The sequence below is a fragment of the Leguminivora glycinivorella genome, chromosome 16 (genome assembly GCF_023078275.1).
Source record: "Leguminivora glycinivorella isolate SPB_JAAS2020 chromosome 16, LegGlyc_1.1, whole genome shotgun sequence".
In the NCBI taxonomy this organism is placed as follows: Eukaryota; Metazoa; Arthropoda; class Insecta; order Lepidoptera; family Tortricidae; genus Leguminivora; species Leguminivora glycinivorella.
The window spans coordinates 17,335,616-17,389,302 of record NC_062986.1 but is presented as its reverse complement, the minus strand read 5'-3'; the positions used below and the strand labels follow the sequence as shown (position 1 = coordinate 17,389,302).

At 40.1% G+C, this 53,687-nt stretch overlaps 3 protein-coding genes across 4 annotated transcripts; 1 reads left to right on the top strand and 2 right to left on the bottom strand.

Moving 5' to 3' along the window:
* Positions 1–13,046: 13,046 nt before the first annotated feature.
* On the bottom strand, positions 13,047–14,555 carry LOC125234946. The gene is made up of 2 exons (XM_048141368.1): positions 14,482–14,555; positions 13,047–14,370 (listed from the first exon to the last, which is right to left on the bottom strand). The coding sequence occupies exon 2, from the start codon at positions 14,364–14,366 to the stop codon at positions 13,047–13,049; it is 1,320 nt and encodes a 439-aa protein (XP_047997325.1). The 5' UTR covers positions 14,367–14,370; positions 14,482–14,555.
* Positions 14,556–17,840: 3,285 nt separating this feature from the next.
* LOC125234478 (hemocyte protein-glutamine gamma-glutamyltransferase-like) lies at positions 17,841–33,179 on the top strand. Its single transcript, XM_048140732.1, has 15 exons — positions 17,841–17,898; positions 18,063–18,146; positions 21,660–21,787; positions 22,715–22,833; positions 23,237–23,366; positions 23,732–23,915; positions 24,989–25,209; positions 27,444–27,629; positions 28,120–28,339; positions 29,243–29,401; positions 30,427–30,547; positions 30,724–30,832; positions 31,578–31,738; positions 32,228–32,419; positions 33,043–33,179. The coding sequence occupies exons 2-15, from the start codon at positions 18,076–18,078 to the stop codon at positions 33,130–33,132; spliced, it is 2,091 nt and encodes a 696-aa protein (XP_047996689.1). The 5' UTR covers positions 17,841–17,898; positions 18,063–18,075; the 3' UTR covers positions 33,133–33,179.
* A 6,900-nt stretch (positions 33,180–40,079) lies between these two features.
* LOC125234573 (nicalin-1) lies at positions 40,080–53,260 on the bottom strand. Of its 2 annotated transcripts, XM_048140866.1 has the most exons (11): positions 52,857–53,260; positions 50,940–51,127; positions 49,449–49,635; positions 47,757–47,887; positions 46,333–46,545; positions 45,557–45,781; positions 44,825–44,899; positions 43,925–44,002; positions 43,365–43,458; positions 42,221–42,350; positions 40,080–40,390 (listed from the first exon to the last, which is right to left on the bottom strand). In XM_048140866.1, the coding sequence occupies exons 1-11, from the start codon at positions 53,029–53,031 to the stop codon at positions 40,249–40,251; spliced, it is 1,638 nt and encodes a 545-aa protein (XP_047996823.1). In that variant the 5' UTR covers positions 53,032–53,260; the 3' UTR covers positions 40,080–40,248. The 2 variants fall into 2 exon arrangements, with proteins under 2 accessions (XP_047996823.1, XP_047996822.1); XM_048140865.1 differs by lacking the exon at positions 43,925–44,002 and having other exon boundaries at positions 44,747–44,899; positions 52,857–53,258.
* Between the last annotated feature and the right edge of the window lie 427 nt (positions 53,261–53,687).

The following is a 53,687-nucleotide window of genomic DNA, read 5'->3' as shown; positions in this document are numbered from 1 at the left end:
TTTTTAATACTATTATAAACAAAATACATTCAATCTTCGTTAAAGAGCCTTTCAATGTTAAATTAAGAAAAGGAATAATTATGTCAAAATGCTTTCTCTCTTGAAACAACAGTTTTTAGCTTTTAGTGGAAGATATATTTAAAATGTTGATACAAAAAAGTAGTTCTTGGTCTAAGAACTATAATGCGAAACATTTTATATCTCAATCTAAGTAATTCTCCATTTTCCTTATATCGAAATCCCAAAAGATCTTGACTCAAACAATATTACTTGCTTCAAGTAATTTTTTTTTTCTGTGTGCGGAATTGTAAAACGAGCAAGTGAAAGGATTCTATAGTTGAACCACGAGCGAAGCGAGTGGTTCGAGAATAGAATCCTGAACTTGCGAGTTTTTTAACACACGAGAAGTAAAATACATTTGCACCCGAGTGTAACACAAAACTTTTCCCCTCACTATAGCGAGGAAACTACAACGCAAAAAATGCGTTTATCACTGCTCCCAGTAGTTCCACAGGTGGTAAATCATCTTTATTACTAGATTCACCTACTTTTATCAATTTTGAAGCAGTTAATTTGACTTTATTCAAGGTCAAATTACTTTACCCACTAGTGGATAAAATGCGTTTTTACCCGCTGGTATTAAAGGACAAAACACGTGTTTCCGAGCTAGTGAGGGGAAAATAATTTTGTAATGTTTTGTATGAAAATGAAAGAGTTTTATGAAAACAGAGTTTTATTCTTAATTCCTATTTTCACACTTTTTTAGGGTTCCGTAGTCAACTAGGAACCCTTATAGTTTCGCCATGTCTGTCTGTCCGTCCGTCCGTCCGTCCGCGGATAATCTCAGTGACCGTTAGCACTAGAAAGCTGAAATTTGGTACCAATATGTATATCAATCACGCCGACAGTGGTAAAATAAAAAGTGAAAAAAAATGTTTTGTTAGGGTACCCTCCCCCCCTACATGTAAAGTGGGGAGTGATTTTTTTTTTCATTCCAACCCCAACGTGTGATATATTGTTGGATAGATATTTAAAAATGAATAGGTACGGATTTACTAAAATAAACCGGCCAAGAGCGTGTCGGGCCACGCTCAGTGTTGTAGGGTTCCATAGTTTCCAGTATCTTTTTCAAAAACTGTTCAACCTATCAAGTTCAAAATAATTTTCCTAGAAAGTCTTTATAAAGTTCTACTTTTGTGATTTTTTTCATACTTTTTAAACTTATGGTTCAAAAGTTTGAGGGGGGGGACGCATTTTTTAAACTTTTGGAGCGATTATTTCCGAAAATATTAACAGTGTCAAAAAGCGATTTGATTCGTAAACCCCTATTCATTTTTTTTTTTTTTGTTATCCAATGATAACAAAAAAAAAAAATAGCGGATCGATAAATAATTTTTGTGTACTTATTGTATAGTCCATGTGTTGTATGTATAGTGTAGTGCAGGCTGTTAGTACATAAATCCGCCGCTGGCGCTAGTGGCGCAACTGCTGCGTTCAGAAAATAATTGTTTATCTGTTTGTTTTCGTTATTATTGTAATTGTAATCCTTGAGTTTGTATTGTTAATTATAAATTTCTGTGGATGTAGGGTTAAAATAATTGTACTTATATGTCTGTTTTTGTTTTTAAATTAATGTGTTATCTGTCGTGGCATCACCAAATGGGCCCTACGGAAGATCAGCGCTGGCTACATGGCTAGCATCATGCTGAGTTGGGTCCATTTCGTGATGAACACTTTTATGTCATTTTATTCTTTGCTATTTTATGTTTGATGTCTGTACATGTCCGTACATGTTATGTGATCGTCATGAATAAATGTCTTTTATCTTTTTATCTTTTTTTTTTATCATTTTTCAATACCTATCCAACAATGTATCATACTTTAGAATTGAAATGAAATAAAAAAAAAACACTCCCCACTTTACGTGTGGAGGGGGGGGGGGTTACTCTAATAAAAAAATCCATGTCGGCGCGATTGATATACATATCGGTACCAAATTTCAGCTTTCTAGTGCTAACGGTCACGGTCGGACGGACGGACAGACAGACATGGTGAAACTATAAGGGTTCCTAGTTGACTACGGAACCCTAAAAGGACCAGCCATACTAAGCATAATGACTTTTCAGGTCATACATAATAAAACACTATTAATTAGGTATATTATAACACCAATACTGCAATCACGAAAAAAATGGCTGTCCCATAATCAGAGATCGGACGGATTTGCGACATTCTTAGTGACTTACGTCATTTTAATGACTTTTAGTATGAGATGCTTCATTGTATTGCCTAAGATAAGAACTCAGTTAGGAAAAAAAATGTTTACGTATGAAGGTGCACAGCTTTATAATAAGTTACCGTCTGATTTAAGAGACACAGGCTCATTCTACACATTTAAAACTAGATTATCGCAACACATTTTAAACCACTACCCACCTTAAAAAAAAAAAAAGTTGCGTGAGCGTGTACCTCTTGACTTGAGCGACTTTATATGCTACCGTAAATAAGATTATTTTTACTTTGAAATTCTGTTCTCGTGTAAGTGACTTGTATGTCTTTTATGAGAATAAATATCTTTAAACCTAACCTAGATGACGCACAAAAATCCGATCTTTGTCCATAATAAAAGTTGTTCATTATACGACCTCAAAAGTATGTCGCTCCTTTTTATTTCACCCAGTATACAATATACAGCTATAGATTACAGTAGTTAATAACTATGCGAAGGTCAATGAACTTGGCGGTGGCGTTACCTTGTGAAACATGACCTAATACCAGCGTTTTACCTACCAATAAAACGCTTATTAAACAACTTACTCATTCGAAGCCTGTAATAAATGAGAGTGGCAACACTGTTATCCGAAACTATGAAGGTTGAAGTGCAGTTTTTCAGTACTGGTAACCCTATCTTCCCCCCATTGGTTTCCCACTTTTGCTTTCAGCCCCACCAGGAGCTGACTTGGCTCGATTTGAAATCGAGCCTCATTGCGTCTTATTTACACCAGGCAGCGATAGAAATAGGCTTCGAATGAGTAAGTTGTTTAATAAGCGTTTTATTGGTAGGTAAAACGCTGGTATTAATCAACTGTACGTCATTCGAAGCCTGTAATAAATGAGACGTGTCTGTTATCGCCTGGTGGGGCTTATTTATGATTTACAGCCAATGTGATTGAATGATTCTGAAGTAAGTATCCTGAAGGACGGATTAGCAAAAAGGGTTTTGTATATTTTATGCATGAAAATAATGTATCTCGTCAGAATCATTGTACATACCACAAAATAATTGGTAGTATGTAACATACTTAATAGTCTTGTAAACCGAAATAATTAAGCTAGCAAAACCATGAGACCTGTATGTTCACTTACTACCCATTATTATTTATGCTAACATATTTGCTACAGTATTAATCTCTGTAATGAGTGATAGGTCCAATGCTGGGGCAAACATGTTAAGAAAAAACTGAGCTATGAAAATTCTGGATTTGGAAATCCTAGTAGTGAACACTTCTTAGCTCAGTTTCGTTTTAGGGAAACCAGAACAGGTGATGAAATCTCAAAATGCAGACAAGGACAATAATAATAATTTTTATTACCAATTCTTACAGACACATCAAGTCCAACAATGTGTAAAGCTTAGTCTAGGCTTACATAAACACATAACTCTTAAAAATCAACTATCATACCCATAATGATATTATAATTTCAATTGAAATCTTATTACAATGATAAGAGTGATAACCAACAAGAGTAATTAATTATGTTAACCGAATATCCGGTTAAATCACTATAAAATGTGCAACCAACCTCTTAAGCATTTAACATTTATTGATAGAAAGGTGACAATTTACATTTGATTCACATACTCAAAAAACACCTATGCCTGTTTAAAGAAGCCACACTGGTAAAACAAATAATTACAATGTTAAATTGAACACTTTCATGATGATTTAGTTTAATAACATTCGCATTTCTTAGAATTATTGTTACTACAAATTATCAGGAATTAAATCCTTTGTGATTTAGTTAATTTAATACCAGAAGACACAGAAATCTAACCTTTTTACCTTTCTTAAAATACAAGTTTAAGTACATATCAATGTTAGACGTACAACAGATAAATGTAATTTCTATAGTAGGTAAACAAAATATTTTATAACCTACTGAACAGGTATTTTTATTCACTCATTAGGATCTATATAATTAATATTGATATTTATCACATCACATAATTTATACACGGCTGTTTGTTACCTTTGAACCGTTAATTAGTGGATATAATGTATAAGGGGGCTTATATTTATACATTACTAAATAGGTACAAAACAACCAGGGACCGGACAACCCCTTCCGCGCTACAAGCCTTTCATTGGGAATCCCTAACGTAAGGACGACCCAATCGAGAGACTCTCCCTTTCGAACTGCAAGCCCATTCATTTGACTAGCCCTTACAAAAAACTAAGCAAAACAATAAAGCTAGCCCTGTGCATTGGCTTAGCGCTATCCGATACGGCTTGCAAGCCTTTAATAAGGGTTACCCTTATTTTAAGCGCTATTTATAAGGCTTTCCCTTTTGTTAAAGCGTAGTCGAGCCTTGCGTAAAAGAGACAGGATTATGAATCTAAGCTATTGTAAGAACAGGAAGGAAAATGCGCTGTTGCCACTCCGCACTATGCGCCCCATTTTTAATTTTGCAACGAAACATGTTTTCGTTGGATAAAAGTAGAACACGGCTAGAAATTATTTTTAATGAACTAGGAGACAAGGAAGTGATGGATCGCCTGATGGTAAATGATCATCGTCGCCCATAGATCAGTATGTACGTTCGTACGTATGAATGTATGTAGGTATGTATGTATGAATATAATTATGTAAATATGTATGTATGCATGTAAATATACAGTGTTGGGCGAAAATCAATACAATTAACCATTAACATTACACATTGAAAACGTTAATTGCCAACATACAAACAAGCCGTTTTCGTCATCCAACTCGCCTTGATGAGTTAATTGGGTGAGCAGTTCCTAAGATAGAGCTGATGCTGAACCCTGGCTTTTCCCAGGGGAACGCGGGTTTGGAGTAACATAGGCAAGCGCTGTTTTCTTCACCGGACTTGTCTTGGTGAGTACTTGTGTGAGCAGTAACCAAGGTAGAGCTGATGCTGAACCCTGGCTATTCCTAGGGGAACGCGGGTTTGGAGTAACATAGGCAAGCGCTGTTTTCGTCATCGAACTTGTCTTGATGAGTACTTGAGTGAGCAGTAACCAAGGTAGAGCTGATGCTGAACCCTGGCTATTCCTAAGGGAACTCGGGTTTCGTGCAACATAGGCAAACGCTGTTTTAGTCATCGGACTGGTCTTGATGAGTACTTGAGTGAGCAGTAACCAAGGTAGAGCTGATGCTGAACCCTGGCTTTTCCCAGGGGAACGCGGGTTTGGTGTAACATAGGCAAGCGCTGTTTTCGTCATCGGACTTGTTTTGATGAGTACTTGAGTGAGCAGTAACCAGGGTAGAGCTGATGCTGAACCCTGGCTATTCCTAGGGGAACTCGGGTTTCGTGCAACATAGGCAAACGCTGTTTTCGTCATCGGATTTGTCTTGATGAGTACTTGAGTGAGCAGTAACCAAGGTAGAGCTGATGCTGAACCCTGGCTATTCCTAGGGGAACGCGGGTTTGGAGTAACATTGGCAAGCGCTGTTTTCGTCATCGGACTTGTCTTGATGAGTACTTGTGTGAGCAGTAACCAAGGTAGAGCTGATGCTGAACCCTGGCTACTCCTAAGGGAACTCGGGTTTCGTGCAACATAGGCAAACGCTGTTTTCTTCATCGGACTTGTATTGATGAGTACTTGAGTGAGCAGTAACCAAGGTAGAGCTGATGCTGAACCCTGGCTTTTCCCAGGGGAACGCGGGTTTGGAGTAACATAGGCAAGCGCTGTTTTCTTCACCGGACTTGTCTTGGTGAGTACTTGTGTGAGCAGTAACCAAGGTAGAGCTGATGCTGAACCCTGGCTATTCCTAGGGGAACGCGGGTTTGGAGTAACATAGGCAAGCGCTGTTTTCGTCATCGAACTTGTCTTGATGAGTACTTGAGTGAGCAGTAACCAAGGTAGAGCTGATGCTGAACCCTGGCTATTCCTAAGGGAACTCGGGTTTCGTGCAACATAGGCAAACGCTGTTTTCGTCATCGGACTGGTCTTGATGAGTACTTGAGTGAGCAGTAACCAAGGTAGAGCTGATGCTGAACCCTGGCTTTTCCCAGGGGAACGCGGGTTTGGTGTAACATAGGCAAGCGCTGTTTTCGTCATCGGACTTGTTTTGATGAGTAATTGAGTGAGCAGTAACCAGGGTAGAGCTGATGCTGAACCCTGGCTATTCCTAGGGGAACTCGGGTTTCGTGCAACATAGGCAAACGCTGTTTTCGTCATCGGATTTGTCTTGATGAGTACTTGAGTGAGCAGTAACCAAGGTAGAGCTGATGCTGAACCCTGGCTATTCCTAGGGGAACGCGGGTTTGGAGTAACATAGGCAAGCGCTGTTTTCGTCATCGGACTTGTCTTGATGAGTACTTGTGTGAGCAGTAACCAAGGTAGAGCTGATGCTGAACCCTGGCTACTCCTAAGGGAACTCGGGTTTCGTGCAACATAGGCAAACGCTGTTTTCTTCATCGGACTTGTATTGATGAGTACTTGAGTGAGCAGTAACCAAGGTAGAGCTGATGCTGAACCCTGGCTTTTCCCAGGGGAACGCGGGTTTGGAGTAACATAGGCAAGCGCTGTTTTCTTCACTGGACTTGTCTTGGTGAGTACTTGAGTGAGCAGTAACCATGGTAGAGCTGATGCTGAACCCTGGCTTTTCCCAGGGGAACGCGGGTTTGGAGTAACATAGGCAAGCGCTGTTTTCTTCACCGGACTTGTCTTGGTGAGTACTTGTGTGAGCATTAACCAAGGTAGAGCTGATGCTGAACCCTGGCTATTCCTAGGGGAACGCGGGTTTGGAGTAACATAGGCAAGCGCTGTTTTCGTCATCGAACTTGTCTTGATGAGTACCCTGTAGCTGATGCTGAACCCTGGCTTTTCCCAGGGGAACGCGGGTTTGGTGTAACATAGGCAAGCGCTGTTTTCGTCATCGGACTTGTTTTGATGAGTACTTGAGTGAGCAGTAACCAGGGTAGAGCTGATGCTGAACCCTGGCTATTCCTAGGGGAACTCGGGTTTCGTGCAACATGGGCAAACGCTGTTTTCGTCATCGGATTTGTCTTGATGAGTACTTGAGTCAGCAGTAACCAAGGTAGAGCTGATGCTGAACCCTGGCTATTCCTAGGAGAACTCGGGTTTCGTGCAACATAGGTAAACGCTGTTTTTGTCAGCGGACTTGTCTTGATGAGTACTGGTAAAGCTGATATTGAACTCTGGCTGTACCTAGGGGAACTTAGGTTTGGTGCAACATAGACAAACCCGGTTTCCGTTATAGGCCCTGCCTTTATGAGGACTTGGGTGCGCAGTACCCAAGCCAGTGCTGTAGCTGAGACCTGGTGGTACCGGTGCAATATAAATAAACGCTGTTTTCTGTTCATAGTATGTTTCGTGTGAAATATCTTAGACTCGTCTTTATGACTGGTACTTGGTTGAGTTGAGTAGTACCATAGAATCTGTCAAACTATTTCTGTTGATTGTTGTGAATTCTATGAAGATCGTTTGAAACAGAAATACTTTTCTGGTGGCAATCAAGCATACAGCCCGTCTGATAGTAAATAGTTACCGCAGTCTATGGACGCTTGGAACTCCAGTATTCTCTTTATTCCCTGTGTTACTATTAGTGAAATCGACTGTACTTAATTTTGATATTCAAATGGATATACATACGTATTTTTTTAGACATAAATAAAGTGTTTTATGTATGGCAAATTAATAAATTTGTTCTAACTACTTGATGTTAATATTCACTTCTGGTAGGATTTTTGTTCAGTTAATATTATGTTTTATGCCTAACTTGACATTGCATAAAATATTTCTATATTATAATGCACCGAAACCAGAGTTGCCCTAGATACCGCCAGGGCTCAGCTACAACGCTGTCTTGGCTATTGCGCACCCAAGTCCTGGTCAAGACAAGTCCGATGACGCAAACAGAGTTTGCCTATGTTACACCAAACCCGAGTTCCCCTAGGTACAGCCAAGTTTCAGCATCATCTCTATCTCGGGTACAGCTCACCCAAATACTCATTAAGACAAGTCCAATGACGAAAACAGCGTTTGCCTGTGTTACACTAAACCCGAGTTCCCCTAGGTGCAAACAGAGTTCAGCATCAGCTACACTTCGGGTACTGCTCACTCAAGTACTCATCAAGACAAGTCCGATGACGAAAACAGCGTTTGCCTGTGTTACACTAAACCCGAGTTCCCCTAGGTGCAGCCAGGGTTCAGCATCAGCTGGACTTTGGGTATTGCTCACTCGAGTAGTCATCAAGACAAGTCCGATGACGAAAACAGCGTTTGCCTGTGTTACACTAAACCCGAGTTCCCCTAGGTGCAGCCAGGGTTCTGCATCAGCTGGACTTTGGGAATTGCTCACTCGAGTACTGATCAAGACAAGTCCGATGACGAAAACAGCGTTTGCCTGTGTTACACTAAACCCGATTTCCCCTAGGTGCAGCCAGGGTTCAGCATCAACTGGACTTCGGGTACTGCTCACTCGAGTACTCATCAAGACAAGTCCGATGACGAAAACAGCGTTTGCCTGCGTTACACTAAACCCGAGTTCCCATAGGTGCAGCCAGGGTTCAGCATCAGCTGGACTTTGGGTACTGCTCACTCGAGTACTCATCAAGACAAGTCCGATGACGAAAACAGCGTTTGCCTGTGTTACACTAAACCCGAGTTCCCCTAGATGCAGCCAGGGTTCAGCATCAGCTGGACTTCGGGTACTGCTCACTCGAGTACTCATCAAGACAAGTCCGATGACGAAAACAGCGTTTGCCTGCGTGACACTAAACCCGAGTTCCCATAGGTGCAGCCAGGGTTCAGCATCAGCTGGACTTTGGGTACTGCTCACTCGAGTACTCATCAAGACAAGTCCGATGACGAAAACAGCGTTTGCCTGCGTTACACTAAACCCGAGTTCCCATAGGTGCAGCCAGAGTTCAGCATCAGCTGGACTTTGGGTACTGCTCACTCGAGTACTCATCAAGACAAGTCCGATGACGAAAACAGCGTTTGCCTGTGTTACACTAAACCCGAGTTCCCCTAGATGCAGCCAGGGTTCAGCATCAGCTGGACTTCGGGTACTGCTCACTCGAGTACTCATCAAGACAAGTCCGATGACGAAAACAGCGTTTGCCTGTGTTACACTAAACCCGAGTTCCCCTAGGTGCAGCCAGGGTTCAGCATCAGCTGGACTTCGGGTACTGCTCACTCGAGTACTCATCAAGACAAGTCCGATATCGAAACCAGCGTTTGCCTGTGTTACACTAAACCCGAGTTCCCCTAGGTACAGCCAGGGTTCAGCATCAGCTGGACTTCGGGTACTGCTCACTCGAGTACTCATCAAGACAAGTCCGATGACGAAATCAGCGTTTGCCTGTATTACACTAAACCCGAGTTCCCCTAGGTGCAGCCAGGGTTCAGCATCAGCTAGACATCGGGTACTCATCAAGACAAGTCCGATAAAAAAAAACCGGCCAAGAGCGTGTCGGGCCACGCTCAGTGTAGGGTTCCGAAGTTTTCCATATGTTTCTCAAAAACTACTGAACCTATCAAGTTCAAAACAATTTTCCTAGAAAGTCTTTACAAAGTTCTATTTTTGTGATTTTTTTCATATTTTTTAAACTTGTGGTTCAAAAGTTAGAGGGGGGGGGGGGACGCACTTTTTTTCCTTTAGGAGCGATTATTTCCGAAAATACTAATATTATCAAAAAGCAATCTTAATAAACCCTTTATTCATTCTTAAATACCTATCCAACAATATATCACACGTTGGGGTTGGAATGAAAAATATTATCAGCCCCCACTTTACATGTAGGGGGGGGTACCCAAATTTTTTTTCCATTTTTTATTTTTGCACTTTGTTGGCGTGATTGATATACATATTGGGACCAAATTTCAGCTTTCTAGTTCTAACGGTTACTGAGATTATCCGCGGACGGACGGACGGACGGACAGACAGACATGGCGAAACTATAAGGGTTCCTAGTTGACTACGGAACCCTAAAAAGCAGCGTTTGCCTGTGTTACACCTGAGCAAAGAAGGAGCCTATCATAACTATAAGTATTTGGTATTGAAAATTGAACCTTATTTTATCTACAGCCGTTTCCATCAAACAGAAACGCGCAAATATCACACACAGTGCCACCGTAGGTAACGATCGTATGTTATTTCGTTCGGAGTAATGTGTGCTTTATGAGCGAGGTACAGGATTTAAACTCGCACGATATGCTATAAGGGAAAGCAAATAAAACCCAGTATAAGGCTTACCCTTATGGCGTTAGGCTGAGCCGATGATAAGGGTTTTGAAAGGGTATTGGGCTATTTTAGGTAAGCGCTTTCGTTAGGGCTTTAAAAGCAAAATGAAAGGGTATCGCGTCAAAAGGGTAGGGTAAGTTAAGCCTAACGAAATACCCATACAAAACCCCGTATAAGGGATAGCGGGCCGGTCCCTGCAAACAACGATATCCCAGGTGTTTGGGACAAAGGCATTGGTTGGATTTCGCGGCGGTAAAAACGAGTAAATGTGTCCTGGCTACGCCAGTTACCTTGGGCCAGGATGTCATCTATTGGCAGTTGTTGCACCCAGTTTTTAGATGCTACCGCTGGGCGAAGGCTGCCCGGGCTAGCTTTAATGCCTGCCTCAGTCAGCATTCGCTTAACCCATCCTGCAATGACTGTACGTGACGCCGGTTTCGGAGGTCCACAACACGTTAAAAACAAATTGTCACTATTGCTCACACTCCGGCGCTCTGCTGATAATTTAATAACTAACTTAACCCAGTGGACGGGGTCGATAGCCTTATTGTTGGTATTGCGCAAAAGGCGCCAGCCAGACTGTCTCTGATTTTCGTTGTCAGTTTTGGAGCCAAACATAGGAAAAAATGAAATTGAATTCTCTTCCACCACACACCTGTTTTGATTGATTGACAGCAATGTCAGGTCGTGGACCCTGCGCCCTGAACATAGCAACAAAAGTGTTGCCGTTCTTTTAGAACATTGAAACAAGTTATTCTCGTCGCAAATATTATTTATAAGATAATTAGTTAAAATATCCGTGTCCCAAATTGGTGGTTTACATGATTCCCGAGGATTTTGAATTGCTATGGACTTTAGAATTTTCTTTACCAGGATATTTGAACTTAGTCTGTCTGACACATCAGGATTACATAAAGTAGCAATAGCTGATTTATAAACTAAAATCGTGCGATATGAAAGTTTATCTTTTTGGAATAAATCGGAGAGAAACCTAGCCAATTGCGATCCACTAGGATCATAAGGGGATGTTACGTTATTAACGGAGCACCATTTCAACCATTTATTCCAAGCATTTTTATAAGTTTTTAAGGATGATTTGCGCCAACCTGATTGTAAAAGTAATTTTTGTTCTGCAGTCCAGTCAGTTAATTTACAGGTCCACCCCCACATCTCCAGACTTGAAGAGTCATTTCGTGTACCTTCTTGGGAGGTAGACCCGTAAGGGTGTCTACTAGGACCCGGTGGAGCCGGTGTATTGTGAACGGTGGGCTGAGAGATCTGTTCCGTATATCCGGCTTCCAAAATACTTTCTCCCACTTGGGAGTCACAATTAGATATATCCCCCTGGCCGAATTCAAATGAGACAGTACTTTCGGGATTAAGTATGGTGGAGGGAAGACCCATGCTAGAGGAAAATCCCAATTCCTGCTGAAAGCATCGTGGAACAAAGCTTTTTGGTCCAATATATCCAAGCTTACATAATGGGGTACCACATGAGCCGTTTCCGACGCCATCAGGTCGACCACAGGAACTCCCCATTATTGAAATAGAACCCTCGTTACTTCTGGGAGTAGGTGCCATTCTGGGCTGGCTCTGAGGCGAGATATATGATCGGCTTCCCCGTTGAACTTCCCTGGTATGTGGTGAGCCGTTAGGTGAATTTTGTATTGATCTAACAGTTTGAACACTTTTCTGGTAATGCTCATCAGGTTGGCTGACCTTGTCCCGCCTTCCTTCCTCAAGTATGCTATCGTCGTCTTGTTGTCGCACTGTAACATCACAGACGAACCCTTTAGGTAAGGCCCTTGTTCTTTCAAAACGTGGTGCACTGCGAGCATCTCCTTTTGATTGGAGTGTAGGAGGCTCTCTTGTAGGGACCACCTCCCTGATAGGTGCAATTTGTCTAGCTGTGCTCCCCACGCCAAGTTCGATGCGTCGGTCACCAGAAAGTGCTCGATTGGTGGCTTGTGGAGGACAGAAGGGCAATCGCAATGTCTCAGCCACCACCTTAATTCTTTTCGACCCTGCTTGGGAATTGGATAGCGGCGCGAGAAATTGTCGGCCGGTAAGCTCAGGGAAAATTGAATCAGCTCCCGGTGGTTTAACCGGCCTCGCGGTACTACGAAGCTCGCAAAATTTATAAGACCTATGAGGCTTTGAATTTCTTTTAGCCGAACAGATTGCCGAGATAACATGTGAAGTATTTTTTTCTTTTAATGTTGCGAGTTTCGTATCTGGGAGGCTTTTTAAACCATGCCAGGGGTCCCATATTATCCCTAAATATTCTAGACTCTTTTGTGGAGTCAGGATTGACTTCGCATAATTTATTTGCCAACCTAGGGTTTCCAGGAGATTTACTGTCTCGGTCGCTTGCGAAGACAGAGTCTGCATATCTTGGTGGGCCAACAGAAAGTCGTCTAAGTATACTATGACTCTGATGCCCCTTTCTCTTAATTTTTGGGTGACCCAATTCGACAGATTCATACTGATATAATTTGCCCCTGTACATTATTCGTAAGTACCTTCGATGTGACTCCGCGACTGGGAGGTGAAAGTACGCGTTGGACAGGTCGATTTTTACCGAGTCAGAATTTTCGCTTGCCCCGAAACCTTCTGTTGTCTCGACGGCCTCTCGAGTTAGAATTCGGCATTGGTTCATCGTTTTTTGTAGAATTGCGATTTCTATTTACTTTTCTATTCTGTTTGCCATCCCGATTTTGCGAAAATCGTTGTGGCATATAAAAAGGGGCTTGTTGCGAAAAAGGATTCATAAAATATCCTTGCGGAGGATAATATGGGAACCCATGCGCTGGCGGGTTTGGCATAGGTTTGCCAAAATAGCCCGTATTAGGAAAATTGTTAGAGCCCTGCGCGGGCTGTCTGGCACGCGACGGTCCAGCTTGCGCAGCTGGCCAGTTAGCCTTTGGTGTTTGATTCGGTAACGGCCAAAGAGTTTTCGCAACTCCGCCGTTCTTTTCTAGCTCGGCTGACAACATTCCTTTATCAAACAACCCTTCACAAGTTGGCGGAATCTTACGAATGGCCGCACGGGTGAATTTATCTTTCACATATCTCAAAATACCGTCACGCCTCTGTTGAATTAAATCTGCCCTATGTCCACAAGCCATTTGGAGAAGGTCAACTGATATTTTGTTAAAAGGACCCTCTATAAAGATCTCATTAAGTTTTTCTCTTAAGGCAGCTACAGTTATGTCTTGATCGGCGGATGAAATCCACGAGAGTAAAGACTCCAACCCAGATTGCAACGATTCTTTTTGTTTGATTAATGCCTGAGTAATGGCGGCAAAGCCTTTCTCAGTAACGCTAAGAGAGACATTTCTGTCATACGGCTTTAATTCATCGTTACATTCGGTATCGATGAAACCTGGGGTCGAGCAATAAGATTTCTGAACCTCCGCATAGCGGACGTCCGCCCAATCTGGCGAGCCAAAATGCTGAACCTCATTTAAGAAATGCACATGGTCCTGGGCAGATTTTGGAACTGATGGCTCTTTTAAAGTAGTATTAAATGGCAGGTTAATACTCAAATCTGCCGGCTCAGTCTTATTTGCGCCACGTGTTTCATTATCAGAGCAAAGTTCACCACTGACATTCAGACTAATATTATCGTCCCGATCGTCAGATATAAGCAGCGAAGGAGGTCCGGGCATGGGTTGCTGCGGACCATGTGGGTACGGTATCATTGAAGATAAAAAACGTTTTACCTCACTTACTTCTTTCATTAGGTTATGTACCGTAACCTCTTCGCTGTGACGTTTCCTTTTTGAAGCTTTGTGAGGCGCTCGCCGTTTCCTTTTTGAGGGCCCTGGAGCCGACGGATCCTCCACAGATACGAAGCTTGACCTCGATTCATCTGAGGATGAGGAACTGCCGTCGTCTTCCATTGTACTGAAAAACAAAACTTATTAAAATCTTCACGAACGGTTACACCGTTTGAAATATTTTCTACATATACATAAATAGATATAAGTAAAAAATAAAATATGCACTTATTTTTACCAGATTGCAGAAATGTTGCTCTGGTAACAACCTTACAGTTGGAAAACAAAATTGCCAATGAGGCTCGATTTCAAATCGAGCCAAGTCAGCTCCTGGTGGGGCTGAAAGCAAAAGTGGGAAACCAATGGGGGAAGATAGGGTTACCAGTACTGAAAAACTGCACTTCAACCTTCATAGTTTCGGATAACAGTGTTGCCACTCTCATTTATTACAGGCTTCGAATGACGTACAGTTGATTAATAAGGTAATAATCTGAAAAGGATAATTGGTAAAACACGTAGGTATCATCTTTGGATTGGAATACTGAAAATTATGCACCTAAATGCGCAAATAAATGTTAATTAATCAAATAATCATTTATGCGTTAGGAGAGGAAGGATAAAGTGATTGGTACTTAATTTGAATTTCCTAATACTTACCTTATTGTGTTCAGATATTTAATGTTTTTTTTAGTCATCAGTTTTATCAAATAGTAAGTTTTAATAAGTAATAGTTGTATAGTATGAATTTTCTGAGATGAACTTTTCGGTTTTGCCCTAATCTGTTAAACAAAGGCCTTTGTTTCTATTATTCGCCGCGGTTAGCTCCCGTTTCCACAGCACGTGCCAAAGTCTCAGTGTAGTTAAAAAGCAACTATCATGATAGCAATAAGGTTCAAATTTATTAAACAGTTTGCAGTGTGCAGGTAACTTTTTTTGAAGATGACAAAACGTGTTATCTCCGAAAGGGCTTTTTATGGATTTAAACCTTATTGCTATCATGATAGTCTCGGTATCATGATCTTCAGTACACGTAGACGCAATGAGACCTTTAAACAGCAAATGTGATGAAAAATTCGATATGTCTGACCGAAAAGAGTGGAAATTAAAAAGTGGCAACATTGTAGTGTCATTCCTTTCAAATCAATATGCAGTGTCTTGAGAAGCTCACGACGAGCCTACGGCCTAAATATGTATGAGATAATTTTTAAGAAAAAAAAAACCGCCTTCCTTTGGGTTTCTGGTGATAAATACTTTCAAATGTTGGATTATGTTATCAATTCGTCTGTATATTTTTTAATGTTTGTTATTCTATATCTCCGTCATTTCTGAACCAATTTTGAAATCTGGATGATTCTGAAGTACTTACAGATGAGAATGATTATCAGAACGGAACTCTAACCAGGGGCGGCTCACTCTTCTGGACGTAAGTGCATGCTGTTCTTATAAAAATACCAAAGTCACTATAAGTGTGCCGTTCAGATTTGAGGAGTTCCGTTCTGACCATCATCAGCAATTCCACTGCACCAAATATCACTGTTCTGGACGTAAGTGCATGCTGTTCTTATAAAAATACCAAAGTCACTATAAGTGTGCCGTTCAGATTTGAGGAGTTCCATTCTGACCATCATCAGGAGTTCCACTGCACCAAATGTTACTGTTCCGTACGTAAATGCATGCTGTTCCTTTAAAAACACAAAAATCACCAAATGTATGCCTTTCAGATTTGAGGAGTTCCCTCGATTTCTCCAGGATCCCATCATCAGAACTGGGTTCTGAGAAAAATGGGACCAATCTGTATGCGTATACATACAATCAAAAAAAAAAATTTTTCAAAATCGGTCTAGTAACGACGGAGATATCGAGGAACAAACATAAAAAAAAAAAAAAACATACAGACGACTTGATAACCCCTTCCTTTGAGATTTGGAAGGCGGTTAAAAACGGGACGACATCGACACTACGATGTTGCCACTTTTTCATTTCGACTCTTTTCGGTCAGACTGTACGTAGGTATATTACATAATGATTAAAGATAATGATTTCCGTTACCTGCGTCAAAACATTATTACCACAAATACCTATGTACATAACTGCAATTTAAGGTAAATGGAAAGCCCGATTTGCAATGTTATGAGATTATTATTAAATTACCTTATTAGATGATTATTGGGGGCAATATGTGTAAATAACTTTATCGTAAATGGTATTTCGACATGACTGCAGCGGGAAAACAGTTTGATATAGTATTTTTTCTACTCCCGAACTGTTATTCGTCATTTACAGGGTCTGCATAATCTTCAAAACCCTACATAAAAAACTATTCCCCAAAGCCAGCGTCCGCCGGCTTTCCGTCCGTCAGTATCGAAAAAACTGAAAACGCATTGTTTGGCTCTGTAACCATGGCAACGCATTGTTATAACGAAACTGCGCGCGTGCGCGGGCAGGCTTTGGGCAGTTGAGCTGACAGTGCAAACCTTTGCGTCAAAATACAGGAAACAGTGTGAGAAATAGTTATTTGTTATACAAGGGGGCAAAGTTGTATTTTAACGCCGAGTGTGGAATTGAAAAACGAGCAAGTGAAAGGATTCTATCCGTTCCGTTTTCTATCCGTTTATATCCGTTCAGACAACTCAGTTAAAAGATATTGCGAAAATTTTAAAATCTAGGTTCCGCTCTCGAATGTTTCCTCTTCCAAAACTAAATTAATCGTAACAAAATTTGAGAATCTGATTAACAATGAAATAATCTGTGTTTACCGTTTAGATTTTTGACTAATTGTTAATTTGTTACAATTTTGGATACACACCTTTTTTACGCCATAATCAATTAGGTCGTCTTTAGAAATTATTGATGGGCTCTAGCGTCTTTAAAAATATCAAAAAAATCAAAACGGTCCGACACAGATAAAAATAATAATAATCTGTGTTGAAAAAATCATTGCTCTATCTTCAAAAACCAGGGAGGAAATAGTCGAGAGCGTTTGTATGGAGAATTGACCCCTCCTGTATCGTCTTAAACACCACTTTTTTGAGTCAGCGGGCCGATTTTTGAGTCTCACGCGTTCGAATTCAGAAAATTGTCACTGAAAATAATAAGCAAGTCACCGTTTTCAACCGGTATTTTAGTGACAAAATCCCGTATGTGAGATTCAAAAATCGCCCTCCTGGGTGCGTAGCCGAATGGCACAAACTCTCATGAAACGCTCACAAAACGAAACGCTAGTAGATATCTATCTCTATCGCTCTTGCGTATTGGCGCGACAGAGCCAGACTACCTTTCGCGGCGTTTCGTTTTCGTTTCGCGTCGGAGAAATGCCATTTGGCTACGGGGCCTGGAGTGTTGTAATAAAAACATCAATATATTTATATTCCTTGTTGTTATGTAACATATACCTAACGAATTACATTATGGCTGGTCTAGATAAAGGCAAACATTCATCCTTTGTGATATATTTAGGTAATTCCGAAGTGACTGATTTACCTTTTTTGCGGTCGAAACCTACGTGAGGCTAAATGCATATGGGATGAGTTATCCTGGATGAACCTATATAATGTGAACTCGTGCGCCGCTGATCGTCAATTGTTTCACCCTTGCGTACGCGCTCCGATAGTCGAGCCTCAAACTCCCGACGGGAAGAGTGAAGTATTTTAAACAGGTATGTTTTTAATACTAAATCTGATTAATTTCATGAATTATATTTTTATTTCAGTGTTTTTAAGTGTACTGCTTAGTTTTTTCTATTGGTTTTACATGGGGTCACGTGCCAATATAGGTACCATGTTACCATATTTCAATTCAAATTATGTTACCGTTTTGCAGATATCATTGAACCATGGAGCATCTGGCCGTTGACGAAGTAAACTTCTACCCCCAAGAGAACGCAAAGCAACATAATACAGACAAGTAAGACTTTTGAACAGCTGTCAAACTTCGATTTTTAACCGCCTTCCAAATCTCAAAGGAAGGGGTTCTCAATTCGTCTGTATTTTTTTTTAATGTTTGTTCCTCGATATCTCCGTCGTTACTGGACCGATTTTAAATTATTTTTTTTTGATTGAATGTATATGCATACAGATTGGTCCCATTTTTCTCAGAACCCAGTTCTGGTGATGGGATCCTGGAGAAATCGAGGGAACTCCTCAAATCTGAAAGGCATACATATGGTGATTTTTGTGTTTTTAAAGGAACAGCATGCATTTACGTACGGAACAGTGACATTTGGTGCAGTGGAACTCCTGATGATGGTCAGAATGGAACTCCTCAAATCTGAACGGCACACTTATAGTGACTTTGGTATTTTTATAAGAACAGCATGCACTTACGTCCAGAACAGTGACATTTGGTGCAGTGGAACTGCTGATGATGGTCAGAACGGAACTCCTCAAATCTGAACGGCACACTTATAGTGACTTTGGTATTTTTATAAGAACAGCATGCACTTACGTCCAGAACAGTGACATTTGGTGCAGTGGAACTGCTGATGAAGAGTGAGCCGCCCCTGGTTAGAGTTCCGTTCTGATAATCATTCTCATCTGTAAGTACTTCAGAATCATCCAAATTTCAAAATTGGTTCAGAAATGACGGAGATATCGAATAACAAACATTAAAAAATATACAGACGACTAGTTTTTTAAAGGTGCGCGGGGCCCGAGGGCCCCGCGGTGTTCTTTTTTTGTTTTTGTGCTTTGCTCTTCGTGTTTTGCTTATGCTTTTGCTTTTTGTTTTTGTGTTTTGCTTTTGCTTTTTGTTTTTGAGCTATGCTTTTTTGATTTATTGCTTTGCTTGTTTGCTTTAGCCTTTGCGTGCTTGGGAGCACTCTCTGCCCGCAGCTCGGCCTGCGGCCTCGCGTGCTTGGGAGCCTGTCAGACACGCTCCGGGCCTTCGGCCCTCCGCGTAGTTACTGTGGGGGTTGTAGGGAAGTTGGAGCTTAAACACGACCCAATAGTAAAAGTGTCTTGAGAAGCTCACGACGGGCCTGCGGCCTGCGGCCTCCGGCCCGTCGTTTCGCTTCTCTAAGACACTTTTACTATTGGGTCGTGTTTAAGCTCCAACTTCCCGGTCCGCCGGCGAGCCGATCAGGGACGCTCCGGGCCTTCGGCCCTACGCGGAGCTCGGCCTTCGGCCTTCGCTGGGTTTCGAAGCTCCGCGTCGGGCCTTCGGCCCGCCGCTTCGCTTGTTAAGATACTTTTTGTTATTGTTTCGCTTGGGAGCACAGTCTGTACGCAGCTCGGCCTGCGGCCTTCGCGTGCTTGGGAGCACTCTCTGCCCGCAGCTCGGCCTGCGGCCTTCGCGTGCTTGGGAGTCTCTCAGACACGCTCCGGGCCTTCGGCCCTCCGCGTAGTTACTGTGGGGGTTGTGGGGAAGTTGGAGCTTAAACACGCCCCAATAGTAAAAGTGTCTTGAGAAGCTCACGACGGGCCTGCGGCCTGCGGCCTCCGGCCCGTCGTTTCGCTTCTCTAAGACACTTTTACTATTGGGTCGTGTTTAAGCTCCAACTTCCCGGTCCGCCAGCGAGCCGATCAGGGACGCTCCGGGCCTTCGGCCCTACGCGGAGCTCGGCCTTCGGCCTTCGCTGGGTTTCGAAGCTCCGCGTCGGGCCTTCGGCCCGCCGCTTCGCTTGTTAAGATACTTTTTGTTATTGTTTTCTTGGGAGCACAGTCTGCACGCAGCTCGGCCTGCGGCCTTCGCGTGCTTGGGAGCACTCTGCCCGCAGCTCGGCCTGCGGCCTTCGCGTACTTGGGAGCCTGTCAGACACGCTCCGGGCCTTCGGCCCTCCGCGTAGTTACTGTGGGGATTGTAAGATTTGTAGGGAAGTTGGACCTCCGGCCCGCCGCGTCGCTTTTTAGACACTTTTACTTATATTTTCTTGCTTGGGAGCACTGTCTGTACGCAGCTCGGAACTTGGACCGGAGCAATGACCGTCGGGCTGTAGAACGCTCCCTCAGGCTGGTAGGGAAATTTGACTTTGTCCCCTCTCGCCGCCGTTTTTGACTTTTCCAGAAATTTTTTTTTCTCATTTCTATTTTTGGCCCCCGTTCTTACCAAGTCCCAAATTTGAACGCGCTCGGACCGAAAATAAAAAAAAAAAATTTCAAAGTCGGCCATTTTGGAATTTTGTAAATGCCATTCGATGGACCTCAGATAACTGTACAACATTAGTTTAAGCACTATTAACCTTTTTCCTACCCTTACGGATCTATGGGGATTTAAAAAAAAAACCTCCATACAAACTGGTAGGGAAATTTGACTTTGTCCCCTCTCGCCACCGTTTTTGACTTTTCCAAAATTTTTTTTTCTCATATCTATTTTTGGCCTCCGTTCTTACCACGTGCCAAATTTGAACGCGCTCGGACCGAAAATAAAAAAAAAATTTTCAAAGTCGGCCATTTTGAAATTTTGTAAATGCCATTCGATGGAGCTCAGATAACTGTACAACATTAGTTCAAGCACTATTAACCTTTTCCCTACCGTTACGGAGCTATGGGGATTTAAAAAAAGGACCTCCATACAAATTTCAATTGGCCTTCAAAGGGCGCCATTTTGAATTTTTCAAAATTTTCTTTTTGTATACTAATCTTGGGGTGGCTGTCTACCCGTGTGCAAAATTTCAGCGCGCTCGGACCATTTTGAAATTTTTCAAAAAAAAAAAGTCGGCCATTTTGATTTTTTTTTAATGCCATTCGATGGACCTCGGGTGACTGTATAACATTTGTTTGAGCACTTTTCACTTCTTTGTACCGTTACGGAGCTATGGTAATTAAAAGAAAAACCTCCACTCAAATTTCAATTAGCCCTCAAAGGCCGCCATTTTGAATTTTTCAAAATTTTCTTTTTGAATATAAATCTTGGGGCCACCATCCACCCGTGTGCCAAATCTCAGCGCGCTAGGACCATTTTGAAATTTTTCAAAAAAAAAAGTCGGCCATTTTGAATTTTTTTTAATGCAATTTTTTTCTACTCGGATACCTGTATGACAATTGGTCGAGCACCCCCCGGCTATCTCTTACGGTTTAAAAGTTGCCATACAAAATAAAAGTGGCCAGTTTTCCCACATTTGTAGCATTTTTCAATTTTTTTCTATTTCATTCGAATCAAGGCCGCTTGGAGATTCTATGACCAAAATTTGAGATCTCTACGACAAACTTGAAAAATCGTCAAAAAAAAAGTCGGCCATTTTGAAAAAAAAAATGGCGGCGTCAAAAACTGCCCAGGGTCCTCTATGACATTTGGTCGAACACTCCCCGGCTAACTCGAGCCGTTTGGCCAGGCCGTCGAAGTGATAACATAATCCAACATTTGAAAGTATTTATCACCAGAACCCCAAAGGAAGGCGTTTTTTTTTCTTAAAAATTATGTAGTATCCTTTCATTCTTTCTTTATAAGTACCTACTATATTAAGATGAACGTTCTGTGCAGGTATGAACTGGTGAATGCTGAGGACCCAGCGGTCATCGTGAGACGGGGACAGCTGTTCAAAGGCCACATCCAATTCAACAGGGCTTACGATGAGCAGTCGGACGTTGTACAGCTAGTCTTCACATTAGGTAAGCTTGTGTGCAGTCAGTCGTGTAAGGCCGGAGTCATCATGATCTTGCGTTGCCCGGCATTTGCCACGGCTCACGAGGACCTGGGACGACTAATCTCAAAATTTGGCCTTATTGGAATTAGTCCGGTTTCCTCACGATGTTTTCCTTCACCGAAAAGCGACTGGCAAATATCAAATGATATTTCGCACATAAGTTACGAAAACTCATTGTTACGAGCCGGGGTTCGAGCCCGCGACCTCCGAATCGTAAGTCGCACGCTTTTACCAATAGGCCACCAGTGCTTCAGTGTGAAGCTGTGAAGCCGCGCTGTGCAAGTTAATTGCATGTTAAAGAATAGAGGGTTGAAGTACGCTCGCCCGCCTGCCGCGTCCACTCAGGCCTCAAAATTAGGGCTAAGTTGTTATTTAAAACTTTCTCTTCCTAAAAACTCTAATATTTAATTATGAGAGTAGCGAATGGTTCTGTGAAATCTTGAGCGTTGCGATGATTTCATGGCACGAATGATACACAAAATTTTATTTTGTTCAATTTGTCTGAGGGAAAGACCACACCAACACCAGTTCAACCGCGAGGAAAATATTAACATGTAAAACATCAGACTAAACTCTTTGGGCATCAATGAGTACTTTGCTCTCTTGTAGATACAAATTCAACTGTTTGGGTAAATCCACGGAAAAGTAACGACTACATTCAGTGTTTATTAGAACTACAGCTGCAAATCAAAGGATCTATGCATATATCAGGAAAGTATCACTTATTTAGAGAAAAATTATCACTTAAACTTGCATTGTAAATAAATGGAACATGCCATAAATTCGAGACTCATGTTACTCTTGCACGGATTGACCCGTCTCACCATTTTTGAAGAATCAGATAAACCTTTACTACGCCAACTGATAGTGAAAACTACATATATTTTTGCAGGCGACTCAAACACGAGGGAAACTAAGGGATTCATGTTATTGAAACGCGAGGCCGTCGCCGAAAAGCATACGTGGAGCGCAAAGCTCACCGATGTGCGAGAGAACACGGTGTATTTCGAAGTAAGCAAATATAGTTTTTTTTAAATAGTTTTATAGTGGTTATAGTAAAATCGCCGTAAATAGAAATTGTCAACAATGTAAACAAACCATTCTATAAAATATATAATATTCTAGCACAATCTTATTATTTTAAAGGTTGAGGATCATGATGTGATATGAATTGATTAAATAACACATGGATTTACCCAGTATCTAATGAGTTAGAATGGAAATTAAAGACTTGGACTACAAGGTTTGTTTACATTGTTCACAAATTCTGTTGACGGCGACTTGCTGGCTAGAGTGACAGCTGATAGATTATTATGTTAACGGAATGGCTCCATATATCGGAAACACAAATTTCTGCATAATGACGAGAGTCTAGTAATCTTGACTGTCCTAATCTTGGAGTCCCTTGTTTCAGGTTTCGACGCCAGTGGATTTGCCAGTAGGGTGCTGGGCGCTAAGCGTGGTCACGCGCAAGGGCATGTGCGGGAGGAATACCTATATCTACGATCGGGAGTTGTTCATCCTCTTCAACCCATGGAACCCTGGTAAGTGCGCTAAGAGTTCCTACGCACGGATACTGTGTCTAATCATATAAGGGGTTAATTCAAGGAAAAATGTGCATAAATTTTCCGCGAATACTTTGCTTTTCTTTACCTTCTTTTAGTGCTATAAGTGCCACCACCCTTTTTGGTCCTTGGCCAGCTCCACAATACTTTTCCACTTGTTCTAATACTGTCTTTTCTTTCTGTGTACTTTGTCATTCTTCGAGATTCCCTTTCCACACATCTACCATTATTTTTTGCTTGGCAATACATAGAACAAATTATATTACTTTTAGTTTATCAACTTTTTTTAGTGACTCCTAAGGTTTGCCAAATCCGAGACTCATTCTAAAAACTTCTGTCCACAGATGACCAAACCTACATGGAAGACAGTGCTTTGCTCCAAGAGTATGTCCTCAACGACGTTGGCAAGGTGTGGATGGGCCCCATTCGGACCGAGCGTGGGAAGCCGTGGGTCTTCGGCCAATTTGATACTGACGTGTTTCGAGCCGTCATGTTCATGCTTGAGCGTTCGAAGATGCCGCTGGGACAGTGAGTCATTTCGCTTATTTTGGATGTGTGGAGTAAGTAGTGAGGGAAAGCAAAGGACTTGTTACTGTCAAATAAGTACAATAATGCCTCATCAGTCCTACGTCACTCGCTCACGGTCGCACGTAAAGTAGCTACACGCTAGCCGTTCATTCGATGAACAAGTGGCCGAGGGGCGTAACGCGCCCGCCTGTGTAGTCGCGTGGTGTGGTACGTACCTACTAGTCTTCTGAGTTTTACGTAATAACTTATTAGTATTAGTTAAATAAAGCGTAGGTATTTGTCACTTTGCGGACAAGTGAACGATCTGTTACGTTAGTAACTTATTATTAATCTGTGGCCTCATGCAGTCATGCATGGGGCGAATAGAGCTGCATTTAAGTAATGTCTTTTAACCACGAATCCCATAACTAGGTAACAAATCAAGACGGTTTGATTCTGGCCTTGATCACACAAGGGATTGGTTACTCTAATAGGACTTTATCAAATAACTCAAATAAGTAAATATAAAATATAAAACTATGGAAACGGATTATATCGCGTATAATGAATTTACAATTCATTCCGACGATTCGAACACTTTACAGCGTCAACGAAATGAAACGACTGAGGAAAAATAACAATATGCAAAAACTACCCACATACAAGAAATATTAATGAACCATAAATTATATAGATTTTTAAGGCTGGTTCACACTGTAGCCGAAGGCAATTTTAAGTACATATATTTATGTTATCTTGTTTTAAACAAATACTCGAGATTTTTCTCGATTATTTGAGCTATTTTAGGAATCCTGCCGGCGTATCATGCTTCTAATTTTATCACTTATCCACGTGGATAAGACGTCTGTCACGCTTTAGCAAGTATGTCAGTGTGAGAGTGACAGATGTCTTATCCACGTGGATAAGTGATAAAATTGGAAGCATGGTAGGCCGGCAGATAGGTAGTACTGCTATATCGTCTTAGATCGACTAAATACACCAAGTCTTCCAAGAGCGCACGATCTTAGTGTTTCGTATCCGATCAATCCCTTTGATCCCAATAAGTTTAAAAAACCAATTCTCTAATATTTCAGACGCGGCGACCCTATCCGTCTTTGCCGCATTATCTCCAAAATGGTTAACGCCAACGACAGAGATGGCGGGGTACTAGCCGGCAACTGGAGTGGGGATTATGAAGGAGGCACAGCACCTTACGATTGGACGGGCTCCGTGGATATCATGCAGGAATATCTCCAGACGAAGCGGAGTGTGGCGTATGGGCAGTGTTGGGTGTTTGCTTGCGTTACTACTACGGGTAAGAGAGCGGGCAACTTTTGGCAGCGACTTTTTTGTCGCAACCATGGCCTAGTATGAAAGTGCGCACACGGAGCGACGCAACTTTTCATACAAATACGAAAGTCGCCGAGAAACGCGCACCCTAAGAGCTAAATACCTCTAAAAGTCATTGTTGACACGAAGTCAAAAAGATGCTCCACATATAGATTCCATCTTTTGAATAACGTAACATGTTTATCCAAAAAGTTATCTCGACTATGGAATGCAATCTCGTCTAGATTGGGCCATCTCATCCAGGCGAGATCTCGCCAATATTTCTCTAAAATCTGTGTAAAATTCGAAACGCCCCGAATCTGTCATTCGTCATTCAGATCATATATAATATATAATATCCAAGGTTACCTCGCTGTGGCTCTGCGTGTGCGACTTTGTGAAGCCCTTGTTTTGTCAAAACTTAATTATTGCCTTGCGGCTTATGGTTCTTGCCTTCTTGCACGATCATGGCGTCTAATCCAAAGGGTTCAGAATGCTTGTGCCAGATTTTGCTTTAAAATCCCTCCTCGTACTCATATCACGCCGTTCTTGAATAATGCTGGAATACTAAAAATGGCCGCCCGCCAAGAGCTTATGTTGGCTTGTCTGCTCTTCGATACAATTCAAACCAAGCAGCCGTCTTATTTATATAATAAACTCTTATGGTTTTCAAAAAGTAGTATTCATCACCAAATGCGAGCTTCCAGAGCGATAGTATTACAGGTTCCCCAACATCGATCTGCCGCTTTCAAGGGGAGTTTTCGGTACCGCGCAACTAAATGTTGGAATAACATACCACCACCAATTCGTATGTTAAAAAATAAAGCAAATTTCAAAATAAAATATAAAAATGAACTTTTTAATAAACAAAAACAGCAAGGTTGAACCGAATTTACCCTTAACTCTCTCTCTTTGTCTCCATCTCTGGTCACAAATACGTATTTAATCAATTAATCACTTACATCTGTCCAATAATATATGCCTTAAAATAAAGCCTAAACGCACAGAAACACTCTTTCAACACCTATCTATAACACACACACACACACACATACACACACACACACACACATACACACACACGCACACACACACACACACACACTGCACACAACTAGCACGTTAGTTTTTCTTGTATAAACTGTTCGAACTCTTTTACTGTTTTTTGTTTTAATTTTTTTTTTGGATGTTAAATTTTCAATGCCATGTATGTTGTGGGTATGAATAAAGAATATATCTATCTATCTATCTATCTATCATATGCATCGTCTCGCACCTTTGGCTGGGCCCGCTCATTAAATGTAACACCACACTGACTGTAACAAAACTATGTTCTTGCAATAAATATATTTCTATTTCTATTTCTATTCGTATCATAAGTAGCCAAGAGCGTGCAATTAACTCTGACATAGGCGACTTACTGAGCTAAATAAGTGAGTTGAATCTCTACTGAGTTGAAGAGTTGCCGAGTTCAGTTAAATTAAACGAACGAAACATGTCTCAGTCAGTTCACGCGCTTCGAATAGGACGTAAGTAAGTAAGTAAACACTTTATTATACAAGAAAAGAATACACCACATAATATTTAAAATAAAAAGTTTCAATACAAAGGCGAACTTATCCATTTAAGGGATCTCTTCCAGTTAACCTTTGAGCATTTGAGGGAGAGTTTAGACGGTAGACATCCACAAAGTACAAACATTTTATTATACTCGAGTTAAATCTCGTTGAACTCGTGAGATATCGTTGATTTTTCGTTCGAGATCAATCTCGCTGATTGCATTCCAAATCTACAACCCAACCAGACGTTATAAAATTATTTTTCACCGCACCAACTGATAAAGGCTTTCTTTGCTATTCGAAAACAGATAGCAAAATTGCATCTTATCCACAAGAGTTCAAAGGCTAGTAGATTTTACATATTAACGACGATTTAGAATCATAAATATCGAATACCTAAATTGATGGATTTGATTTAATTTGATGTTTTATAGTCAGTATTTCGTTCGTGTTGGTGAGGTGAAAAGTTTTGTGTTTCACTCGGTGGCAAAGTTTGTTTAACCTTCGTGCCTTGAGACCCTCGCAGCGCTCAAGATTCCACTTTTTGAACCACTCACGGTTCAATATTGGAATATTTCGCCTGCTCGAGTATCAATATTGGCACGTGCGGTTAAGCAACAACTTTGCCCCCTTTGTAAAACAAATAACTATTATATTCCAGTGTGTCGTGCCCTCGGTATCCCCTCCCGCGTAGTCACCAATGTAGTGTCTGCCCACGATACGGACTGCACTCTGTCGATAGACAAGTACTACAACGAGGCCATGGATGACACCACAGGATCAGATTCCATATGGAACTTCCACGTGTGGAATGATGCGTGGATGGCAAGGCCTGATCTTCCATCGGGTAAGTCGTAAATTGGTAAAGAGTGTCTTCTTTTAAGAATACGTACATACGAGTACTTAGCCAGCTAAAAATAAATATACTGGAGCAGCCTTGGATAATTTTCATTCTCCTTGTGTTATCTCGGCATTTGCCACGGCTCATGGGAGCCTGGGGTCCGCTTTGACAACTAAAGTGTAGGCACTAGTTGTACGAAAGCGGCTGTCATCTTACCTTCCAACCCAACCCGAAGGGTAACAAGGCGTTATTGGGGTTAGTCCGGTTTCCTCGCGATGTTTTCCTTCACCGAAAAGCGACTGGCAAATATCAAATGACATTTCGCACATAAGTTCTGAAAAACTCATTGGGTAGGTACGAGCTGGGGTCCAACAGCGACCTCCGGAAAGATAGTCGCACGCTCATAAAACGCTGAAAGTTATCCTACTTTCAATGAATGGCTCACTAGATCATGTTTAGCTTACCTTGACGTCTCATTTATACCTATTTCTTCCAGGTTATGGCGGCTGGCAGGCAATCGACGCGACTCCGCAGGAAAGGTCAGAAGGCAGGTTCCAATGCGGACCAGCGTCTCTCGAGGCCATCAAGAAGGGAGACTTGGGACTGAACTACGATGTAGCTTTCGTGCTGGCATCGGTCAACGCCGACGTGCTACGCTGGCGAATAGACCCGGATTCGGAGCTGGGGCATTCGGTGGTTGAAACTGAAAAGGATTAGTAAGTGTGGCCTTGAAATGAAATGAAATATTTATTTTCCAAGTAGGCATATCACAATGCGCATATGAACGTCAAATAAAGCCACGCTGGCTCAGCCTCAGAAGATTTCAGTCCCCCCTCAGTTGGAGGGGGGTATCCACTATGGGACCGGCAAGAAACTCGGCGGGCCACTTCTTTTCAAAACATTACATCTTATAATTTGATCTCTGTTTACTGTAAAACGGCTATATTGTGGATTGTGTTTTGGCAGTTTGAGCTGTATAAGCTGTAGCTTTGGCTGTTCTAATATTTAGCTATTTACATATAAGTACGTACCTACGTACCCTAAAATCCCGTCCTTCGTAGGATACACATCTTCAGGTGGATTTCTAAAAGTTGAATCATGCGCGCATCCAGGGGGAGTGGGCACACACCTTAACCGCGTGACCCCTGAGTACGAAGCTGAATCCGCCCTTGAGTTGAATTTACAGCCCAGTTTTTCGTTTATCGTCTATAAAAGTTGAAATTACCGCCTTGTTCAGATTCACCGCCTAATTATATGTATAATGTTACAACAACGACAAATATAGTGTTGTGTTCCTGCCGGTGATAAGGCTGCCAGAGCTCAACGAGGGTGCGGTGTGCTGGTGACGAAAGGACCTACGGAACTAATTTGTTCCGTCTATTGTCCTTTGAGTCGTCGGAAACCCGAGCCCTCCTTAGAACTTGAACTCCTTTTTGCTGTGCGTTTTAACACAGCAAAAGGGAGTGTACAAGTTTTTAATGGTTTCAACGCGCATGTGACACTCCTTGAGTTGCAGGCGTCTATAAGTTACGGTGACCGCTTTCCATCAGGTGGACCGTATACTTGTTTGCCACCGACGTAGCATAAAAAAATATACATTAAATGCACTTTTCCAACAGCGTCGGGCAAATGGTGCTCACGAAGAAGCCCCTAGTCTTTGACCCTCAGGGAGACGAGGATTGCGAAGACATCACTGATCAGTACAAGTATTCCGAGGGTTCCACTGCAGAGCGGGTGGCGCTTATGAATGGTGTATGCCACTCTGAGAGGGCTAAGAGGTGAGTGAAGTTCCTTTTCTCTTTAACCAATCAATCAATTATTTATTCGTGATAACTACTTACAATAAAATACACAAGTAAAAAACAGAAACAGCAAATAAAAGAAATTAAAACATATAAGTTACCACGAAATGGTCCCGACTCAGCATAAATGCTAACCCGAGGGTCAGCGCTGGTCTTCCGTCGGGACCATTTTGTTGGTCACGAACGCAGCTGTACGACGCGGACCTGCGACATACTCGTACCGAACGCAGCGCAATAGATAAGAAACTGAACGCAGCGGTGAGCGCCAGCCTTTAGCCTAGTAGATACTTGAGTCTTGAGATGTCATGAGAGATTCCCTGGGCCTGGGTATGATGACCCACAGTTCCTCCCTGACTCCAAGGTTTGAGCTAATGATCACTTCGTATCAATCTTTTGAGAAAAATAACGAGAATCACGACAGAGAATCCCTAGGTGCCGATGGAGTTGAAATCTTTTTCGTTTCAACTCAGTCAAAGTCATCCTCCTAGCGTATCCCAGCATTCGCCACGGCTTATGAAAGCCTGGGATCCGCTTTGACAACTAAGTCCCAAGATTTGGTGTAGGCACTAGTTTTGCGAAAGCGACTGTGATCTGACCTTCCAACCCAAATAGACCTTATTGGGTTTAGACCGGTTTCCTTCACTCCGTCACACCTCGGACACTGGCATATGAAAGAGGCGCGTTCCTAGCACACAGTCTAAGCTTGTGTAGGCGAACGCGTACTATGCTTATATGAGTGAAATATGACAGGTCGACTGTTCGCGTTTTTGACAGGCGGTAACTGTGAGGTAACCGAGGGGGGGTGGGCTTCGCTTTCAGCAGGGAGAGGGAGTGGCCATACTGTACGATATTACTCTTTATTATACTGTGACTCCGTCAAGTATTTTAACTAAAGACATGAAGCTTTCTCCTTTTTTCAAAGATCACAAACTAAGTGGACTAAATAAACCCACCTTGCCTAAAAATAATAGTTTCCTGTAATTTTAACCCCATTATTTCAGATATTATGAGTTAGCGAGTAAAGTGAAAAGTGACGTGTCGTTCAAGTTGCGTGACATCGACGCTGTGGCTATCGGAAACGACTTCCGCATCGTTGTGGATATTGACAACAAGTCTGATGAGGTGAGTCTTGCTTCGCTTAAAACAAAGAATCACAGATCTCCTTTGTTTCGTTTTCGTTCCGCGTCGCAGAAATGCCATTCGGCTACGGCACCAGGGGTTTTATTGCCTCGGTCGTCAGTTTGATTGAGGGCAGTCTTTCAATTCGACCTTGAACATATGTTAAACATTGATTTCAGCCGCGAAACATCAAGGCTGTGCTGACTGCGACCAGCGTGTTCTACAACGGAGTGCGAGCGGAACAGGTGAAGACAGTGCAAGGAAAGATATTTGTTGGACCTAAGAAACGTAAGTTATCAAATTTTTATATACCTACTTACATAAAAATATGTGTACAGTCAACCAATTGGAACCCTAGGCCACTCTACAACCATGTCAAAATGACAAGCAGTAAGAGATTTCTTACAATCTGATTTGTAACGTCACTATGACATAGTTCTACAGTGGCCTAGGGTTCCAAAATGTTCCAATTGGTTGACTGTACCTAGGTGCAATAGGTATAGGTACTATCAGCTACAAAAGTGCATGGCGAATTTATCAATGAATTCAGTCATAATTTCTCCATGCGGTAGTGCTCAATAGTGCGGTAATGAGCTGAGCTGATTACGCAATTATGTCAAAAATTTAATTGGCCATAAGTATGTAAATACTGTAAAACATAGTACACACACGTGAAAAGAGGGGATTAGTAACTCATGTATATTTAAAACACTCCCTTCAATAATGTTCTAATTTATCGCCACTTGTTTCGAACTTTCTCTTTTGCTCACTTGTAACCAAGTAACGAAATGTATATACCTACTAATAAATATTTAAAAAATCGTGAAAGCTTCCGGGTTTCCAGCGAAAACTGCAGACCCGATTTTTCCTTTGGTGTATCTACTACAATTTAAACGTTTCGTTTTCTGTCAACCCTTTACTTGGCAAGAGTGGCACTGAAACCTGAGTAGTTTCATGTGCTCTGCCTACCGACTTATCGGATACAGGCGTGATTGTATGTATGTATGTAACTTACCATAATTTTCATCTTCAGACGAAGAAATCGTCATCGACGTAACAGCAGACGATTACCTTCCCAAGCTAATTGAATACTGCAATGTGAAGATATCCGCCATGGCATTAGTCGATGAGACGAAACAGTGCTGGGCGGACGACGACGATTTCCGAGTTATGAAACCCACCATTAACATCAAGGTATGGTAAAGTTTTAAGTTCCTAATGCACATGAATAGCATAATAGTGCCAATACACGACCGCACCAAAAAGCTTTTTTTTTATCAAAAAGTATAAAGTTTCAGGGCCGCGGCGCGGTGCGGTCGTGTATTAATAGCTATTTTATAAAACACGAGGGTTAGATACCTAAACATTTTTTCACCTACCATTACATACCAGCAACACGAAACTTCACATACCAGCAATATGAAACTAAAGCTAAATAAGACCTTAAAGAAAATCTAATTTAAATGAATCTCATTAAATTATTAAGTAAGTATTCAAAATCATTATCACTCAGAAATCGTACCAGCCAAGCAAACAAAAGGCAACAATTTAAAATTCGCATTACATTGCTTTGCCCCACATGTGAATAAAATACAGCATTTTCATTCGTTTCTGAACAATCAATAGCGCCCTTACCGGTTGATGTAACCTTTACTTCAAGCCCTCAATATTTTTCCGTTCCAGTTCAACGACAATCTAGTAAAGAACCAGCCAGTAGAAGCCTTCCTTTCTTTCCTGAACCCACTGGACCGGTCATTATCCGGCTGTGAGTTCCGCGTCACCTCGCTCGGACTAGCCGGACGGACAGTAAAGGTTCCGGCCGATGATACTCCGGCTAAGAAGAGAATTGTTGCTAGCCTCATGGTCACACCTAATGTAAGTGTGGTATGTATAGTGAAGCCGCTTGCAAAAGCTAGTAGTCATATATTTCTGGCCAGGTGCCGTATCCGAATGGCATTTCTGCGACGCGAAACGAAAACGAAACGTCGCGAAAGGTAGTCTGACTCTGTTGCGCCAATACGCAAAAGCGATAGAGATAGATATCTACGAGCGTTTCGTTTCGTGAGCGTTTGTGCCATTCGACTACGTACCCAGGCTTTAGCTGGGTATAACTTTAAAACTACAACACACAGAGTGAAGTAAGTATATTATTAAATTAAAACGGGACTTAATCGCGTAAAACTTACGTTTAACCCGATGTTTCGGACATGACATTACGTCCGTGGTCACGGGTAGACTGGCTGGGAGTTGTATCAACATCTTCTAGCTGTACGAGTTTTTCGAACTACCCGCACTTGATTGTCATTAGTCACTTTTACGCTAGGATTGCCACTCTGCCTACATACAACACTCACGACATTCGATGGTATGGGACCGGAAGTTTTCTCACGTTTAATTTAATAATATGAGTGAAGATCGTGTTAGTTTAAATCAATATGAAGTAAGTATCTCAGAAATTACCGATTATATTTCCTAATTATTATTATTTTCTATTTCAGACACTTGGCCAGGTCCACATAGTGGCAACATTTACGTCGAACGAGCTCAAGGAAATCACCGGCGCCGCTACTGCTGACGTTACCAGTTAGAACTATAACTTAATATTTTCAATAAAGAAAATTCTCAATAGTTATTTGCGAGAAGTGGTTCATCATATGCCAGGTCGAAACTTCGGAGGCTCATCTGTACTGAAAAACGTCGTACGATACACGTGCGAAAAGAAAATTCGTAACTCGTGTCGATTTTAAACACTCCCTTCGGTCGTGTTTTAATTTATCGCCACTCGTTTCGAACTTCCTTTTTTACGCACTTTTATCGTAATGTACTATTATGTGACTAGTGTATAATGAGATGCATTAAACACGAGTGTTGTTTTATGAAACAAGCCGAAAGGCGAGTTTCATAATAATAAAACACGAGTGTTTTAATTTCTAATTATATACAGTTGCATACATAACCTTTATCTACATCCATAGAATAAGTTTTCTACGATTTATGTACGGATATACAGGGTGTCCCAAGACTATGGGACATGAACGGAAAGTACCTTAAATATCGTAGATAGGGTATTTTGCTACAAGAAGACTTTATTTTATTTTTAAAACTAAGTAAAACTCCATTCATAGATTTTTAAATAATTACATGGTTAAACCGGGAATCAAACCCGCTACACGAGAAAAAAAAAACATCCTGTAATTTTGTCATACCGATCGATAGGCTTCATCATAAAGATTATCTTTCTCTAAATAACATAGTGTCGGAGATAAAAGGAAGACCATGAATTTTAACATTTTACATGGCAGACTCCTTAGCCTTAAAATTTGTCCATACATTAAAAAAAAAAAAAAAATTTTTTTTTTTGAATGCAGTTTTACCAAGTTTTAAAAATAAAATTATATTATGTCTAAATTCGTAAGAGGTAAAACCTAAGGCTCTCTTGCACCAACCACTTAACTCAGGGTTAGTGGGCTGTCATCTGTCAAATTCCATATAAAATGGAGGGTTAACCCTCCATTTTCGTTGGTGCAAGTGGCCCTAAGTGTGTTTGTTAGTCAGTTCATTTTTAAAACAAAACATATTCGATATTTAAGAAAACATAACATATTCGATATTTGCGATAAGACCGCCTGTTGTTACCTAGTTATACTCTCACTAAACATTCTGTATACTTATAACATGTAAAATGGTGCAATAAAGAATATTTACTTACTTACTTATATTTAAAACGAATGACACATCGAATAACTCCAATCGCAAACATTATTATTTCTTCTGAACAGAACGTTCCAAATTTGAATATAATTAAAGTATCGGTTACCGATATCGTAAAGTAAAAATTATGATATGGATGTAGAATAAAATAATATAAGAGTGACGCTGTAAGGCATTTTTATTAAGAAATAAAACAATATTGTAAAAACAAAGGTGTATTCTCAATTCCCGTACATCCACTTTTACTTACACAAGACACAAGTTTCACTATTTTGTTCGCAAACCTTTTGAGCGAAAGTAGACCTTAAATAAAGTACACTGCAAAAAAACCGGCCAAGTGCGAGACGGACTCGCGTTACAAGGGTTCCGTAACTTCCGTACAATAAAATACAATATACTTTCTTTGTTCAGTCATCACTGCTAACCCACAAATGAATTTTTAAAATTTTTCGCTGTACAAATGTTGGTCGGTTTAAGTATAAGCAAAGAGGATCGAGTATTATAGAGAGATATTGTCAAAGTAAAATGTGTAATAACAGTGCATAGACTGCCATCTCACGACACAGGCTTAAAACTTTTAAACCTCAGTTTTGACAATTTGGCCCATATTCTTAGCTTGATATGTGTTAAAATGTCAAATATTTTTATTAGCGCCATTTTGAGGTACGTTCTTTTCTTAGACTTTATCCGTCTATACGGAGTTACATAATGTCTTTGGTATAAACCTACAGTTTAATTTTTTGCTTTGCATCTTATTCAGTCTACTCAACTTCTCTTGTGTAATATATATTATTTACCGATGTAAAACTAAACCTTAGGTCTACTATCGCTCAATTACTTTCATACGAGCCCAATCTTAAGCTAAAGGATTCAAATAAAAAATAATAATATAATGTTCTTGATCCATGGACTATAATCACATCTAGGTATCTCAATACATAGTTATTAATGTGGCTGATGCATGAGAGGCGTTAAACAACTACCCGCTAGCGTTGCCTCGAAGTAACAAGTGGCGGAGGGGCGCCACGCGCCCGCCTGTGTAGTCGCGTGGGACGTACCTACTATTCTTCTGAGTTTTACGTAGTAACTTATTAGTATCCATACTAATATTATAAATGGGAAAGTGTGTGTGTCTGTTTGTTTGTCCATCTTTCACGGCAAAACGGAGCGACGAATTGACGGGATTTTTTTGATGGGATGTAGAGTGACATAGGCTACTTTTTACCTCTTTCTAACACGAGCGAAGCCGCGGGCAAAAACTAGTTAAATAAAGCGTAAGTGGTTGTCCTTTTGCGGGCAAGTGAAGGATCTGTTACCCTCCATTTTCGGTGAAAAGTTTGCAAAAATTAAGGAAAAAGACCCAAGATTTTGTTGATGAATTGAGATTTTATTAAGTTTTATTTTGTCATTAAGGTTCTATAGTATCATATATCCCTATATTCTTACGACAGTATATAATTAAAATTTGCACGTGATTTGCTAATTTTAATCCATGAACTCCGGACATATACATGATAACCACCACACGTAAATATCTTGAACCAAAATAGACAAGGAATGATAAATTACTTATAGATTAAGTATGTTGTCACAATATGTAATAATTTGATAGTTTAGCTTCAAATAAAATAACAAGTAACATTTCACATGTATTTTTATGTTCGGTAATTTCTTTAGATGAAAAACTTAAAGCAAAACTATTTTTGAAAATGGTATATTTAATTACATAATATCATGATAAATGTGAGTTGATAAGGAACTGCAAGGACGGCCAACATAATTTACCTAATTACAGAAAAAAAATTGAAAAGATATCTACCCCCCCTAATATTCATAAACGTTCACTAAAGTTAAGCCGATAAAGTTCGTTTGTCCCTTTCCGACGTATTAGTGTGATAGAAAGGGATAAACGAACTTTATCGGCTTGATAATTTTAGTGAACATTTATGAATAAGGGGGTTAATCTATAACCTTTTACACAATGTAATGAGGAGGCACACTCAAAGGTTATGACAGATGGCGCCACATCATTAGTCCATTGCACAGATAAAGAATTTCATACGTGAGAGCGAGATGATATTTTTTTCTCTGTCTCACATATGAATGACAGTGACATGCTTAGGCACTTGCACAAGCGCCGCCTGGCGGGATACAATGTCAGTGTGCGTCATGATGTCGTCAAAATGATTATGACAGTCAATAAAGAAGTTGAAATACCTTTTCAATTAATTTTCACTGTGTAGTGTTGCTACCTGATAGGTATAATATAGACAAAACAACATTCCATCACACCGTTTAAAATAATACCAAAAACCGAAATAAATAGAATAAAATAAATTGTGATAAAAGTCACAGTAATACTCTCAAATGAGATAATTTTGATGTATTCTAAAAAAAGTAAAATAAAAAGTTTGTATACATTAAAATTGATTTACACATAATTTTGGATCCTAAACACATTCAAACCTTAATTTTATTCGAAATTCATTACCTACACGCCAGCCATATTGTATACAAATTATAAACAACTGTTTCATTACATAGTGCATTTTTTTAAGAAAATTCAACATGCCTTTAATAAGGTGCCTTGGTTATCATTAAATTTAACTTTTATTTTGGAAAAGACTTGGTCATGGTCAATATGAAGAATAAAGTGACTGCTATCATTATTGGCCAGTACGGTAACGAACTTTAATTGTTGCTCCATTGCTAGCTCATTTTATATTGGACACGTCATAGCTTACCTATGGCAAAACAAAATTATTGTGGCCTCTAAATAGCTCAACAATTAAAGTCCTTGAGTGTACATAGTACAATTAGTATGTACACTCAAGGACTTTAATTGTTGAGTGTATTTAGACAATTACTATGTACACTCAAGGACTTTTTGTTTTTTAGTCATAGGTAAGCTATGACATTATGCTATTAGTATTGCTATTGAGCTATTTATTTTCGAGTCTGGCCAATGCCAGACTCGAAAATAAATACCTCCTTACGTTTGTTTTTTTTTCTGATTGGCCAGGAAAGATATATCTAATTATCTATAGGTATATCTGGAACTGAAGGTTTGTACTTCATTATTATGAAAACCGAGGCACGCAAATTCTCCACTCTGACACCACTTTGGAAAAATAAAATGCAACAGTGGACTTAACAAAAATATATTAGCTTAACTATACTGAGTTATACCTTTAACCCTTTTCTAGAAAATGTACCTGTGTTAAATGATACAAGACGTTTTTATTTACATGCATCATAAGACATAAGACCATAAATATGAGTGTGCACGGGAAAACGTCCCACTTTGTCGATTGCTATAAAGCCGCTTTGTCAGTTTATTTCTTATGTATAAAGATACAATTAAATCTTGCCTTAATGGTAACCGACAAATCGGGGCGTTTTACTAAACACACTCACAAATCATAACATAACCTCCCTATATATTGTAGATATATCTACTGAAAGGTTTACTTTTTTTTTTCACTCTTTATTTATGTTTGACATATCAAAAACCTTAGTGTTTAATCGAATCTTCTTAATCGATATCAGTTTTTTTTTTGTCAAGAAAATGGTTAAAGACTCGCTTTGCATAATACTTAGGGTCCTTCAAATCCTAATAGAGTAGACTGAGAAAAGACCTTAAATATTACGCAGTTTTTTATTTAAAACGAGTTGAACTGTACATAACGATGATAAATAAAATGTCGGTAATTATTAACGGTTTATAAAAATAGTGACTACTTTGATGATTTTTACATAATTTTCGATGCGTCCATTATTCAATGGACAGCTGTATTTTAACATCGCGTTTTAACCACAGTGGGGAATTTCATTATCAATGACGAGCTTTTATGAGCACGTCTTATTTGCAATGGAAATATCATAAATGTCCAACTTTTATGGAAATGTCTCATTTAAAATGGCAGTGTGGAATTTCATTATTAATGACCAGTGGGTAAAACCAGCGACACTAACAGGGGGCACATAAAAAATGGCCATGTATAACATCAGGCTTTACTGTAAAGTTCACAGTCTAGATTTTTTTCGAAATCATATAGGTATCGATGACATTTGAATAGTCTTCATACCGTCTTTGACTAAAAACACACAGAGATGTCAAAATGCTGCACTATAATCAAATGCGTCGGATAACATCTAATATCGTTGTTATAAATAAAACCTGTACTTATTTATTTTTAGAGCAGAGACATAATAAAGCCGTATAATTAAATATGCAGTACCTGGGCGACCGAGCTTCGCTCGGGGTTTAAAAACTCGAAAATTCGCATTTCCACGGACCTAAGACTAAGCTAGATTGATTTTTCACCCCCGAAAACACCCCACACAACAAATTTCAGCGAAATCGTTAGAGTGGTTTCCGAGATCTCCGGTACATAAATAAATAAATATACAAGAATTGCTCGTCTAAAGGTACTTATAAGATAAGATATAATACAGTTGCATAGCAACGCAGTCCGTAAATTGAACATAATTATATAAAATAAGAATTTAATAGATTTCATTTACAAAAGATTTTTCAAGAAACGGTGAAGAAGAAGGAAGAAAATAGCTTGAAAATTTTTAAAAATCCATGATGTCTGTGGTTATAATAATTATATTTTACACGAAGAATGTCTTAATTTATCATTAGTATGAATTTGTAATTTTGTATTTGAAAGTATTTCACATACAATACGTATCTACAATATCTCTACTCTGTACCTTTTGACTGCCACAATCGAGCCAATCATTTCGCTATTCTGAGTTTCCCAGGTACAGCTATTACTAGAGTATTATGGTAACACAGTATACTATTTTCTCACTCTAGCGTATAGCTGCATCCCGCTTTCAAGGTCCGTAAGACTAGGTTATAGTAAACAATAGTTATTTGTTCTTATTTACAGTTTATACTTTGCGACTGTGAAATTCAAAAGGCATAATTATTGCTCTTTCTATATCAAAGATTTTATGGTACATTAGGGTGATTATAAGATATTTTATTAGATCGCTTTCTTCTTGCTCACTGTTATAACAGAAAAAGTCAAAAATTGCTTCTATTTTAATAGTACAGTTGACTACAAAAAGATGTCCACTTTTTCAGCTTATTACAATGCAGTAAAATGAAAAAGTGGATACATCTTTATAGCCGACTGTACATTTTGAAAACGAACCCCGTTTTATTGTACCCTAATCACCCGAACGCACCTAAAGTCTAAGAAAAATTCATGCCCTAGAGTGACGTAAGCTATGAATGTCCACTGGGATTCGAACCGGGATGCTATACTCTGTCAAACAAGTCTGTCAGTAAATAAGAACAAAGAAAACTATATGCATCCTTTTCCTTAGGGTGCTAGAGAAAAGGATACCTATAGTTTTCTTTTTTCTTATCTACTGACAGACATGTTTGACAGAGTTTAGTGACGCCCTCTGCGCAGTTTTTCGTAATATTCTCTATTGTATAATATCTGACCAGCATCGCTCTCTACTGTCAAAAAGAAGCATGAATTCATCTCAGACCTCAACCTTAAGTAGCTAACATACGACCGCACCGTACGGCGACCTTGCAGTTTTTTCACGTGAGAGCGAGAAAAGAATAACTCTCTCGCTCCAACTATGTCGATGACCTTGGCGCGCTCACACCTCGAACAATGGCGATCAAATATATGAAAGAGGCGCGTTCCTACGCACACAGTTTAAGCTCGTGTAGGTGAACACGTACCATGCTTATATGAGTGAGATATGACAGGTCGACTGTTCGCATTTTTGACAGACGATGTGTTTGAATTTCTTTCAACCCCTTTTTACCAAGAGCGGCACTGAAACTTAGTAGTATGTGCTCTGCCTACCCCTTTATGTGTAATAACTGTGAGGTAACCGAGAGCGGGTGGGCGGCACTTTCAGCGGAGAGCGGGAGTGGCCATACTGTACGATAGTACTCTTTTTGGTGCGGTGCGGTCATGTGTTAAGCATTTTATACAAAGCTATACCTTACCCTAATGTACTTTGGCTTTGCCGGTGACAACCTTGGCGTATTCTTCATAGAACCTCGGGAAAATTTGGATGACGAAGTAAACTATGGCGAGGTAGGCGATGATGGCCAGGGTTAGGATCAGATCGAAAACTGCTGGTTTTACACTGAAACAAACACGGCAATATTTAAAAAAAATAGTTATTTGTTATACAAGTAAAATACATTTGCACCAGAGTGTAACACAAAACTTTTCCCCTCACTATAGCGAGGAAACTACACAGCAAAAAATGCGTTTATTACTGCTTCCAGTAGTTCCGCAGGTGGTAAATCATCTTTATTACTAGATTCACCTACATTTATCAATTTTAAAGCAGTTAATTTGACTTTACTTTGGATAAAATGCGTTTTTACCCGCTGGTATTAAAGGACAAAACACGTGTTTCCGAGCTAGTGAGGGGAAAAAGAATAATAACTTCCAGGGAGTCGAACCCGCATCAATCGCAGTCTAGGTGGCCGCTCTTAACCAATTGAGCTAATCTTTAATTCTTAAACAAATCTTTCCATTCCTTTCCTTATGCATACACACCTTTGGCACACCTCGGACACTGGCGATCAAATATATGAAAGAGGCGCGTTCCTAGCACACAGTCTAAGCTCGTGTAGGTGAACACGTACTATGCTTGTATGAGTGAAATATGACAGCTCGACTGTTCGCGTTTTTGACAGGCGGTAACTGTGAGGTAACCGTGAGGGGGTGGGCGGCACTTTCAGCGGGGAGCGGGAGTGGCCATACTGTACGATAGTACTCTTTATTATACTGTGACTTTGGGGTGGCGTATAGCGACATCTACTGACAGACAATTAGGTAACTACATTTTGTAATCTTGCACCAGAATCTGAAGTCCTATCGTTGATACAGGTTCGAGTCCCACCGGAATCATATTTTTTCCATTTTTCCTCTAATATAAAAACTTGAAGTACCGTTAGCAGACGTTTCCGCTTGTTAAAAATGATCCTTTTTTTGGAATTCAGTGATTATTTAAAACAAGTATGATTTTTTATTTATTTACAAAGTTTATTAATGATTATTCATATTTCATACTATAAATGGGAGTGTGTGAGTCTGTTTGTCCGTCCTTCTCGGCAAAACGGAGCAACGAATTGACGTCATATTTATGGAGATAGTTGAAGGGATGGAGAGTGACATAGGCTACATTTTGTCTCCTTCTAACCCCCCCTTCCCTAAAATGGGGGATGGAAGTTTATATGGAGCACTCCACAAGTTTCAAATTTAACGCGAACGAAGCCGCGGGCTAAAGCTAGTTTTAACTATAAAACCAAGACAGGTAATGCTTACTTTAAGCATTACCTGTTCTTTTCATACAAAAACTTGATATATCGTTAGCTGACGTTTCCTCTTGATCTTTATCGATCCTATTTTTTTGCCCTTCACCGAGTGTTTAAAACTGAGATTTTTTTTATCCATTTACTAAGTTTATGAATAATTTTGCCGGGATCGTGAAAAGTGGATGATTTTTCTAAGAGCCCTATGTCCTTACTGAGAGATAACAGAATTACATCATCATCATGAATAATCTTAAGTATAAAACCAATACAAAGTTTTAAAAAACGCGAAAAATATTCGTGCTTGGGGGGGTTACTTGTTTGTTCCGCTCGCGGTGGAGACCACTGGGTGTTGGTGCTCGGAGGCTCGGGCCTTCTTTTTGGAGCTCGGGAGTCGGCTGAGGGAGAGGGGGCTCGATCCCCGCTCCGGGTCATTCCTGGTGCAGAGGTTATCGATCGCAGTCCAGCGCGGAAATGCAGCTAGCGTCTTGGGAACCTTTGCACCTGGAATGACTCGTGGGGGGTTGTTTGACTGATGATTGTTGTTTTTTTTTTTTGTGTGTAATTGTGTTTGATCATAAAGTATTTGTATGTTAATTTTAGATGATGTGTTAAGTATATATATTGAAGTCCATACAAAGTATGTTTACCTGTACACATAAAGTACCGCCCTTGTAGGAGAGTATAACGTGTACTCCGGTTCACGCTTGTCCACGGCATGCATGCTAACCGTCACGTCCAGATACCGTGACAACGCGCGTTCCAATGCGCCTGTCACACCTGTCAAAATCATATGACACTTAAGATACAAAACATATCAACATCCATAAAACTCCCGTGAGACTCATACATATTCAAAAATATTTTTCCCTCACCAGCTCGGAAACACGTCCTTTAATGCCAGCGGGTAAAAACGCATTTTATCCACTAGTGGGTAAAGTAATTTGACCTTGAATAAAGTCAAATTAACTGCTTTAAAATTGATAAAAATAAATGAATCTAGCAATAAAGATGATTTACCACATGTGGAACCACTGGAAGCAGTGATAAACGCATTTTTTGCGTTGTAGTTTCCTCGCTATAGTGAGGGGAAAAGTTTTGTGTTACACTCGGGTGCAAATGTATTTTCGCAAGTTCAGGATTCTATTTCGAACCACTCGCTTCGCTCGTGGTTCAACTATAGAATCCTTTCACTTGCTCGTTTTTCAATTCTACACTCGGCGTTAAAATACAACTTTGCCCCCTTGTATTACAAATAACTATTAAGCGGGTTACTCACGTGTTAAGTCGATATAGCGTTCGACATTTTTGTCGTTTGGGGTCGCTACTCTTGAGAAAGATCCTCGAAAATTGGATTGAAACATGTCGAACGTTATATCGACTTAATACGTGAGTAACCCGCTTAAAATATTTTTAATACATATCAACATCATACATTTATCTTATCACAGAATGATATAAGCATTTTGTCCAAAGGTACTAATTATTAAACTAAGGAATTTCTTTACTATAAAACTTTCACGGCAAAAAGAAACGACGAATTGACATGATTTTTTAAGTGGAGATAGTTGAAGAGATGGAGAGTGCCACAGGATACTTTTCGTCTCTTTCTAATCCCCCCTTCCCTAAATGGGGGAGAGGGAGGAATTTGTATGGAGCGTTCCAAAATTTTCGCGAACGAAGCCATACATATTGTGTACAGCAAAATAGACACATAATTAAATGGAGAATAATTAATTAAGTTAATTAATCAGTATTCTCATAATACCTATGAGGGAAGTAAACTTATCTGACCTGCGCTAGGAGCGGAAGTGGTAATGATCTGAGGTGCTCTCGATTGCGCCGACAGATATTTGTACCAATGTCTCACCGACGCTTCATCTACATTCTGAAAATAAAAAATATATTTTTTACATTCAAAGCACAAAAAATTAACTATATGCGTTAACTAGCACTACTAATACTTAATACATGTGATTTCATTTACATGGCACAATACGGTTGCGTTACGTAGCGGTTTTCGGTATTCCGCCACGAAATGCAGGAACAACATACCGCCGCCCGGACCAATTTCTTAGTAAATTTGTCTATGTTTACTATTGTTAATTTATATAACTACTGACCAAATCGCCGTCATAATAAGAAGTCAGTAATATTCAAGACGTCGGCGTAGATGCCTCGACATTAGATTCTACATTATGTAGGGCGATTGCTGAAGATATATAAAGTACGGTCCACTAATAGTTATAGTTCATATGTCTTCTGAATAGGGCGTCCCATTGCTGGAACAACATGCCGTCACCCGTACGAAACTCTTATTCAATTCAATATGTTTACAAAAGTTAGCTCCTCACCAAAGCGTCGTCATACAGCGTAGAGTCCCCTGTGAGATTGTATACGTGAGCAGCAAGAGCGCGGGCGGTTGACGCGATGTTGGAAACCAACATTAAATGTTTCTATTTATGTTTATAGGTACTCACCAAAGCGTCGTCATATAGCGTAGAGTCCCCTGTGAGATTGTATACGTGAGCGGCAAGAGCGCGGGCGGTTGAAGCGATGTTAGATACCATATTAAGATTATGTAAAGAGAGCGGTTGTTAAAGATGTATTGAGTACTGTTTACTATAGTTATAGAGCGTCATCATGCTGGAACAACATACCGCCACCCGTACGAAACATTAAATGTTTCTATTTATGTTTATAGGTACTCACCAAAGCGTCGTCATATAGCGTAGAGTCCCCTGTGAGATTGTATACGTGAGCAGCAAGAGCGCGAGCGGTTGAAGCGATGTTAGATACCATATTAAGATTATGTAAAGAGAGCGGTTGTTAAAGATGTATTGAGTACTGTTTACTATAGTTATAGAGCGTCATAATGCTGGAACAACATACCGCCACCCGTACGAAACATTAAATGTTTCTATTTATGTTTAAAGGTACTCACCAAAGCGTCGTCATATAGCGTAGAGTCCCCTGTGAGATTGTATACGTGAGCAGCAAGAGCGCGAGCGGTTGAAGCGATGTTAGATACCATATTAAGATTATGTAAAGAGAGCGGTTGTTAAAGATGTATTGAGTACTGTTTACTATAGTTATAGAGCGTCATCATGCTGGAACAACATACCGCCACCCGTACGAAACATTAAATGTTTCTATTTATGTTTATAGGTACTCACCAAAGCGTCGTCATATAGCGTCGACTCCCCTGTGAGATTGTAGACGTGAGCGGCAAGAGCGCGGGCGGTTGACGCGATGTTGGAAACCAGGTTGTGAACCGCGGCTTCTGAAGGCTTGTCTAGTACAGTGCTGCGCGCTGGCTCTTTGTGGCTCTGTAAAAAAAGTTTTTCAGTTTCATAGTAGATTTATGGATTGGACACACTCTTCGGAGAGGGGGAAGAAATAATGCGAGCATTGCTTTCGACTGGAAACCGCAGAATGCAAGCCGAAGGGCTTATTTGTCTCTGACAACACAGGAGTTATTTATCTATGAAAATAACCCTTGTTGACGTAGAGCAATAAGCTCTTTTGAAAAGACACTACTCAAATGTGTTTTGATTATCTGATTAATCTCATTATTATTTAAAAAAGAATATCAGTCTCGCTTTTGCACCTCTGTCTCATTTTAATAAATCTCTTATTTCGTGTTTTTTAATGATAATGTACTATTGTACTTTATTAGCCGTCATCCGCCTAACGCTGAACCTCTCATGTGGCCAAGCCAACAATTCATCGGCCAAGTTGATTTTCTTGTGAGTGACCGGGGCTCCAAACTTTGTCTGAATTTTATATCCATCCATTGCGATATAAAATCAAAATTAAATCAAACCTGTAAGCTATTAAGAGCCGTCATCCGCTCAACGCTGAATCTCTCAAGCGGCCAAGTCAACAATTCACCGGCCAAGTTGATTTTCTTGTGAGTGACCGGGGCTCCAAGCTTAGTCTGAACTTTCCTTCAATTACCTTACAAAATCAAAATTATATCAAACCTGTAAGCTACTAAGCGTGAAAGCAGTCATCCGTCGAACACTGAACCTCTCATGCGGCCAAGCCAACAATTCATCGGCCAAGTTGATCTTCTTGTGAGTGACCGGGGCCCCTAGTTTGGTCTGGAGGGAGTGAGCCGCTCCGCCAGCCTTCGGGGGCTTCGAGACGTGCATCGTGAGGGCTGGAGATGAGGAGATGGAGTCTAGACACATGGCGAAGGATACGTCCTGGGAAAGAAAATATTTTATTAAAATACAGTTACCTAGTAGCCATGTAGTTCAACGCATGTCCCGTGGAATATTAGTACGAAGTCTGTGTATGCCATTAAAGTCGGAATACAGGAGACATTTACTTTACTGTACAGTTCAGAATGAATTTACGCGTACGGCGGGCGACGCGTACAGTCGGGAGAATATGCAAGCCAGTTCTAGTACATACACTTACAAGACATTTTCAATTTTATTAGAATAGTGACAGGTTACCTGTAAAAAGCGCTGGTGGCCTAGCGGTAAGAGCGTGCGACTTTCAACCCGGACGTCCAATGAGTTTTTCGTAACTTATGAGCGAAATTTCATCTGATATTTGCCAGACGCTTTACGGTGAAGTAAAACATCGTGAGGAAACCGGACTAATCCCAATAAGGCCTAGTTACCCTTCAGGTAGGAACTAGAAGGTTAGATGGCAGTCGCTTTCTTAAAACTAGTGTCTACGCCAATTCAAACGAGCCGTGTCGAATGCCGGGATAACGCAAGGAGGATGATGATGATAAGGTTAATACCTGTAGCAGCGAAGCGTCGGTAGAATCCAACTGCTCTTCCAACCATTTCTTAGTAGCGACATAGTTAAGTGCATGTCCTGCAGAGGACAGTACGAACAGTAGCGACGGCGCGCCGCGTACGGCGGGCGACGCGTACAGCCGAGAGAATATACGAGCCAGTTCTAATACAGCCACGGCGCCTGAGGCGTTTGAGTCTGCGCCTACGGATAATTCCTGGAAAAAGTAACATAAAAAAGACATTTACACATGACCAAAGACCTATATTTTTTATACTACGTCGGTGGCAAACAAGCATACGACCCGCCTGATGGAAAGCGGTCACCGTAACCTATGGACGCCTGCAACTCAAACAGTGTCACATGCGCGTTGCCACCCCATTAGAAACTTGTACATTCCCTTTTGCTGTGTTAAGTACACAGGATATAACTTCAGGAGGATATAACTTCTTATAGACGGATACACCTTTGGGGTACGCTCGGCTAGATGGTGCTAATATTAATATTCGACATTTTAACACATATCAAGCTAAGAATATGGGCCAAATTGTCAAAACTGAGGTTCAAAAGTTTTAAGCCTGTGTCGAAAGATGGCAGTCAATGCACTGTGATTACACATTTTACTTTGACAGTAACTCTCTATAATACTCGATACTCTTTGCTCATGACGATCATACAACATGTATGATCATGACATATTAAAAATAAAAACAAACAAACACAAAAGTACACTTTTAAGACAACGACTTCAGAAATAAATCCACACTAATATTATAAATGGGAAAGTGTGTGTGTGTCTGTTTGTTTGTCCGTCTTTCACGACAAAACGGAGCAACGAATTGTCGGGATTTTTTAAGTGGAGATAGTTGAAGGGATGGAGAGTGACTTAGGCTACTTTCTGTCTCTTCCTAACCCCCACTAAAATGGAGGGTGGATATTTCTAAGAAGCATTCTGTAATTTTCGGATTTAATGCGAGCGAAGCCGCGGGCGAAAGCTAGTAAATAATAAAATAAAAACAAACAAACAAAGAAATAATTATAATTTATGAAATCTGAACAGTAGCAGTTTAGCCAGCACAAGTTTCTGAAATATCCATCGTTCACGTCAAACTGTTTTATTTTTCCAGATTTTAATAATTGTTAAGATTCTAAATTATTACATGCGTAAATACTATAATGATCCTTAGTAAAGAAGCAAAAGTTCGACATCCTATATTGCTTCATGTATATACGCCTGGAAAAACAAAGGCGACGACTGTCGCCTGAGTCGCGCCGCTTTGAGGCGAACCTGCGTCTGTTACCGCTGCGGCACTGAAGCAGCGGCTCTGACGCTGCGGCCATTGCGATAGAGCCGCTTTGCTCGGATGTAAACCTTTAGCAGAACTGTGACTTTTTTACCTTTTCCTTGAAAACAAAACATTCCCTTACCGGTACTAAGCCTGAGGAGTCATAGTGTGCAGAAATTACAATGGTCTGAGCGGACCCAGAGCGTCCGACCAGCTTTCCATGAAGAGTCACCGGTTTGGAGTCCAACTTCACTGGCACTGGGGCTGACACCACTGGAAAAAGAGACATCTTCTTAATACTTCACCCTACTACCAGCAGCACGGGAAGCATGGTCGCGCGATAGACGATAAAATAGCAGGCCGTCCCTATCGCACTTACAAATAGTGCGATAGGGACGGCCTGCTATTTTATCGTCTATCGCGCGACCATGCTTCCCGTGCAGGGCTATTGCTTCCAATTATATCACTTATCAATATGGATCTGTCACACTGACGTATTTGCCATATTTGTGATGGATACTTTATCCACATAGATCATCATCCTCCTTGCGTTATCCTAGCATTTGCCACGGCTGGAGCCTGGGGTCCGCTTTGACAACTAATCCCAAGATTTGGCGTAGGCACTAGTTTTTTCCACATAGGTAAGTGATAAAATATCACTTATCAATATGGATCTGTCACACTGACATATTTGCCATGTAAGTGATGGATACTTTATCCACATAGATCATCATCCTCCTTGCGTTATCCTAGCATTTGCCACGGCTGGGGCCTGGGGTTCGCTTTGACAACTAACCCCAAGATTTGGCGTAGGCACTAGTTTTTTCCACATAGGTAAGTGATAAAATATCACTTATCAATATGGATCTGTCACACTGACATATTTGCCATGTAAGTGATGGATACTTTATCCACATAGATCATCATCCTCCTTGCGTTATCCTAGCATTTGCCACGGCTGGGGCCTGGGGTCCGCTTTGACAACTAACCCCAAGATTTGGCGTAGGCACTAGTTTTTTCCACATAGGTAAGTGATAAAATTGCAAGCATCATAGACCTGCAGGACTATATAAGTGGGCTTTGTAAATGTTTTAAAAAAGAAAATTCTTGATTCACTTGTATAAAAAAAAAGTTTTTATAATGGCTTATTACCTGTGTTTTTAGTAAATAAATGTGAGTGTGCACGGGAAAACATCCCACTTTGTCGATTGGTATAAAGCCGCTTTGTCAGTTTTAGATATAGAATATACATGTAAATCTCACCTTAGTGGTAACCGACAAAGTGGGATGTTTTACTAAACACATTCACAAATAATGAAATGAACAGATAAAAACACAGACATAAACTGTTTTGACCTGTTAATTAGTCATTACTTATTACAGTCTATCAAGACATTATTTTTTTTTAGATTCCTAAAGGAAACCATAATTTGACGACGATGCTGCCCTCCCACATATACACTAGATATTATAAACAAATATTTTATAGATAACATAACATAACATAACATACAATCACGCCTGTATCCCATAAAGGGGTAGGCAGAGCACATGAACTACTCAAGTTTCAGTGCCACTCTTGGCAAAAGGGGGTTGAAAAAAAAAAAACGAAAATTGTGACATTGCAGTGACAGGTTGCCAGCCTCTCGCCTACGCCACAATTTAACCCGTATCCCACAGTCGACTTCTACGACACCCACGGGAAGAAAGGGGGTGGTGAAATTCTTAACCCGTCACCACACGGGCTATTTTATAGATATGTTATATAAGTTTCTGTGTAACTTGGTCTATCAAGACATTGTTCGTTTTCTAGTAATCATTATAAAAATCTCACCAATCTGGTACCCATTAGACGACACAGTGTTCATCATAGCTTCCAACGCTGTCCCGGACTTGTCATCCGTTATGAAGCTATGTTGCAGGTCACGCAAGATGTCTTCGAACGCTGGAGACCATTCGGCAAAGTAGACCGGGGCGCTGATCTCGTCCTGCACCATTGCCATTTCTAGGAGCTGGATATGCTGGAAGAAAACAGTGGATTATTAGTTTTTTGCATGTATTTTAAATGTTTTACAAAGTACCTACTGGCAAGTAAAATAATAACTTTTTGACTAATGTGGTCACCGTAAGAATTTAAATTTATTGATAGTAAAAATCCCAACATCTGTAAAATGTATGCTAGCTGGCTAGAGTTTTCTAAATGCCCGCGTAACGCGTACATGCAATTAAAAGCAACTAAAATAGTTCAACAACCTAGTCATTAGACTCATTAGTCTCATTATCTAGCAAACAACTACAGATTTAGCTTGGACAGCTTCTAAGGATATGAATCTGTAAATCTTGTGTAAACTTATATCTTTATAACTCTTCGACCCACGGGGATCTTTTATACAAAAGATAACTTGCTCTAAAAATAAATGAAATCCTTTCTTAAAAGTAAAATAACAAATTGTTTTGAACAATCAAGTAGTGAGACTAGTAAGATCTTGGAGCCAACTCCCAGAAGACGTAATCACAGCACAAAAGGTAAACCACTTTAAAAAAAAACCGGCAAAGAGCGTGTCGGTCCACGTTCAGTGTAGGGTTCCGTAGTTTTTCGTATTTTTCTCAAAAACGACTAAATCTATCAAGTTCAAAACAATTTTCCTAGAAAGTCTTTATAAAGTCCTACTTTTGTGATTTTTTTTCATATTTTTTAAACATATGGTTCAAAAGTTAGAGGGGGGGATGCACTTTTTTTTCCTTTAGGAGCGATTATTTCCGAAAATATTAATATTATCAAAAAACTATTTTAATAAACCCTTATTCATTTTTAAATACCTATCCAACAATATATCACACGTTGGGGTTGGAATGAAAAAAAAACAGTCCCCACTTTACATGTAGGGGGGGTACCCTAACAAAACATTTTTTTCCACTTTTTATTTTACCACTTTGTCGGCGTGATTGATATACATATTGGTACCAAATTTCAGCTTTCTAGTGCGTTAGCAGGTTACTAAGATTATCCGCGGACGGACGGACAGACAGACATGGCGAAACTGTAAGGGTTCCTAGTTGACTACGGAACCCTAATTAACTCGACAAGCATATTACATCTACAACTTGCTTTTGATTACTGACAGCTTTTTAACAGCCTGCCTGCTTGTCAATTTTGTGTAGATTAATTGATTAATTGTTTTTTAACATAGTAATGGTAAATTTTTTGAATATTGTATTAACTAGCTTTATTAATAGTGTGTGAACCTGCCTTAAAAATCTATATTATTTGTGGTCATGGATCGTTAATATTTAAGAACCACTAGTTTCAATATAAGACAAATACCTCCTTTTCCTCGGCACTGAGCACCGTATCATTCTTAGGCAGCACCAGCAGGAGGGCACCGGCCTTGTTCCTGATCTCCAGGAACCGCTCGATGGTCACGTCTTGGATGCGAGCCACCACGCAGTGGCGGGACGTGCTCCATGACGTTAGCGAGCGGCCTTCGAGGTTGAAACTGGCACTGCGGCAACCTGACACAAATACATAAATATATTATTATATATATTATAATAAATAGTAAATAAATATTATAGGACATTCTTACACAGATTGACTGACTGAGGCTTGTGTTGTGGGTACTCAGACAACGATATACAACCTGTTTTTATTGAATTCTGTTAACTTTAAGGGAAGGTTCTTTAGATCAAATACAATTGATTTCTCTAAGAAATAAGCGTCTTAACTTTTACGGTTATCGAGTTATTAAAACAATTAAGATAATTACTGAACACAGCCTTTAACAATTCCTAATGTTTTAGGTTTTAGCGAATTTAACTAAAAGTAATATACAATTTAATGGAAAACAAAACAAACAGAAAACATCCAACTCAGGAACAAATATCCGGGATTCGAACCCGGGACCGCGGCATACCAGGCAGGGTCACTACTGAACTGACTGCGCCAGACCGGTAGTCATCATATTGTTTGTTACACTAGCAGCTGATGGCTGATACGTGTACACTTGCACTTGCTGGCTTGCTTGTGTGCACTTGTATTCTGTGTGATAAAATTTAAAAAATTATAAATGTTCATATATCAAGGATTTACTGGTGAAACCCGATAAATCGAGGAAATTTGTCCTCGAAATAACAACATTATGGAAATTGCACATAGTTTGAATTTCAAAAACCAGTTTGCTCAACTTATCGGGTTTCACCTTAAACGCTCGATATTAGTTTTAAGTGTATCAAGTCTGTTTTTCAAACTATTCACTGAAGTTAAGACTAATCACTGAGTTCACCCGCATACAAAACGGTTTGATAGGAAGTGCCTAAGATTGTTTGTGCTGGGAATGTGAGTAAATTTTATTAAGGAACATTGAAAAAGTGAGTTTTAAATATGTTTTTATTTTATTGGAACAGAGTTTCTTTTTTTTTTAATTTGTATTGTGCAAGAAACCTTATATGAATGCAATACTATTGGATTACCATTTTTAAATTCATGCCATTCTGCATCCATCACCCATTCTTCATTTATCACCTTCAACTAAACAAATTTAAGAACATAACAACAACCACATAAATAAATAAATATAATATTATGACATTCTTGCACAGATTGATTGAGTTTTCTTGAGCTAAAACAACAATAATCCATACTAATATTATAAATGGGAAAGTATGTGTGTGTCTGTTTGTTTGTCCGTCCTTCACGGCAAAACGGAGCGACAAATTGTCGTTATTTTTTAAGTGGAGATAGTTGAAGGGATGGAGAGTGACATAGACTACTTTTTGTCTCTTTCTGACGCGAGCGAAGCCACGGGCAAGAGCTAGTTGTAATATACAAATAATTATATACATAGAATACATCAGAAACAAAATATGTCTATGCTCATCACAAAAATAAACAACCTTACTGGGATTCAAACCCAGGACCACGGCTTAGCAGGCAGGTTGAGCATACGCGCTAGGCTAGACAGGTCGTTCTTTCTTCTTCTGAATGAAGGAACAGTATAATTTCCATCATCACATCTATAATGAAAACTTATAGATAGGTGTAACTAGGTCAACATAAGAGAACTTTCCTAAGTAGCCCAATAAAATCACTGTCTATTATCTAACGCAACATCTCGCACAATGATAAGATACCAAATTGTCTTAATAACTATTTGTATTAGGCCAAGCAGCCGAAATTATAACCTCAAAATATCATCGATTTTTGCTTTTATAAATTAAACATGCACTTCCGCGTTATACTTACCGTGAGGAATCGTATGTAAGTCGTATTGTTGCATCCTGTACACCGAAAATTCGTGTGATGCAGCTACCGGGCTCACAGGAGACATAATGATAAAAATAGGGAGAGCTACAAGCAAATAATAAGGCAAATAGCCTTTAAATATCTCCGTCAGGCCGTCAGCTTCGTCGAGCCACATTTCGGCGACTAATTTAGGTCCCTCGTAATGATATTAACGTGAAATATTGAACAATAATTAGATACTAATCCTATTAGAAACCCTACGTGTGATAAGTCGGTCAATGACATGACATTGTGATTCTGACAGCGGCAAAATGTCTATGCCCGGTGCGTTCCGATATACGTAATTTTGTGTGAGCAAGACTCGAGCGGCATCGAATCGAGTCTTCTGCTCCACACTCCACTATGAACGGTGGTTTCGATTCGACGCATGGCCAACCCAATATAGTAAATGCCACGGAAGTATAACTGGTAAATGCAGAAGGCGAATTATTGAGGACGCCAGCCTGCTGCAATTTCTATTCTGGGTTTCATTAACATTTATTATAAAAATAATTATATACCTATAGTCTTTCAAAAAAGATTATCAGAAATGGAAAAGGTGTAAAGTGCCTTTCTTTTAATTTAATTTAACAAACAGAAAAGTATTTTATTTTATTTTTTTAATTATAGAACATTGAGAATGTTAGAGTTGGTAACACTGCTTATTAGTTGGATAGGTAATTTTTGTGATTTTCTCATAGATCTACAGAATAAACCAGATCGAGTATATTGGCCAAGACAGTGTGTAAGTCATAGATTTAGAATTATTAAACTAGATTGTTTAGTTAGGTC

Bases quoted from the DNA above. Each gene is read 5' to 3' on its own strand.
- LOC125234946 (XM_048141368.1), bottom strand. From the start codon at position 14,366: ATGGAAGACGACGGCAGTTCCTCATCCTCAGATGAATCGAGGTCAAGC.
- LOC125234478 (XM_048140732.1), top strand. From the start codon at position 18,076: ATGGAGCATCTGGCCGTTGACGAAGTAAACTTCTACCCCCAAGAGAAC. The intron at 22,834-23,236 runs GTAAGCAAATAT...CCCTTGTTTCAG, and splicing joins AGAACACGGTGTATTTCGAA to GTTTCGACGCCAGTGGATTT. The intron at 30,548-30,723 runs GTGAGTCTTGCT...CATTGATTTCAG, and splicing joins TTGACAACAAGTCTGATGAG to CCGCGAAACATCAAGGCTGT.
- LOC125234573 (XM_048140866.1), bottom strand. From the start codon at position 53,031: ATGTGGCTCGACGAAGCTGACGGCCTGACGGAGATATTTAAAGGCTAT. The intron at 49,636-50,939 runs GTATTTGTCTTA...GTTTTCTTCCAG, and splicing joins TCAGTGCCGAGGAAAAGGAG to CATATCCAGCTCCTAGAAAT. The intron at 46,546-47,756 runs GTAAGGGAATGT...TACTTTTTCCAG, and splicing joins ACTCCTCAGGCTTAGTACCG to GAATTATCCGTAGGCGCAGA.